The sequence below is a fragment of the Anser brachyrhynchus genome (genome assembly GCF_964034855.1).
Source record: "Anser brachyrhynchus genome assembly, chromosome: 3".
Taxonomy (NCBI): Eukaryota; Metazoa; Chordata; class Aves; order Anseriformes; family Anatidae; genus Anser; species Anser brachyrhynchus.
The window spans coordinates 50,661,574-50,723,808 of NC_137696.1; the positions used below are offsets into that span (position 1 = coordinate 50,661,574).

Sequence of the window (62,235 nt, forward strand, 5' to 3'; positions counted from 1 at the left end):
AAACTCAATTAATTCAGTCTTTAATGATGAATAATTAAAGCTACCATACCTCCAGAGGGCTGGCAGGGAGGAATCCATGTTTAGCATCATTTTTATAATTTCTGACATTTAAGTATATTGAGATGTCTTTTTAAAGTACCTACAGACTTATTTAGTCCATTGTGGTCTGCTTGTTGGCCTTAGGGAATCTAGCAAACAGAAAAGAAATACCTTTTCTCACAGAGAGTCTATTGAAGCCAGTAGCCTGTTAGGAACTAGATTTTGCTTCTAGATTTCCTGCCTGCTGCTCTGACAGTTTTTCCAACACATTTCTCCTGACTTGTCCTACAATGCTCGGAAGTCTTTAGCCTCCTGCTTAGACTGACATCACCAAGCTTTAACTCTCTCACGTGGGAAAGCCAAGGGTATCCATCCACAGGCACACGAAGGACTGAAGGTACTGACACCAAGGTCAGCATTGCTGTGGGTCCTGGAACAGACTCTGTGAGTGACCCTTAATAGGAAAAAAACAAGGATGGTTTTCCAGAGATACAATCCAGGCTGAAACTATTTGTATGCGGTGACCATTCCTGGGGTACTGCTAAATGATTAAGGAACTGGTGGTAGTAGACTGACACTTTTCACCTTCAGGTCCCCATTAAGCACTCTCCATATTGTGTGGGGAGCAACTGCTAATTCCCTCCATCCACAGTCACTGAACAGCCTCTGTGAAGGGACAGAGTGATCACGATGAGCAGTCTCTGCACTTCTCTGGAGGCAGGAGAACTTCTGTGGAATATTAGCAGTTCTTAAGAAATGAATATGCAATCAAGAATGCAAGCAGAATAGTAACTACTCATTTCAGATGATAAGCAAGAGGTGGAGTTGTATGTGCCCTATCTTCCTAAATATACTCTTTGCTTCTTAGTTGAAGTCTTACATCAGTAGCTGACAAAATGAAGAGAAATTTCCAGGAAAGCATGGGATAGGAGTTTTGCAACCCTTATGGGGCTGTTTCTGGGAAGATCTATAGAAGGTTAGAGAGACACAGAAGGCTTCCTGATCTCCATAAAAGACACAAGAGATGTGGAGCTTGTTCAGAGGATCAACCATCAAGACATTCCCAGCTGGACTCTGGTACCTGTTTCCAGAGAGGTATCTATCATAGCTTCATAATTTGAATGTACACAGGAAGCTGTTTGAAAAGGTAATTTGATTTGACTGAACACAAGGAGCCACAGACTAATAAGCCTGCGGTTAGAGGAACACGTGTGGGAGAAGGCAAGACTGCAGAGGGCAAGAAAAGGGTCAGGGATGGCTGGTAGGGAACCAGCTGTGCTGGATGGCTGCATAATTTACTAATAATGGTGCAAGGGAAGGACCCTGCTGCTGAGGGCTGGGAGACGCTCTGTCACCCCAGGGGAAGGTTATGGACCTTCTCTGTGTTTTGTGTCACAGAAAAGGACAGGTACATCCTATGGTGATATCTACTGGGAAAGGGAAGAAGTTGTATCATCAGAATTTACTGCAGGAAAGAAAACAACAAAATCACCTATTCTGATTAATTCTATCAGATGTGATTATTTGCCTATAACAACCGCTTTCTCTAATGCCTAACTCTACATCAGCCTGTACAGAACAGCCCTTTTTTAATGTTTCGCTCTCAGGAGCCCCTGCCTGCACTTCTGCAGCTTGGTAGCTCCTTCTCCTGTGTGTGGTTATACTACATCCAGCTACAGAAAGCACACGCGAGTGGCAGCCAAACCGTCAGAGGAAGAGACTCATGCTACTTACGCTTTTTATCTGACAAAGGTATTTACATTGATGGCAAGTGGGTTGTAAATAGGTGGTACATTTTTTTATTATTATTATTTTTTTTTTGCTAGCCATTAATGGACTTTTAATAACATGGTAGTTATTAACATTAACAATATGAGCGGCCACGTGAACCAAAAGGAAAGCCGAAAGTACATGCCTGGCAAATGGTCTGGGCTGCTGACAGCGTCCCGTCCTCCCAGCCTGCTCCATGGGTGTGTGCAGGGAATTTCTGATGCATGCTCCTATGAGCAGCTAATGTGCAGTTGAGCACTTTCCGGTAAATGGCTCTTAAGACTTTAGAGCCGCTGCCATACAAAAGTCTATTGTTCATATGCGGGATCTGCCTCCCTACCGTTCATTAGAAAAGCACAGATCACAACAGTGGCATGTTTATCTTAGCAGGGTGTTAAGTCCTACCAACTGAGTCACAGCCACTGGTTTAGGATTAGAAACAGGTTTACCCTGGCTATTCCAAAACATGCCAAATGCAGAGCAAGGCACATGTATGTTGTCAGTGCTCAGGCAACAGTTTTAAGAAGGTTATATGTGCCAGTCTGAATCAGATGACAGCACCTTTATATATATGAGAATGAGCACAAGATGGTTCCAGTAGAGAAACAGGGGCTGTCCGCTGGCAACTGCTAGCCTGGAGGGGCTGATCTCCCTCCCTAGCTGTCCTCTGCAGAGAGATCGGCTGCTGCACAGGGCAGGGGCTCAACTTCAGAATGCCTGAATCTCTCCCTGGGCTAGGGCTGGTATCTGTGAATGCCCTCATAGACTTGTTGATGCATTGAAAGCTCCAGCCAAGAGGGATGAAAATCTCAGGAGGCTGGTAACATCTATTAGGTTGAAAACTTAAAGGAACTGTTTCTCCAGCTTATAAAAATGGATCAGTGAGCCTGGGCTGTCATCACATCGTCCTATCCCAAACTGACTCCTGCCTATACTACAGAGACAATACTGGTGTTTTGGCAGCTGGATTTGACAGTGTAGACAAGTGTCCCATGAGGAAGGGCTCCTGCAGAGTCCTACTGACAGAAATGTTTAACAGCATTGAAGCCTATGGCCTGCATCCTCTCTGCTCTTTTTCTGTTTCTCCTCCCTATTTTATCATGAGTTGGCTCCCAGTGCAGAAGACAAGACATATCTCCTCCTCTTCCTTGATGAAGCGATATTCAAATTGCACAGGGTCCTAGTGAGTTATTGAGAACAGTTTTGAGGGAGGAGGGAAAGCGACCTTAAAGCCTAAAATGAGTGTAACAACCAGTAATTTTCAGGTGACTCCCTTAAGAAGCAGAAAGTCTGATGGCACTCAGGAGGTGAGGTAAGGAGGGAAAAGCAGGGACGTTAAGGTGGGGTGATGGCCAGGGAACACCAAAGCAGTAAAGGAGAACAGGATACGCCAAGGACAGAAGGGAAGATTGAGGTAGACAGTTTGGCATCTCCAGAGAAAGACAGAGGACATCATCAGGTAGGATTCTGACAGAATAGGTATGCTGATGCCTATGCAGCCATACACGTAGCAGGGGCTTGGGAGAACAGATAAAAGCCAATATCTGTGGATACATTGCATGGTGGAAAAGGATCTGAAGGGAAAGAAGGAAAATGCAGGAAATTTGGACATGAGAACTGAAATCTTGGGGGTTGGGGGGGGATGTTTGGGCCTTTGGAAGAGCACAGGAGCAACTCATACTGCTGGCACCTTTGGTGCCAGAAAAATCATATTCCCCTGACTTTGTGGGCAAAATGAGTTCACTGAGTGGCAGCCCCCTTCAGTCCTACCTCTGGGAGGAAACAGCTTTTATGTCTCGATTGGTCAGCTCAGTATTACGAATCTCACCTCTGAGCTGTGACTCTCTCTCAGCGTTTAACAGCCTGTGTTTTCAAAGGCCTCCGACCACCTCAGCCTTTCTAGCTCCCAGCCAGCGCTCACCCTCATGGTAGAGCCTCACAAACACGGAGAGTGAGCTTAACCCTCGGGGAGGTAAACACCTAAAATCAAGACCCCCCAGGCCAGAAATGGCTGGGCTTCACAAGGCATGCACCTCGTGTGCAGCCGGTCCTGTCTCAGCTCCAAAATCAGCAGGACACCAAAGGAGGTGAAGGAGGAGGGGAGAACAGAGCAACATGGCTAGCCTTTCACAGCAAGAAAGGAAACGCTGTGCAGGCAGCCTGGGCCAAGCAGCCCTGAATTTTAATCAGCCCCTTTTCTTCTGAATGGAGAACTTGGGACATTGGTCTGGTGGGTGGGTGGGAAGACCGCAGGCATTTCAGGACAGGCTCATTTCCTAGGAGAGCAGGGCTCTGGAAAAAGGACTGGTTGCTGCAATTAGACTTGCATGGGCATCTCCTAGGAATCAGCAATGCTCTCCTATGCCAGCTGAAAACTGTGAAAGACTTCTCCTACCTGGATCACTTAATGTTGCCCCATGCGTCGGCCTTATGATTCACAGGTACCCCGCTCTCTGGAGGAGTAATTTCTTTCCTCAAGACACTCACACTGCTACAGTCCATGAAGAGTGTCTTCTGCCTGACAGCCTCAGGTGAGTGTTTGGGGTGGCGGTAGCTTAGTCAAAGGAGGGTCCTGACTGCCCCACAGAAGTTTCTAGGTAGAGAGGCTCTTGTGTCTACCAGACTGGATTAAATAGCAGCAGCACGGGTTCAGCCTGCTGGGAATGTTATCCAGGTAGCTCTCTGTAACCTGCCAAGTAGGACCATGCAATCTGCTGGCTGTGCCACCCTTAATATCTCCAGCACAAGCCAATATACTAAGGGCTTTGCAGTAATGCTACAGCTCAGGACAACAGGCTCTGTCCTGGGGATTCCCTCCAGTGCATCTGCAATGCCTTCACCATGGAAAAAGGGCAGGAATCAGCTTCCTTTCTCCAGGTGGGAATATGCAGGCTGTCTCCTCTCACCCCTCTCCCCACCCTTGTGTTTGGAGACATCCACGGGCAAGCACTCGTCCTCGGCACCAGCTCCTCAGAGACCAGTGCCAATTACGGCCAGCTGAGAGCAGCTCTTGCAACACTTGCCCAATTACAGGGGTGGCCAAACCATTGTCCAGGCAGCATAAAAATATATATATATATATATTCATCCTTTCTGCAGATAGACTCAAGGGACTAGGAGCTAATCAATTAACAGCCTCCCAAGACAGAGATTCCTACGGTGAGTATTCTGGGTTTGGGGTTGTTGTGGTTAAAATAATTGCTTCAACAATATATCTAACCAGCAAAGAGATGAAATAGGGAAATGAAAAATAATTATGAAGGTAAAAATGAAGATATTCATAAATTACAAAAAAGACAAAACCAAAAACAACATAAAGATTACCTTCTGCTGATATGATCTTTTAAGCAAAGCCTGCACTCATTTACACTCAGAAAATAAACACAGGAAAATAAACATGACGGGCTGTGGGACAGAGCCATGAATTTAACTAGCCTCTTCTATCTCTGTGTTTGTGATCGTGCTCTGTGGGACGTTTCAGTTTGGTGACTGCAGTCTGCCATGCGAAAGCTAAGCCCAAAGTGCAGCACACAGCTCCCGAGGCTCACTTAATCTTGGTTAGACTGACAGAAAGAATGAAAGAGGTGTCAAGGGTGATGCACAGCAGGCCTGCTGGAGACACTGCTGCCTGGTACCTAGGAAGAGCTCCTCAGCCTTATCAGATTTCTGTGGTAGAGACTGTGCATTCCTAGGGAGAGGCTCAGGAGCAGGCAGCTGGGTAACCCAAAGCTCTGGGCAAGGGAGATGGAACAGGAATAAATGTCTTTGATCACTTGAAAAGGGAAAAAAGAAAACCCAAACCCACCATCCCCCATAAGCTCTTCAACATGGTGCTGCTAAGAGGACGTGACAGAGCTAGGAGTTCAGAATTCCTCCACCAGAGAAGTGCTGATCAGATAATCTATCCAACAAAGCATTTTAAAAATATTGTCAAGTTAATGTTTGTTTTTGCCTTTTTTTTCTTTTTTTTTTTTTTTTAAGCTGTGCTGTCATTATTGCCAATGCCAGGAAAGAGCAGTGAAAATAAAGGCTTTTAGAACTGAGTGTGCTTTGCACTACTATCCATGGTTCTCGTATCTGCAGGAGCAGGTTATAACTATGCTTTAGCTTAGGATAACTGTTGTTCTTGCATTTTCTCATTCACTTTTTCAGGGAATGTGACCTCAGCTCCCTAGAATTTTGCAGAGTATTTCTAAGGTGTCCAAAAAAGAAACAAAAGAAACATCACCGGGTGTAAATTTATTATGCAGGCATCTGGATTGGAAGATTGCAAGGGTCCATAAACCTAAAAAGATGGGAAAACAGGAGGCCAAAGTAGCACCAGTTTGGTTTATAAGCTTTATAGAGGATTAAAACCACTGCAAAACAGGAGTCACATTGTGATCTAATTGAAACTGTTTGCATGCTGAGCATGGCCGTCTGTAAAATAAAAAGCCGGTATTTCACTTTCTAGACTTGCAATGTAGAAGTACCATTAACAAAAGAGAATTAAAAGATTATGTTTTCTGCATTATTTCATTCCAGAAGATTATAAGACAAAAGAAGAAAATGAAAAGGCATATACTGGAATTTTCTCCAAAGGCGAAACTAGCCGTGACCTCTTTAATGTATTTAAATGAATTAATGCATTACAACTTCCTCCCCTCACCCTCGAGTGTCCCTCTGGGAAGCAAAATTGTGCCATCTAGTGGGATTTGGAACAAGCCAGTTAAACTGTGTATTCTCGCTGGACACTATGGACCCGTGTCCTACCACCTCCGCTTGAACATGTTCGTGGTACGGCATGGGTCTTGGATCCCATTTTGCTCCTAGGTTCAAATCCCTCCCCTGCTAAAGCTGCAGGAAGCATTTGGAGGGGGTCTGCTCACCCTGCCTGGCTTAGGGGCAGGGGAACCTGGTGTGTTCAGAAGGGGAGTATCCAAAAAGTGGCCAGAGTATCCAGTGTGTCACTAACAAACAGAAAATAGGGAGAATAGGGAAAAAGAGGGGCAAACACAGCAGGACAGGCTGGAGAGGGAGGAACTTCTCGCCTCTTGAACCAGGCAGCACTGGGAAGGTAAAATACATCCCAAAACGGATGCTTTTTTTCCAGGGGCCAGAGAAGGGGAAGGTAAATTGCTTTTTAATTTATTTGCTAGGTCTATGTTTCTTCTTGTTGATGGGGAAGATGAGAAAAAAAAATGATTTTAATGACTACAACTTGGTAAATTTGAAACATCAAAGCCATGTGATGTGGTTCCCCTGTGGATGAAGGAGCTGCCATTTGCCAGGCAGCCAGCAACGTGTTTTGATACACTGCACAGCAATGGAGCTGCTGTATGCAGATGAGACTTTAACACAAACAATCTCATTTCCTAGTACTCTTCTCTAACCTTAGTTAAGCAATAGGCCTAATATAGGTTTCCATGTGATCTTTTAATCTTTGCCCTTTATGGATTGGTGTATCATTATGCCAGACAGGCATTTAACTGCTTGCCATTTTTTTCTCCCGTGCTAGTGATAACGGAGAGATATATCGCGTATGGCTGCAATATTAAAATCAGTCTGAGTATCACAAATGACTTATATAGCTGAGTATCAAACACAAATCTAATAAAACCTGATAGATGTCAGTTGGGAACACTCCTTATTGCCTCACAGGCACAACAGGTGAATGAGTAACAGCTCCATGAGGACTTTTCAGTATCGGAAAAAGTAAAGTTCATTGGCCGATCCTCAAATAATTAACAACTCTTTCCTTTACAAATACAGTGAGAAGTGATATTTTCCAACAAAATATAATCTGTTTTTCTCCATTTCAAAGCATCCCCTGGAATAATTGGATCGATTCTGTGATCTGGGAGAACTTTGTCTTGTTTGAATCAACATGGAAAGGAATCTTAAGAACGTTTTGGTCATTTCTTTTGGATTTTTACTTCTCTTCACTGCTTATGGAGGGCTCCAGAGTCTGCAGGTAAGTGGAGCATCTCCCATTAGCTGGCAGGACCGTTGGCCTGGAAGCGCACCAGCCCAGCTGGTGGTGTGAAATCCCTCAGTCTTTCCATGGCTTTTGTGAGGAAGGTATGCACTTTTTTTTTTTTCCTAAATTACATAGGGTAGGACATCAGCTTGGCACAGGTTAGAATCCCTCACCCAGACTCATAGCATCTACTAAATAGATGATTCTAATACTTCTCAAATAGATTGAATGCTTGCATCAGAGTACTTTGTTTGATCCGTATAAGCTGTCTGAACAAAAACTAAATTTCTCTGAGATATTTCTCAGAATATATTGCAAAATTGAAAACAAATTCCTTTTCTGGAAAGGGTTTCTTATGAATACTTCTAAATTCCTATAATTTCAATATTATTATAATACAGTGATGTTAAATAATAAAAATATATGCCCACCTTATTAAATAATCTGAACATAAAATAATATAGTTTCATGATGTAACATTGTAATAAAAAAAATCTTATTTTATATCAAAGGCAGCCCCAGCTTGTATTTATATTAACATCCTAAAACACAGTACAGAGGTTTGTAAACGACTTGAACACTCAGCATAGCATACCTCAGAGCTGGCTGGTTTAGTATAGTAAAGAAAAATAAAATGCAGAGGGGATACCATTGCTTTCTATGAATACTTCATGTTAGATAAATGCAAGGAGTTTTCCAGACTAGAAGACTGCTGGTCTAATGACAAACAAATGTATATAAGCCATCCATGACCAGGTTTAGGCAGGATATTAAAAGATATCCCTGAGCAATTAGGTTCTTGAAGGATTTTCCAACTGGTGTAGGAATCTCTATGCTTTAAAGGTGGAGCTTGATATGTTTATTAAGGCTTCTTTTCTGTATAATATGATACATATATAATACGATACAGTTGTTTGCAGTAACAAGGAGCTCATCTCATCTCAGGGGAGGTCCCCCCTAGCTCTGCACACCTGTCTCTTCTCTCCGAGATCAGTTTATATTTGCTAACACTCAAATTCCAAGCCCAAGAAAGTTCTGCAAAAACAGTCCCAAAATGGATGGAGATGTTACGAGCTGGGCAGACTAATGAGAGGGGCAATGATAAACACAAGACATCACAGTCAAGAAACTCATCTGAAGCCATGCATGTTCAGGTGAAGTGCTGGAACACGGATGTTCCCTTTCCTGCAGCACGGAGTGGTGCCGACTTACAAAGTAGACCTCTTCTCCCTCCATTTTATCTTGGTGGTTAAAGACAACTTGTTGAGACACAATCAAAAGTAGGTTATTTTATTGATTTGTAGCCTGCAGGATAGGTATTAAAAACAGGCACTATTTATTTCAATGTTTCTCCCCGCCCCACCCCCCAAAAAAAAATAAAAAAAACACACAACAAACCCTCTTAAAAACTAAGCTAACCATATGATTTTGAAAGCCTGGCTCCTAATTTTGGGAAGTTGTAGCTGACAAAAGCAGACACTTGATGTGTTAGAAATGAGACCTCTGTGATCAGGGAGTCTCTTTGCCTGTTGGCAAAACAACTCTTCCAGTCCCCAAATGCACTGACACTGCTCAGCAGAGGAAATCCCCTCCTCAGCTCCTTGTCCCGATGGCTGAAGAATTCAGACAGTATCACACCTCCAGTTTGAAGTAAAGCATCTTTCACTGTGGCGAAGTCAGCTCTTGCAATGCAGAGCTAAGGATATTCTTGCTTGGGGCAAAGAGAGAAGGACAAAAAAAAAAAAAAGATTATCCTTCATTCAGCCTGCTTTCAACAAGAAACTCAAACAAATTACATTAAATAATCTAAGTACTGACCAACGCTTTGGATCTGAGCAATCCTCACGTGGTTCAGTACTGTATTTTCACAAAAGGGCTATCACTGTGAGAAAATAAGCATTAATGCACAAGCAAAATGCTCTGGGGAAAGGAGTTGGAGACGGGGGAAGCTAGGGCTGGATATATCTGCCTGAAGCCACCCTCTGTACACCATAGCAGCATACACCTGTGGTAAAATCTGTCTCACCCGCTGTTTTTGTCCTTGCAGAGCAGTCTCAACTCAGAGGAAGGCCTGGGTGTTGCTTCCCTAAGTGTTCTCTATGCTGCTCTTATCATCTCGTCCATGTTTCTCCCTCCAATCCTCATCAAGAAGCTGGGTTGCAAGTGGACCATCGCAGGCTCTATGTGCTGCTACATTACCTTCTCCTTGGGGAACTTCTATGCTAGCTGGTACTAGTGCTCAAGTACTTGAACCCTCTCTACTGTCTCTGGACTAGATAACAGTTAGGGCAAAACTCTCTTTCACCTCAACCCCTACCCTAGCTCCATGTTGTGGATGTAAAAGTTAAATGCCAAAGGTATTGCCTGCAAGGAGTAGGGATAAATAAATCCAGTAACAGCTGGAGCAGAAGTGAAAAGCTGAAAAAAGCCAGAATGAATGCATCCATCTACCCACCTGATGCTGCTTCTCTAGCTCATACATGTAGCAGAGATTTCCCTTAAAAAAAAAAAAAAAAAAGGTTAATTGAAAATCCAAATGACTGTTTGGACTATTTTTGGAAGTACTGAAGGGAAAGCTGTTTTCTAGCCAGCGGCTCTGTGAGCAGAGGACCACCACATGGTTTCAGGTCCTGAAACTTTCAGGTCCTAAGATTCAGAAGACTGGCCCTTTCTTGGTTTCACATCATAGATTTGTTGAATCACACACAGGATAAATCTATTTCTTTGATGTCTATTTTTGCCTCTGGAACTTTGGGCAAATGATTATTACGCTAATGGATGATAACCATGCTAAATAAAGTGTTCTTTGGCAGGTACACACTAATCCCTACCTCTGTGATCCTGGGCTTAGGAGGAGCACCACTCTGGTCTGCCAAATGCACTTACCTCACCATTGCTGGCAATTCGTACGCTGAGAAAGCAGGAAAAAATGGGAAAGACATTATCAACCAATACTTTGGGGTCTTCTTTCTGATATTTCAGTCCTCTGGAATCTGGGGAAATCTTATCTCATCCCTGATATTTAGCCAGTCTTCCAACAAAGGTAAAATAATTTAAATTCTTGGCGCTTCTTTCTACTATATACATCAGCTAGTTTTAGATAGTAAAAGATAGATTTCTGTAGTTGAGCTACTGACCCTCAATTCTCATCCTAGGCAGTAAAAACAAACACTTCAGATGTGAGTTAGCTCATCTGAAGGCAGATGTCTGAAGTAGATTGGCTAAATTGCTCTCTGGAATTGTCTATTTTCTATCAACTCTTCATCAGCTATAAACAGAGTTCAGACAACTAGCTCAAAAATAGACGTCTATTGAGTTCCTTTTGAATTCCACCCCTGTCTTGTAAAGCACAGATAGGCTGCTGGCAGTGACAGTCTTTCGGATCTGACTTCTATTTAAAGTGGATTAAAACAAAAGGCACTGGAGCAGCCTTTTCGCAAAGCTTGTAGTATTGAATTAATTTGCTGCTAAACATTCATGGTTAGTCAAGCTGATGTTGGTGCTTACTGAAAATTAGTGCTTTTCAGAAATGTCAAGAAGAAACAGAAGTAGTTATTGGCAGGAGTCTGCATGCCAGGGCTCCTCCAGCATGTTTCAGGTTCAGGCAGCAGATGTTGATGTAGCTTGAAGAAATCACTCACCAGCACTGCCCTCATTTCCCAAGCTTGTAATTGGCATAAGCTTTAAATGGGCAGTTGTGAAGATAAATTAATACTTGGACACCACCTTAGAGATTCAAAGTGCTATGGTGTATTATAATTATTGCAGTCTCCCAGGCTTTCCCTGTTTTGTCAAAGTCAGAACAGGATGCACACGGAAGGAGCTTTCCATATCCACTGCTGCTATGAATAGCAAGAAGTTACCTCTCTTCCCTGGCTCAGTTAAACTGTACATCCTCTGGGGGGTATTCACATAGGGATTAGGTTGAACCTAAATGTCAGGAGTTGGCATCAGGATTTAATCTTTGAATCCTTGGCTATATGGCAAGGTAGTTGTGACACTTATGGAGAATCAGGCTTCCTTTAAACCCAAACACCATCAAAGCAGAATGCTGAAGGACTTTATCACTTGCAACAGAGCCTTGCTGACCTGATTACTGAGCCACACGATATCTCAGGAGGGACCAGATGCTCTGATTTCATTTGCAGGCCAGAGGATTTGGTGCAGCTGTGGGGTCTGCAAAACATTTTACTCTTCCTTGCCTCACAGTACGCGTCACATTAAGTGATGTTAAAAAGAGGATTAAAATGCTGTCTGTCTTGGAAATCCCCTCCTAGTTTTACATCCAGGGATGTTCCTTAAAGTCCAAAGAAACTCTAAATTTTACTTACTTTTTGTCAGCTACATGGGATTTCAGGGAAGGCTGTGCTCCTGAGAGGTGTGCAATGACCAGCACATCTCAGTGATGAGCAGCCATGCTACAAGTCATACTTTCCAACCGTGCCTTGTCAGCGTGACTCGGCTTTAATCTAGAGAGAACTTCTGGCTGGGGTAAGGGTCTCCAGGCATCCAGTTCTTTGCCTCTCCTCTGACAGTGCAGCAAAGGCACCTACCTATACTGCCCACTTCAAATGTGCTTAAAAATTCATTGAGCAGTAAGAAAGATACAGTATGCACCCGCAGAATCAGAATGTGTTGACATATTGCCTGCATCACTGCATCCAGACTCAGCAAGGCAAGCTGCTTTGTGATGCAATGCTACATCGGGAGACAGCAATCAATGTAAGTTGCAAGAGTCATCATCTCTCATTCATCGATATTGTAGCCTTATTTCCAAAAGAACAGAGCATGCCCACCCTGGCACCTTCTATACCTCTAATTACAACTTCATCTTCAGATGATATATGTACAGATAAAATACTTGTTTTATGCTCTTCCATGCTTTACTAGTGTGAGTCACTTTCTGCATATCATCACTTGGCTGAGGATCTGTTTGTCCAAAACCACGTAGAAGTAGCCATTGGCAATAATAATTATTTTATGTTATTAAGTTTAATCTGGTATTGAATCTAAAGCTGTTTATGAAACTGGTGAACAGCTGCTTCACATCACAGCAGAACTGATTGGAAGCAATGGGGGAAAGCACACTAAAAGTAGTTACTCAGTAACTCGACTGAAAAATTACAGATCAGGCCCTGTTTAAGGAACCAGCCAAGGTACACCATATTGCCCTTTATTATGCTTGGGCCAATGACAAATTCTACAACAAAAGTACTGAAATTATGGGGTCTTGATCATCAATTCCCACTGCGCAGATTATTTGGGACGATGCTTAGGGTCAGTATTTTGCCTTTACAGACAGGGTCCTGGAGGAAGTGGGCACAGTGTCACGGGGACGCACAGGGTGTGTGAGTGTGCGCACGTGTGCCGCTTTGGCACGTGCCCAGCACAAGGCTGAAGGGATTAAACAAAGCAAAGGTCTTACTCCAAACTCTGCCAAGCTGGTCTGGTTTCAAGTATGTTCTCAAATAGTAATAAAGCTCGTAACAAAGCCAGGAAAAGCCGGATTCTTGGAAGACTGCATTAACGGGCAATCATAATCTGAATTAATAAAGTAGGAAGATGTCTCAAGGTGGTTTCCATTGCTATAACTTATACAGAAATTACCTGGAGAGGGGCAGTATGTTCTGGCTGTAAGAGCTGAGGCCCAGCCGTTCGATGCTGTTGTGAACTGAGGCACCTTTCCGGTGGTGTATTATGATTAAGAGGTACTGATACACGCTGGAACTTTAAATGCTGCAATCTGAGATGGGATTCAGATTTAAGCCTCTGGCTTTAGTCCACATCTCCAAATAACTGCCAATTCAATGCTCTGTCTTGAGCAACTGTTTCCGTTAAACCAAATTTTTGTGTGTTAAGCTTGGATTCTGAAGTTAAACGCCTCTAATTGGGAAGGATTTGAAACCATGACTAATCACTGAGTGCTGGATTCCCTTCTCATTATGTCCTTATATCCAGTGTGCACTCACCTCATGTCTTCTCTGTCCTGCCTTTCTTTTGGTTCTTACCGAAATAGTGGAAATCTCAGAAGAAAGCCTAGCGTGCTGCGGAGCACATGATTGCATGAGCGAGACCACTAACGCCACTGCGTCAGCAGGACCCTCCGAGTCCTTAAAATACACTCTGCTAGGGATCTACACCGGTAAGTAATCCACGCAATCTTTAATGAATATCGCTGATGAGGAACCCACTATTTGTGAAACCAAGCATCATTTTACAGATTAAGTTTCCAACTTCCTCCTTCAACCCAGTTTGCTAAAAAGAAATATGATATGTGAGAGCTGTAAACAACTCCTTCCTGAAGAGTTTCAAATGCTGTGTGCCGGTGCCACATCGTTTTTGCCTAAAGGAGCAAGCCACTTTTCACCTGGAGTAAAGCTGTAGCCCGGTATGGTGACCCCCATAGGACTGTACTGTAATTAGAGGTGGATCTGTACCATGGCTCCCAGAACATGCAGTCATTTAGGGGGGAGGCTTTTGGATCCCTGCTGAGATTTTACAGCTTCAGTCAATTCTCAGCTGTGATGCTTGAATTATAATACATTTGTGCGAAAGGCGAAGATAAAAAGCAGTGCTAGGCGAATTGGCACGTCTCTCATTTAGTAACGACAGCTCCAATAGACCTTCCTTGCATAAGGCTAGAAAGAAATCAAAGACAGGGAAGGTTGATGCCATCAAAAACTGGAATGACAAAAATAGATATGTAAAGATTCATACAGTGACATCTTGTAGCAATGAAGGAAGTTCAAAATGCATCTGGCTCAGAACAGGTTCATCTCTAGATAACGGGGAAGTATCTAGCAAGGCAATATGTCACCTTACCTCTGTTAAAATATCTTCGCAGTCTCTGCACACATATATGCTCGCTATTCTGGGACAGATGGATAGAATTTGTCATATGCTCATACAGAGCGTATGCAACCCAGTCAGAGCCAGCACTCACCAGACGAGTCCATCACAGCAAATCCTCTCTCCTTCCCAAGCCTCCATTCCTTATCGGTGAGAAAACGCAAAGAGTATTCCCCAATTTCCCTTACAGAGTGTGCTGGAGCTGATGCCTTTCTGTTAAAGGCAGGTTTGGCTCGCAAGTTCAAATTTAAATTTGACGACTAACATATACAGCACTCCCTTAGGCTTTGCTCATGCAAAATGAATGCAACCCCACTGTCTACTGACCTTGCGTCAGTAGGGTTTCATTTTTCTTTTAAGCTTTTAATAAAAGATACGTCTTTTCCTACCTCAGGGGAAGCCATATAGCTAGATATTTCATTTAGAGACATTTTTAAAACATCTCCCCTGTTTGGTTGCTGAATACGTATTTTGCCAGCTTGGGTAGAGCCAATAATGGGTAAGTCTCCTGTTGTTTATTTTGTGCATGTTTCTATTTATGTTCATACCAATCACTATTAAGCCATGCAGTTACTTATCTCCTGTAGTCGCTCTTGGTTCATTTGACATATTTGTTAGAATATTTGTTCTGTAAATGTGCACGTCCTGCTCTCATCCATTTAAGTCCTACCATCAGCCCATACACACTAATGAACACCCTGGCAGAATACACACCTCTTAATGGTTTACAGTCCAGCCACAGTGGAGAAACAGTACACTGGAGAATATATTTTCATTCTAGAAGACATTGGTGAGAAATAATAAACAATTAGAAATTGAGGCAATTTAATATAAATCTGCTAATGTATTTGGACAGTAAAAGTCGTCAGAAAGTAGCACAAATATAGTAACATAGGAGGACATTAAACAAGCCACGTGGATGAGAAGAGGGGCCTGGTTCTCCTCTTATTCTCTAACTCCACTTGTTTGCATGGATGGATTTCTAAGCTACATCAGTAAGAGAGGAAACACAGTCATGCCTTGTATCTGTCATAAAGCAATCAGTTGCCAGTCTGTGGCTTCGTGTATATTATTAGCTACAATTATCTTCCTGATAACATGAGCAAAATCGTATTGATTCACTCCACAAGCAACAAATGTAGACTGATACATACACAATCATTTTTTAATTAACTACGCTATGTATTCTTTTATATGCTGCTTCTGCTAGGAAATTATAGGTTCAAAGCTGTAACCTGTGTCTTTTTCAAGTCACCCACAGCTGTTCACTGTCATCTTTAAAACAGCACATATTCTGTACTCAAAGTCCTGCTCAGAGCTGACCAAATAGCTAACCAAATAAAAGGGCTACATGTACTGGGATCCAAGGCAGCGGTTCTACTCCTAGTGCTTTATTTTTCTTTCCGTGTAGTTGAAGGAAGATTCGCCCCCAACCATGAATGCCTTGGCACTTAAAGTGAATATTCCTTGCTTGTGTTGATTTAAAGCCTTTTGATAGATCCAAAGGGAGCTCTTTCTGGCCAGCTCCCCAGCCCCGCGACCCCTGGCCTGCCCTGGAAGGGTGAGCCATCACCCTCAGTGGCCGTGCAGCTGGCCTGGCGGCTGTCACAACAGGCGAGTCACAGCTAAGCAGAGGGGATTTGCGAGGTGCACAGCTGTATGCTGAAGATGCAAATGTAGATCAGGCCTCCTTGTTTACACAGAAATGGCCTTTACACTGAAGCGGAATCATATTCATCTGCCAAAACATCCCATAGAGAGCTAAGCACTAAGTCAGAACAATAACAGCAACAAGCGATTTCCCATCCTTCTTCCAGCGTTCCTCATTTTTTTCATGAACTTTTTGTTTTGTTTTTGCAGCTAGTGGTGTGCTAGCTGTGTTGCTGATTGTTATATTTCTGGACCAGATCAAATCTGACCAAGCAGAGACTGAGAAAGAAATACAAAAGACACCATCCCTTTGGTCTACGTTCCTAGCAACTTTCCAGCACCTTAAAGATAAAAGACAATGCCTTCTAATCCCTCTGACAGTGTACAGTGGGCTTGAACAGGGATTTCTTGCTGGTGACTACACAAAGGTGTGGATGACAATGCAAATCTATTTCTGTCTGATTGTTTTTTTTTGCCTTTGTGACTTACTGTTGCATCTGATCTATATTTACTTGTTAAATGAAGATGTTCTCAATGGTGATTTGTGCCTAGCTAAATTACTGCTTACTTCTACTTGAGTGAACTCTGGGTGACATCTTCAAACAGAATAGGCCAGCCGTAAACATGTCCCTTGGAACAGCCTTAAAAAGAGCACAGAGGAGAGCTTAACTCATCAGTGGAGGCCACAGAAGAGAGCTACAGGTTCAAACTCTTTGGCTTGTTGTAAATAACAAACTGGGAGAAAAGCCAGAAGTCTGCAAAGCTTTTGTATCTTCCTTCCTTCTGGTTTCGCTAGAGTTTCTGTAAGTGCAAGTCAGCACACATACCACATATTTTATTTTATGAACCTTTACAGTATGAGGGCAAGCCATCAACATTGCTGGCTGAAAGCCCTTACCAGTCGCTAGTGCAGCATGTCCAAACCCTGACATCGAAATGATCAAAACCTCCTCTGCTCCTCCAATTCCTCTCCAAACCTGGACACGTAGTAGGTGTGCTCTCCACACATTTGTTGAGAAAGCCTCCAAAGAAAGGGGGCAAACTTCCTGAGCTGCTTATTTGAAATTTAAGCTATCAAACCTTGCATATAAGCAGATGGAAGAGTGCACCTGCTGCTGTGTTTGAATGCATTGAGAGGGGCACTCCATGGCCACGTCCAGAGGCTGCATGCTCTTGCAGGTGAGGTCCTCCTCATTTCCCAGGAGGTGCTCAGTAATAATCATAGTGCCGATTGTTGATCTTCAGATCCTGAGGTACAAAGGAAAGGGCAGAAAACTCCTAGTGCCACTGCCAGGAGTTTTATTTGCATAGTGAGCAGTGCCCCAGTGCTTTCCCCTGCTTGTTACTGCTCTGTTTGCATAGCATAGGTCTGACTGGGAACTGGGTTAGGGATATCACTGCTGAAGGCCAACTATGTCAGTACTCCAGAGACCTGTCAGCAAACTCCGTAGCTGTGCTCCTTTGACCTTGTCTGTGCTGGCTATTTACTAAATACACAGGCTAAGACCCTTGAACCTTAGCTGCATATTTTCCCTGAAGCCAATGTGTCACCACCGTCTCTTCTCTTGCAGACATATGTGACCTGTGCCCTGGGGATACACTATGTTGGTTACGTGATGATCTGCTTTTCAGCTGTGAATTCCCTCTGCTCTCTGCTCTTTGGAAAGATCTCTCAGTTCACGGGTAGAAAACTCCTTTTTGCATTAGGTATGTAAAGGTCACTTGAAGGACTGATCACCTCATGTAAAATATCAAATCCAGTGCTCCCCCCTTTGTGTGCACTACAAAGGGAGAGCTCCCTGTCAGCTCTCAGTTAAAACCAAAGTCAGTTGGGGGGAAAACTTAACTCATGAGAAGAGAAGCAGCAAAGCCAACCAGTGTGTTCAAGTCACTGCCTTACACCACTTTGCTGGTGTAGTTAACCCTGCTTTTATCTACTCAGAATGATGAGCTCAGAATTGATGCTTTATAGCTCTAATGCAACCGGCGATAAATGATCTTACAATGCAGAAGTTGAGGTCTACACTATACCTGAGAAGGACTTCTCCATTGGGGTGAAACTTCCTCACCTTTACGGAGCGAAAGCCACCGAGAACCTAGTAGGATACACTGCTGATTTGAGTCTCAGGGGGTGGTGAACCAAGAACTGTCAATAACCAATCTAGAAATTTTAGGAAAAATTTAAAAGATTGGCCTAGTGTACTTTTCACTGCTTGTTCTAAAGGGTGAAAAATAAAGGAAAGGGTCATATGATAATGTGTCAGGCTAAAATAACTTGAGGGCCTGTATATGGAACAGCAATGTTCAGATTGCCATGAGAAGAGATTTGTATATTTAAGAACCTCTCCATCTCCAGAGAATGCTGTTACAGGAAATAATGGAGGCAGAAGAACACCAAGAAATGTTTAATTTCTGTCCTAGTATCCACTGAAGTATCTACGCTGAGGTGTATTGATACTTTACTTCCATTACACAGACTTCCACATTATTAGAGACCTCCACAGGAATTTTTAAACCTGGGCAAGGAAGAAGAAATTTAGTGTCCTTTATATTACTGTCACTATTCAGTGATTGTTCTACATGCATTTCATTCTGTGAAACTAATTTTAGATGTAAAAAAAAAAAGCAAATTAAAATAAATTAAAAAAAAATAGCATTAGTAATGCAAGACCTCTAACCTCTCAGTTCTGTTTAATAGTCTTTGTACTCAGACTCTAAATGTGTGCCCGTGACAGAGAACAGCCAGTTACTCATTTACGTGCTGCTTTTAAAAAGAAAGACAGAAAGGCAGCAGTCACTCTAGACATCCTTAATTGCCTCCTTTAGACCTGAAACAAAATCTGTGTTTAAGGGCTACCTAAGGAGAGGCGACCAGTGCTTCCTCTCCCGTGCCACATGCATCGCATTTGGATTGCAGGGCTTTCAGCAGCCCCTTCTGCTGCTGAGTGGCAGTTCTCATCCTCTGGGATATAAGCCACACCAGCTTCCAGGATCTCAGTTTAGGACACTGCTCAGAATTATTAACTGAAGACTGCAAAGGGATCGCATTGTCTTGTGTTTCATGTGATATCAACCCAGTCAGCGCAAATCTCAATGAACCAGAAAGATTTTAAGATTGCCTTGTGCTTTAGTTGGGAGTAGAATTTTAAAGCGCATCTACCACTATCTGTCCTGCTTATAATAACATTTATATTTCACTTTTCTTTCTAAATTGACAGCCACAGTTACAAACATTGCCTGCATAATAGCACTACTGCTGTGGAAACCTCATCCTAACCAGCTTGTTGTGTTCTTCATATTCCCTGCTCTTTGGGGCATATCTGATGCCATTTGGCAGACACAAACTAATGGTAAGTCCTGGTGACAATGAAATGAATTCTCCTGAGATATAAAAATTCACATTTGTATTTATAAACAATCTGGTTTAGAACGTGCATAATAATTATGATGGGACTAAGACAACATCTGAAAGAAATACGTTAGCTCTTTGGAAACCTGAAGAAATAAGAACAAGTTAGGAATAAGAAAGTAGAATACTCAATAAACATTTTTTTTTTTCCAAAATGAAGACAGAAGAACATTGCAGAAGATAATAACAGATATTTAGAATAAATATTCTGGATGAGTGCAAGTTTTTCACAGAAGATTAGAAAATTCAGAAAAATGATATATTTAGTCTGTCTTTTGTAATAAAGGAGCGCACTGAAAAAAAGATCAACTCAAAGATCATCAACAAAAGAAGCAGCAAATTGGCTGTTAGGAGTTATTAGAAAAAAAAAAAAGGGAGAAAACCACGCAGAGCAATATTATGCAACCATGTAAATCCATCATTCATGCAGTTCTGATTTGTTCCATTTAAAAATCATAATCAAATGTGATAAGGTACAAGAAGGCAACAAAAAGGAGCAGAGCCTTGGGAGACTTCCATATAAAGGAAGACTAATAAACTAGAATGCTTCAGCCCAGACAAGTGATAAGTATGGAAAGCAGCCAGTGAGATTATGAATAGTATAGAAAAAGTGGTTAGAAAAAAATGATTTATTCAGTATTTCACTCAATAACAGAGAAAGTGTTAACAAATAAAGTTATCCTGCAGCAGCCTTCATAAAAAATGAAGGAAATGCTTTTATTCACACATTACATAATTGAACTGTGGTATTCATTGACAAAGGATTTACAAAAGTCCCAAAATGTAAACGGTTTTAGGCTGGAATTACATCATTTCAGGGGAAAATGCTCTTGGGGGTTACTAAGCCTGGTGATCCAGAGGAAACCTCCAACACAGAAAGTTCCTTTGCCTTTGATTGCCAGAGTCAGGAGAGCATCAGAGGGGAAAGATCATTCTGTACTTGCCTCATTTCTTACCCTCGGAGTCTGTTACTGGAAGGCTATGGTTGGACTTCTTGTCTGATACATAGCAGTTGTCCTTATAATCTTTGTGTTCCTCTGCTTTGTGATACAGTGAAATTATTATACACTGACAGTTCAGATACTGAGCTGATACAAACTCACTTCTGTAAGGGATCCTTTAAACTTATCCCTCACCAAAACTAGAGGAAGTGCTCTTCTAGAGACTGAAGAAAGACTACAAAATGCTGGAGGGGGCAAGAAAGAGCCATAGTCTCTGATGCCTTGAAGGACAGCCTGCTAATGACTGTCAGTCGCAGTCTTTTTAAGTCAATGCCGTAGCTTGTGTCCACAAGATACAGTTAAATGCTCTCCCACCTGCTCCCATATTTTGATTCTTTATTCATGAGTATTATTTTCCTCCACCTCAGATTCGTATTTGGCAGATACCGTAGGAATACGCATGTGACAGAACTAACTCGCTTGGGCCCACATCAGCACGTGTGTCTGGGCCTCCCTCCCTCTGGCTGCTTCAGTAGATGATGAGATGATTTTTCTCACTGGATAAATCAGTATGTTCCTCCTACAGAGCCAGAGGGAAATCACCACAGCCCTTTGCCTGGCACTTACAGCAATCTCCTTCCCAGTGTGTGTAGCAAACAAGGAACTGACCAGTCTGACTTCTTCCCTGTCTTTCCAGCAGCTCCAGGTCATATTCCTTGGAGCAGAGCTGGTACACGAATCAACTGACACCCTCCCAGCTTCTCTTATCTCAACCCACATCCTTGTGCCTTTGACTTCAAAATCAGTGCTCTCATTTAGGTTCATGAAAAGAGAGCATCAGTTATCATCTGCCCTCTCTGACGAAAAGCTGTTCATTCATTTCCTGCTGCTTCTGCCCACAGTCTCCCTGGCTGTTCATCTATCTCCTTCCCAACACTCCTGAGAACCAGAATTTTAAGTCTGCCACTGTGATAAGGGATCTTCCCAGACAGCCTTGCCCTCAGACACTTGACTCCCTTGAGGACACCTCAGTAAGGACACCTCTGTATGCCTGAGGAGGGGGCACCTGGTGCCCTCACTAGGAAAAGAGGTAGTGCAGAGGACCTCAGTGTTGGAGACCAAGGCTAGGAGATGGCTGCAGTTCCCAACCCCAGGACGTGGCACAAATGGTGGACGACTCTTCATTGCTAGTGAGCTCTGCAGTGCTCACAACACTCAACAAGTGCTCACAACGCAGACAACAAGTCTGACCCCTATTACAGCACTGTGATAGGTCATCTACATTCCCAGATTTCTGCTGGATGCTTACAAAAATTTCACACTTGTTGCTAACTGGGGAAAAAAAAAATCTTATGTTTGTATTTTTTTGTTTTGTTTTGTTTTGTTTTACCTTCCTCACATATCCTGCAGTTTCTAGTAACAAAAGTGCACAAGGTTTGCGTTGTCACAGTGATGACAGCAGACCGTGCAGTGACAGTACTGCATTATGCTGCATGCCAGAACAGGATCTGCAGTTTGACATGCCCATTTAGGACAAAATCTCTTTGCCCCTTCATTAGTTTTATACAGGGAAAACAGCATTAACGTCATATGAGAAATTTGTGACTCCAAAGGCGAGACTAAGACCTAAAATAGCATTAGGGACTAAGATCTGTGGTGCTTCCTTAGGCAAGATCCCATGAATGCCCCTTCCATCTCAGCAGATTAACCACTGAATACATACAATGGCATTGTGCTGCATACTTTGGGCATTTTATGGTAATCAGAGATGGTTTACTTTGGCCTGCTGTGCATAGTTAATGCTGGAGTTCCCCCTAGAGGATATATAGGCAAACAATAGATGAGTCACTATCTTGTAAAGGTTTCCTAATATGTTTGTGTACGTGTGTGCACTCATTTATTTCCAGTGAAAGCTGCTTCGTTTCAGAGTGTGTAGTGCCCTCTCTTATCTAAACTGAACACAGCTGCTATTATCACCTTCCTGGCAGTAACTGCACTGTGGGCACAAACAACTGTGCAGTGCAGAGCTATCAGGTAGACCACAGGAAAATAAAACTCTCCAGCCTGATGCGTGCCTTTAGAAAGGATGTGAATCAGTCTGGAAAGTTTATAAACCTGGACTCAAATGATTTCCAGCAGTCCTCTTACATATCCATGCCTACCAGTACCAGAGGAAGGGGAAGACGCTGTAGGAGTGGGAAAGCAGGCAGTAGCAAGCAGGATGGATATTTCCATGAAAATAGGGGCCTGTGGCTGCCAGCAAGAATTCAGACCTAGCAGCCTCTGCACTCAGCCAGCCCAGCAGGTCCTTCCACAGCTTCAGCCAGGCAACTCGTGCCATGCTGCCCTCAGCAGCGTTTGTGATACACATAAATGTTTAGGTTCAAGAAAAAACACCGTTGTGCTCCTTGATAACTGCTAGCTGATAGCTTATATACATCGTGGAAACTAGAACCTTCCTGCCAAGTCGACACTTCCCACAGTTGAACTTCAGACTATAGCTTCCCACTCAGTTCTCCCATTGCTTTGACCCAAAATGAAGGCTTCATAAGAAGGGAAAAGAGGTGCCAGCTGAAACCCAGAATCTTTACACGTAGAAATGTCATGGTACCAGAAACATTCCAACCCTTTTCACTAATCTGCCGTTTTCATGCATGCATAAATCCCTTTTCAGAAGAAAACACAGGCTATATTTGCAAAGTCTCTGTTACATGAACAACTTGTACTTGCTCATTTATTAGGCAAAACTACGAAGGATTATCAAATAATTCACAGACAGTTTAATGAACTAAGTACCTCTTACGATGCACTTATCCAACTTTTCCATCACATGTAAATTGAAACAATCAGTTAATGTTATCTTGTAGCCATCAGGAAGCAGTGAGTTTTTGCATACAGATGATGTCTCCCCCAGGGTAGCAAAGCCGAAAGGTTAGTTAAGCCTACCCAGAATTCTAGAGAACTTTGTACTCTTTGTCTTTTGGCTGAATGTGCATATTTCAAACATATGTGTTGTTAGATACAGAAGTGGATGAGAAGAGTCAAGGTTCATCATATTCCTCCCTGCTCGCCACAGCTGAGTCAGTGGAATTGCTTGCTTCTTTATCACCAGTGATGCTAGCTCAGCACCCAGAGGAAAACAAGTCCTCTCCCCTTCCCTGGGTGCCTGACCAGTCAGATCTGGAGGCGGGAATCCCTGCCTGAATCCCAGCTGCGGGTGTGCGGCTGACCGAGCTCAGTGGGAGCCTTCCAGGGAATATGAAAGACTTGGTCTGCGAACCTTCCCTTTTCTGGCTGATGATTTGAAAAATAAACTTCCTGCTACCTCACTTCAATAGCACACATCCTTTCTTCCTTCCTCTCATTTTCTTTCACCCTTTTCTCTGATTTTTGCTACTTTATCATTTTTGCTCTTTCACTTATTACATTTCATATGAGTGAAAAAAATGTTCCAAGACAAAGCCTCTATCTTCCTTCTTCTGACATTCCTGAGGGAGGGTCTATTTTCCCTCTCATGGCCTATTTATCTCTTGCAGAAAATACCTTATTTCAAATTTAACCTTCACAAGCGTCATCTCCTTGATTTCAGGACTCTACGGCGTTTTATTTGAGAAAAACAAGGAGGCTGCCTTTGCAAATTACCGTCTGTGGGAATCATGTGGATTTGTTATTGCCTTTGGTTACAGCACCACATTGCAAGTCTACATCAAACTATACATTTTACTGGCTGTGCTTGTGTTGTCTATGGTCACATATGGAGTGGTTGAATACATGGAAGTTAAGAGCTCCCCTGGGACACCTACTGCTACAAAAAAGGAAAATGTAGGACCTCACACCCAGGAAACAACTATGTAACCCAATGGCATCAGAGTAATCGAGGTCATCTACAGGCATGTCTCCATGGATGTTCCAACAGGTACTGTTGGAAAGAGGATTAAGGAGCAGATGTCAAAGCCAGTATACTACAAATGTCTTCTTTTTTTTTTTTTTTGACATTTCAGCCTTATAAAGGAGGATTATCTGACTTCATCCGTTCATACAGGTGACCAACTAAATGTCTTTTTTTTTTTTTAAATTAATAAAGTCTTAATAAACGTAAACAAGACTCTTGAAGTCTTCATGTTTTTGTATTTGTGGATTGGACCTGGTACCACAGGTTTATAACCAAACCTGCAAATCCCACATGCAGCATCAGAAGATGACAGCACCTGGAGTTGCTCAGCTGATTGCAAAGAACATGTATAATATCATAATATCTATGATCTGTGATCATGGAACCACTATTTATAAAGATGTGTATTGTTCTCATCCTGTGTTTTGTAAAAACTTGCTGTAAATAGCATTATGCTATAAGCTGGATATATCTACAGTTTTTATCTGAACACCACAAAATGCACGAAGTTCATCAGCTTGTCTTAGTTGTGTCTGCAGTAAAAGTTTAGCAATGTATCACAGAAAAAAACCTGCCACAGGGATTTTGCTGCATAGTGTTCCAAACCAACTTCAGGCACAAGTTCAGCTAGGAACACCTCTACACTGAAACGCCAGACACAAAATGATGGTCAAGGTTGTGGGGGCGTGAGGCCTCTGCCTTCCCGGCTCAGGGGGCCTGCCTGAGCCCCAAGCAGGGCACAGGTGGATTCACGTTTCTTCACCCCACGTTGCACTGCCACACATGCTCTGATCTCTCCCACAGCCACAGCGGTGTTCAGCCCGTAATGAAGCAATAGCTTTTAACTGTCTGGCTCTGGCTGTGTGAGGCTAGTGGCAGCAGGTGTAGCCAACTCAGTGGACATGGGCACTGGGGTTTGAAGCTGCTCCAAGGCGGGTCCCTCCCCAGCCACCTGGCTGAAACCTTCAGGAGCTCTACAGCTGGCAAGGGGTGACGAAGGCCGGTGATGGCCATCTCCTGAAGGTGCTCCCCGGTGCCCCCAGGCCGAAGTGTGGTTCCCTAGAGGTGTAGGAGGAGGGTCAATGGGACAATGAGGACATGGAGTGAGGGACCAGACAGGTGACAAGGTCTGGAGAACAGACAGCCGAGCCTGGCCATTCCTCCCAGCGAGCTCACAGCCTGAGGCTGGATCACACCCCAGCCTCTGCTGAGGAGGCAGGTGTTGGGCAACCCATGCCTTACGGCACCACCTGGCACCTAAGACAGTCAGATTCAAGTAACTAATATTGATACATTAACTGGTTTCCTCGCGCCGGGACAAAAGCCGGGGGCGGGCGGGAGGACATGGCTGCGCCAGGATCCCGACATGGCCGCGGGGCGCCTCTCCGCCCTTCCCCATTGCCAAGCAACGGCCGCAGCCGCCCGCCGGCCCTTCCTGCCCCGGCCCCGCCGCCACGGAGCGGCAGGGAGGCAGGGAGGGGCCCCGGGACGGCCGGAGCCGGCCGAGGTGGGTGAGCAGCTCCGGGCGGAGGGCGGGGAGCCCCGGGACCCGGGCCCGGCCGGCCGCGGGGAGAGGCGAGGCGAGGCTGGCAGGGAGTGCTGCCGCACCCCCGGGCGGTCAGCAGAGCCCACGGCTTTAAATATTACAGCGATGTAGCCAGGCGTGGTGTGTGCCCCTCTGTCGTGTGCCTGTGCACCGACGGTGGGATCACCGCTGGCAGACTTTTTGCCATCAGGGTGCCTGGGTGTAGGGAACATGACCTTGTCAGCCCGACGCTTGTGGTCTGTAAAGGGATGAGATGCGTAGCTAGGGTCGGACAGGATGAAGTTGGAAGGGCTGGCATCCTTTCTGGCCTGGAAATACATGGCTGCTTACCAAAAACTGTGACCAGTAAGAATAATTATAATGGTTGTTTCCGAATCGAAAGCCTAAGGCAGGCAGCTCCCAGGCCTATGTTACGGTCTGTGACCCTGAGGGTTCAAAGACTTTAATACAGCCTTTAATGCTGCGCAGTCTGCTGAGCTTAATTACGCAGAGACGTTCCACATTAACTCCGCAAATAAACAGTTTTAATGCCTAACCATTAAGGATCATGTTTCCAAAAAATCTGCCTCCCATAGGTATAAAGATGAGCAACGGTGACACATAAATGGTTGGAAGCAGCCAGGGCGAACAAGAAGCCTTGGTTTATACACGTGTGTGTACTGGGGCTGCCCTGCAGCGCCGGGGCCACCACACGCCTCTGCTGGAACGGTGAGGTCACAGCGGCGAACCCTGGTTCTGAGGGGAGCATTGTCATTCCTGGGTGCCCCTCTGCAACAGCACTAGGTAGGTATTAAACTTTGGTGTGGCCACAGGCAGCTGCAGCAATATCTGCTCTCTGGAAGAACGTCTGCAAACACACAGGTGGATTTCCAAGTTATTAAAGACTGGGCCAAAAATAGAGCCCTCTGGGAATCCAGGCAGAGCTCCACTGAATGAAGAGACGGGTGTTCATCCAGGCACACGTCTGTATAGAGCACAGGAGTGAAGTTTGCATTTGTTCATTTAGATCAATGCGTAATCTTAATTTTATAATATCACTTCAAGAGCTTCTGTTTATAAGTGATACAACTTTTTTAAAGGCAGATAAATGTTCTTTGTTGGTTAAAATATCTTGTTTTCTTTGTACTTAATTACCTGGAAATCTGAGGCTTATGTTTGTTATATCCAGGCTTGGTGAGACAATTTCCGGTAAACTACTCCCTGAACACCAGAGGTATGTAAGATGTGCCATTAATACAAGCTGACATGAAAAATCACCAAAGAAGGTTTTGCTGTTCAGACACTGCTAACAGCCTAATTTATAATTACCTGGCACAGACCAGGATAGCACAGTTTACCTCGTACTGGATTAATGTACAACAGTATCTTTCACTGAAACACTGCTAATAGCAACACTTAGCAATGCAGAGAAGACAAAGCTAACTGCAGTCCTAATCTGACTCACCCAAATGCTTAACACGACTACTTTCAGTTACATATTTTTTTTTAATTTAATAACCTTTTCCAAATGATTTGAACCAACTAGTAGAAAACTTGCTTAGTTTTGCATATATATATGTATATATATATATATATATATATATACACACACATTTAGTATGTAACGTACTGCTGTATAATAAGCAGGAAGCAAAGAAATCTCCCAGGAAAGAAACTGAAAGCAAAGACATCAAAGTTTTCCTGGGACCACCGTGACACCTCATTAGGTTTGTGTGCAAGCTTAGCAGCAAACCCACAACTTTGTGGGATCTGAAACAAAGCACTGACTGTAAGAGACGCAGCAAGACTACTTTTCATTTTGTGATATTTTATGTAAGTTCTATTGCATTGTGACTGCACTGCAGTACTTACCATGTTTTACTTTCCTGTTCTCTACAAACACCTCACCCAAGGAAAGCTCTCACTAAAAATTTGACTATGGTCTGCCCAGAACTCTCAAATCGGGCTTTTTAAAAAATGGAAATGAGATATTCTGACAACTTGAAAGAAAATTCAGATTATATATATCTATATCTCTATATATATCTGGCAAAGATTACTTTTCTTCTGAGGGAAAAAGCTCTCAGTTTTGACAAATTGAAAATTTGCCACAGGAAAAGCATCCATGGCCAACTCAGCTGTATATTGCATTGAATACTTCCAGGTGTGACATGTGCCCTTAGTTTCTGTAGTGGTTTGGAAGGCAGAGGATATTTTCTTTCTGGAGTCTAGATCTCCAGGCTGAAGATTCTCAACCTGAAAAGAAAGAGTACGGATGTCACCCCTGATAATATGATGTGAAGGAGCTTTGTTTAGGATATGTCCCGCTGATTCGGTATTTCTGTTGCTTGCTACTTTCTGAGTGAAGGGAAAGGTCAGTATGTTAATGCTGTGCCAGAATGGTTCTCAACACAAACACTCTGCTGTTATCCAAGACATCCTCCCCTTCAAACATAGAGGCTAATCTTTAGGGAGCAGCTTAGCAGGGTTTCAGGAAATTAAACCAGCAACACTCAAATCTACAGGTCCATAGGACCAGGTCTTCAGGAACTGGGGAGCACCTCTCTGTAGGAATAGCAGAAGGTTATCAGCAAGTTAGATCTGCATATTCCAAAAGAGGGAAAAAAACCATTTGAAGTTTGAAGCATTTGAAGGAAGTTTGAAGCATTTGAAGGAAGTTTTCCCTACTGCTTCCTGATAGTTTGCATTTGGCTTTGTAATCCTTACGAAGGGAAGCTTGTTCAGGGCAATGTGATGCATTAATAGGAAGGTTCAGCAATGCAGCGGTGCAAAACAAGTCTTGCTAGGCATAGTTATGGCCATTAGACTGAAGGCAGTTGAAAAAAAAAAAGAAACCATCCATGAATTACAACAGTTTTAGGACAACTACTACTGTAGTAGGTTGCCTCTAAGAAGGAGTAAATACAAGAGTGGAGACATACAACTATTCAGCAGTCAGTGCTTTGTGCTCTCTTACCAGCTATCTGGAATTGATACCCTTCTAATATATGTTTCAGCTTAAACACAGCTGACTTCTCATTAGTGGACCGTGGAAACACAGGGGTAACATGCTTTGAGAACACACAGAGTGACATGCGTTAAGAATACAGTGAGGCTGATGACTGCTAGCACAATCTGTGGCATTGCTTCCTTCCTGACAATTCTGTTTTCTTTCAGCTAGTAAGATGGAAGTGATGGCAGATGTCTATGATACACGAGATATCTTGAAGCCTCTCGTGTTCCGTCTCCATGAGAATGCCCCTGCAATAGTCCGTGAGGTTTTACTGGAACGTGGTTGGACTGAATTTGATCAAAAGGAGCAAGATGACACAGACTGGAACTTGTACTGGCGGAACTCACCTTTTCGTATGACAGACCACCACAGCATCAAACCGTGGCAGAGACTCAACCACTACCCAGAAGCTGTCAGAATAACCAGAAAAGACTATTTGGCAAGGCATCTGAAACGTATGAAAGGAGCATACGGATCAGCTCTGTATGAATTTAGTCCAGTGGCATTCATTATGCCCAATGACTATGTCAAATTTATAGCTGAATACAGCAAGGAGAGACAGTCAGTAGGCAGAAGACCTAGCTACTGGATTTGCAAGCCTGTGGATCTCTCCCGTGGAAGGGGCATACTCATTTTCCAAGACATTAAAGACTTGGTATATGACTGTACAGTCATTGTGCAGAAGTACATTAGCAACCCCTTACTCATTTCAGGTTATAAACTGGATCTTCGTCTCTATGTGTGTGTCACCAGTTTTTGTCCCCTTACCATTTACATTTACGAAGAAGGACTGGTGAGGTTTGCGACTGAGAAGTTTGACCTCGGTTCTCTGGACAATGTCTATGCCCACCTAACGAACACCAGCATCAACAAATATGGAGCTTCCTATAAAAAATATAAAGAAGGGATTGGCTGTGGCTGCAAATGGACATTCAGCAAATTTCGTTCTTACCTTCGAATTTTTGGGGTCGATGACCTGCTTCTGTGGCAGAAGATCAATAACATAGTGATTCTCACCTTGCTTGCTGTAACCCCTTTACCAGTGGCTTCCAATTGCTTTGAGCTCTTTGGCTTTGACATCCTGATTGATGACGAATTCAAGCCGTGGCTTTTAGAAGTCAACTACAATCCGGCCTTGTGCTTAGACTGTTCCATTGATGACACTGTGAAAAGACGACTTCTTCATGATATTGTTGAACTGCTGAACTACAAGGAGATTGACACTCTCAGGCAGAATGAAATGACTGGGTCAAAAGCTGTCAGAAGGCGGGTGCCCTGGAGAACAGCTGGTCTGAGCACCCCAGAGGAGGATCCTGGCTTACTCACTTACTGGAAAGTGGCTACATCTAGTTCTGCTTCTCCAGTACAACCTGCCCTGCAGGCTGCAAGAGGATCAATTCATAAGGTGGCTTCCCTGACCAAGAAAACTGTCAGAGCACGTCCAAGGAAAACACTGACTTCCCAGCTGCGGGAAAAGATGAACAGGCCAAAAACATCCTCACAAGCAAAAACTGAAGATAAAAACAAACTCCCAGCTGTACATTACCCATGCAGTTCTGCCCAGCTCAGTCACTGGTTACCTACACCTGATTTCCACAACTGCAAGATAAGCACACATCCCTATTTCCTCTCAGATAAAGACCAGAGGCCTATCCGCCGGGTAGGAGACTTTGTCCTTATTTTTCCTTTCAATGAAGCTGCACTTCAAGCTTCCAGGGATGGAACAGATGTAAAGAGCATCATAAAGGAAATAAACAAATTAGTGAGCAAACAGTTGCTGTCAAAACAGCAGAATACAAAGAAGGGGGTAGGCTATTTAACTTCTGTTTAATTTCATGACATTAGGTTATATAGACATACCATAAATGACATCGTTAGCTTGAAGGAGGTTGATATATACTGAAATTGTTTTAGAAAGAGAGAGATCTCAAAACCATACACAATCTAAAAATTGTAATTTAGCAATTACCATCAGAGATTATTTTTGAAAATGAAAGCACTGAATAATTCTTTAAAGTAATCCACAAATAAAAATGGAGAATTGCATTTCTCAAAACATCCTCAGAGACGCCAGTCTTTGTTTATTATTATATTAGAGATCTTTGCTTCTTTTCTTTTCTTGGCTAAGAGGGCCTTACAATTTGAAAAAGCTGGTCAGCTTACACGGGGGGGGGCATTCAACATGCCCTCAGTTTACAAAGGTGCAGGTGATATGACTGACACAAAACTATCACATTTTTGAACAACCCAGTGAGGACATTCATTTCCACGGGTTAATTTTGTATTGTATGAAACAACTTTCATTTTATGACCTGTAGGACTCTGTAGAAATTCTTACGGAAAGTAAGTTTAAATATATAGTGCTCCAGTATTTTTTTCGGATAAACTCTTGATAAACAAGGCCTTGTAGACTGCGTGAGTAAGAAAAAAAATAGGCTTCCCAATGTAAGACAGAAATCTGATAATGGAGGGCAGGATATAAACTGCAAGTATACTGTTTAGAGATCCGGATCAAATCTCTGTCTCACAGACTCAGAATTAGCCACTTGAGGGGTACAGCAGTTAGGCTGCTTTGTTTTGCTTGCAATAAAACTTTTTAACTGAGCATGGAAAATACTAACACTGAACTGAAGCATTTGAAATTGTCAAATTACTATGCTTCCCTTGTACACCTTTGCTGCCCCCAGCTGTCTGAAAGGGAAGTAACTCTGTTCAGAAGTTACCCACAGTATATTATAAATTTGTCTCAAAACTGAGGCCAAATAGTGGCTATAGCATGCTTCATCTAATGACAGAAAACCTATGGAGAGAAGTGGGGTTTCCCAACCGTATTCTGTCTTCCTGAAGGTTTCATAAAAGTGTGCTCACTATACACCTTCCAGAACAAAAATCATAGTAAGCTGGCTTTTGTGAAGTAGGCAAGTGTAAAACAAACAACAGTAGGCAAATAACAAGGCAAGTTTTTGTACTACTATAGAAACAAAGAGGATGTCAGCAATATTAAGTGGAGAACAGGGATCTTTTGTTAAAAGAAATTCCTGGGAATAAAAGCACTTGTCCTTTAGAAACATGTATTTTCCCAACCAATCTGAAAACATTAATCACATTCACTGTTTTCATGATTGTTAATTGAGAAAGAAAAGACAAAACACAAAAATGTGTATTTTTTTAGTCAGAATAAAGCAGCACTGAACTAAAATTCATGGTGAAACACAGAGAAGAATGATCTCTTGGATTTTTTAAGTCTTTCCTTTTACAAAACACAAAATGAATGTTTCAGTAGTAAAAAGCACAAGTTTATAATTGCTCCTTTGTTATAAAGGAGTAAAGGAAAAACTGCAATTTCATTATAACACCAGCTGACATCAAACTACATGGAAGTTTAAAACATCATAATTCCTAAACTACAGCATGTGTATGATCAATACTAACAACACTGCTTTCTCTGTTCAATCTATTTCTTCCAAAGATGATCTATAGTTTGAATGGTGATTTGTTGGTAGTCTGGTCCACTGGAAACTGAAGAGAAAAAAGAGCAACTCCATAATCTTGCAATTATTTTGCACTATAGGTATGAGAAGAGGCTAAAGCAGCATGCTTTGAAAGTGTTTTTGTTGCTGCAGGAATTTGAAGGGCATGAAGAGATAATTGGTCTTCTCAGTCACTGGGCAGGTAATGAGCTGAGCTCTACAGGGGCAATGCTTCAGTGCTTTGTAAGAATTCAAGACAGATGATGGACAGGCAGTCTACTGGGAAGGCAGTTGAAAGCAGCATCTGATAAATGATTAATCCCCCTAGGAATTAAGTTTAATCCAAAGAGCCTTGAAGCTGTAGAGATTCACTGACCAGAAATATTTTTACTCTACTGGAAAAATAGAGGCAGTAGTGGGAGAGGTTAATTAAAAAACAAAGCAACACAAAGGAGGTCTGAGGAAAGACTTCTAGAGAAAGAAGCAGCATCTGTTTCATCTGGAATAATGACCAGGATGGAATAAACATTACAATTTGTTTTCAAGTGTGCTAGGCAGAATTCTTAAATTAGGATCGTATCATTACTCAATAATTTAGGTTGGGAGGGAGATCTAGAGGGATGACTGTTCACTCAACTGCTCGGGTTTTGGCCTAACACACAGCTCCTGCTAAGGTTTGATGCATGCTGGAATGTTTTACTCCAAAGAAGCTTTGTAGTGGAGGTTCTTATGCTGTGATCCCTACTTGAAGTCACTTCTGTAACTAACAGGAAATCAAGGGAAAGTGTGATCAGTATCATGAAACAACCACTTTGATGAGAGGTACTATGGGCATTTATTTTAATGTTGCAAAAAGACTGCATGACTGCATTTCTTTCAAGTCTTGCTCAGGAGACATTTCATCCAGGTAAGGTTATTTCCAAAATAAGCACCAGTCACTGAGCCAAATTAAATTTCAACTGTACAGATTCCACACATTTACACAAGCTTTATATCTAGGCACAATAACCTTATGTTCAGCCTTTTAATCACAGAATTGCTGAGGATCTTCTTTATTCCCTCCCATCAGGTATTTATACACATTGATAAGACCCACTGAGCCTTCTCTAGGTCTGAGAGCCCCAGCTTTCTTGCCTCTCCTGATATTACAGCTACTTTAGTCTCTTGATCATTGTCATGGCCCTTCTAATCCTTCCTCTTCCTTCATAACCCCAGGACACAGAGATAAGTTAGTCTCCAGCTGTTAAGCTATTTATATATTTTTATTGGTGGCATATGATAGTAATTCATATAGAACACAGTTTAGGAGTACTATCCTTAGTTTATTTCAATAGAAATAGTGTTTTTCACTATTGCACATGTTCTAATCTTAATTAACAGGAACAGGAAAGCATCAGAAGCGTAAGGAAAGAGTCTTATAAACTGACATACATGTTTAGAGGAGAAAGATTAAATACCCCAGAGAAAATGGGTTGAACCACTTATGTACAGTGCAGCCCTTAGAGGGGAGGAATCACTTCTTATCTAGGTTATTACCCTCCTCATCTTTGATTCAAATCCATCCAGAGGAGTACTTGGTTTCCTGTCTGCCATTGCAGTACATGGTCTTTACAGTTCCACCTGGGTACTCCCCTCCTCTTGAACTGCGCAGTGTGAATCTCCTTCTGGCCGTTACTGAATACCACTGTTCTATCTCCGTTCCTGAAAGCAATAGCCACAAGTAAATCAATCAGAAGGCATTGCCTGTTATTAATCTGTTTTACTAAGCTGCTGCCTAATATGACACAATGAAAGTGGAAATTTCCACAGGTTACAATTCACTTCAGAATTTACATGGTGTATCATTGGAGATCAATTATCACAATATGATTCCAATACAAAGGTGCTTTTGTACATAGGATAATACCTAATGGTATTATCCACCCTATGGATGATGAGATCTGCGTTTTATATGAATTCTTCATGCAGGGATCTTAAGCCATTTTGCAGACAGGAAACCCCTTTCACAACAGTATGTTCCCTAAACACAGAAGAGGCATGTGTAAATCTGTCCTATTGTTATTTGTCTTTATTTTACAAGGAGGAATAGAGAGACAATATTTGAAATATCTTGCCCAAGAACAGAAAGTGAGCTAAAAATCTAGGAATAGAGCCCAGGAGTCCTCATCCCGAGTCCTTCAATATCTACACTGTTCACACAGACAACTGGCTCTCCTTTTTCTTGCAGGTTACTCTGCAGCGCTGGCCAGATGTACAGAGTAAATGCAAAGTTACATGGAACTAAATGAGGAATATTTCACTGTCACTTCCCCAATGATAAATGGTCACCTGTGATTCAAGGTGGAAGTGAATAATTTTCAGTGCCTCATTATAACAAGACCCTCGTTATCTTCCAAATCCCTTCTCCTTTCATCTGTGAATTTCCCAGTCATGCAGAATTAACCAGTTTTACATGTTGGTATCATTGAACCCATGCCCAGTGCATAGTTCTTGTCTTTAACAGGAGACTTACTTTTCTACTTTTGCTACTGTACCATCTGGGAAAAAAATTTCCTCGAATCCATCACTACAGAGGCATTTCACTGTGTGATCTGGGATCACTGTTTCTTGTGCGCCATCAGGATAATGTTTTTCTGTGGAAAACAAGATGTAAAAAATCTGTTTAGAATTCTTTCACAATGCTTTACGCAGAACTAGATCCAATTTTCTTTAGACATTGGAATGTATTTAGACATTTAGGGTGGAAACGATACTGCTAAAGAAATTAAAGAATCAAATAATCAGATGGTAAAAAATAGAAGAAATGCATTTACACTTCATTATCTTTCTTTGTAGGAGAAAAAAAGAGTAAAGTGATGGACTGTACTGAAAATCAAATGCAAAGGCAAAGCAAATTAAGAAAAAAACAATCTTCTGGAGTTGGACTCATACACCACTTTCATAATAAAAATCTTCCTGTACATATAGTTCACATTTATGAGCTTTTGCATACCTATCTGGTTATTAGGGAACTGCAGCACCTCCAGGTCATCTGGATAAGCAGTGTGAGTTGTCTGTGCATCTGTATAATAATAAATCTGGAAGAAGAGTGAACTGTTTGCGGCATGCTCACAATATTTGCATAAGCAGATTCAACCATAACAATGTGCTTAAAAATAAGCCAACTTGAAAAAGTCATTTCAAGATCATTTTCCATATCTGCCATACTTATAAATAGTTATGTTTGCGTTTCAATTTTTTCCTGTTGTTCACCCCCTCCTTTTGACTGTGTCTAGAAGTTGCTACTTTCCTCTGGTAGCACACATCAGAACAGTGCACGCATGAGAGTGATCTTCCCACCTCCCCATGGATGGGAGCTCTAGCTCCAATCCATGCACTATTAATTTAAAATGTTCACATAGCTGCCAAGACCTTACTCATCTCCACTCTAGCTCACACTTATTAACTATTTATATATACATAATGCCAAGAGTGAAGAACCCCCTGTGCTACCTACCCTAAAATGTAAACTGTCGTTCCTTCAGAAGGCTGCCCCTGCACTTTGCCTTCCTTCAGTTTCCTTTGATCTGCTTGGCCAACTACCCTATTGTCCCTTTATGACTGTTACCTTCACCTCTTCCCATTCTTGTCCTTGTAGATGGCGCAGCCTCCCTGTTCAGTGTTGCGAACCCAACTCCCTTCCTCACCAATTTCTCCCAGAAATGATATATCAAGATAAATGATACAAACTTGTTTGAAAAATCACTTAATCATCTAATTTTCCTTAAAAACAAACAAAACAACAACAACAAAAAAACGCTACTCACCACTCTCTGATCTGGCATGATCTTTACATCTCCATTGAAAAATCTAATCATTGTCATCCTTTTATCAGCACTGATCTCTTTTTTAGTACCATTACGGAAAGTGATGATGTGACGTCCATCAGTAAGCACCTCTTTTACCTTCAAAAACATAGAGCATGTAAGGTAAATGAAGTCAAAGGGAATGGGTAACACTGCCCTGCCTTCCAATGAAAATGGAGCTTGAAGTGAACCCACTCTATACCTTTGTATTTCAAAAGCTCTCTGTGTAGCACAGGTACATTTTTTGCCTCATTTGTGTGTAAAAGAGATCAAAATCTGACATTATCTTTTTACAAAAGGATCTAACTTCAAGCATTTGGATCAAATTCCCACCCCATCACCTTCTTTTCTGTTAAGCAAGACAAGGCATACAGCCATGTGGCAATAGTGAAGCCATATAGGTTGTTCCTCGACTGACTTCAGTTAGTTACTGTCTCTACCAATTTCATATATGCTAGTACACATCCCACAAAAGTCACCCAGCAGACATAGGTTCTGAATTGTGTGAACCAAAATGACCGAACTTGGTGTATGAATACAGACAGCTGACATACATTAAGAACCATTTTATTCCAAGTAACATAAGCCCATATGGACAATCAGTACTACAGAATTGAATGTGATTGCATGCAGAGATCCCCTACAAAACTGATCAAGACTTATTAAATGAGTGGCATTAATGGCATCAGTATCTGTTCTACAAACAAGAAATGAGGGGAGACCTCATTGCAGTCTACAACTTCCTCACGAGGGGGAGTGGAGAGGCAGGTGACCTATTCTCCGTTATCACCAGTGACAGGACCCATGGGAATGGTGTGATGCTGAGGCAGGGGAAGTTTAGGCTGGACATCAGGAAGAGGTTCTTCACCGAGAGGGTGGTCGCGCACTGGAACAGGCTCCCCAGTGAAGTAGTCACTGCACCGAGCCTGTCTGAATTTAAGAAGCGATTGGACTGTGCACTTAGTCACATGGTCTAAACTTTTGGGTTTACTTAAAACAAAAGGCACTGCTACACAATATTCCACTTAGTTTAAATGAGAGTTAATGACTCAGTCCCCATTTTGACTTCTCTCTAGTTGCACAAGTCTAGTCCACCCATCAATTTTAAGAATCAAATCCAGTGGTAAAAAAGTCAGAATGAACTTTTTTCTTAATTATGTTTCTTTCAAGGATCAAAACAACAGATACTGTATTTTCTACTTCTCTGAGAAGGAACTGTGGTTGGCAGAAACTTTCACAGAGCCCATCTCAGCATTAGAGCTACTCCAGGTGTGGCCAGCTGTGTGTAACAAAAGACTTCTCCCACAGGTGGTATCCAGCTGGCACAGCTCACTGACATTAGATTCACTTTCAAGGAAAGAAAGGAACGGCCTTAAATCTTACATTACTAAACACCATCACTACCCCACTAGAACATTTTCAAGGAGGCAGCTGAAACAAAAACGCCTCAGTGAAAGTCATAGAGCAAATCTAGGTGGGAGATGAGAGAATTTGTTTACTTGATTTCCAGCCTGTCAATATTATGTATTTCTTGACATTCATAGTGTGAACTTTACACTTGAGCTCTACTTTCAGGAAAGGGCTCTTCTTTTGAGACTTAGTTCTCTGTGACTACTAGAAGCTCTGATTCCTACCGATTGCAGCTCTTCAAGCACCCTAATTTATCTCACCTTTCCATCACAATACTGTATTTTCTCCTTCACCTCTTCCTTCACTTTTTCTTCTTTCTTGATGTAACATTGACCTTCTAGATAATATTGATTTTGGAGGCAATATCTATGAAAACATCACAGTCATAACAGCTTTTAGTCATAACTAGAAGTGCTGTATGTTAGCTCCAATTAACTTCAGTTAGAAAAGCAAAAGATATCATACAGAAAGTTGAAAAATCAGGGAATAAGAGTGTATTCTGGGGAAACTGCACTGTAGGAAGTATAGAGAATGAACAATTGAACAAAATTCCCTCTTAATACTGGGTTACTGATTTGCAAAGAGAGGTGTGTGTATTAGTTAGATCCACTCTTCCTAAACAAATTACATGGTTCTTAGCTGTATGTAATGCTAACTATGCAACTAAAGGCTATTCAGGATGCTGCACCTCCAATTTACTGTTACAATGAGTTGTCTTTGCACTGTCTGGCAGCGTAAAGGAGCCTTAAGTTAATTGACAACTGGCACATGGCATCCAGAACAGTTACTAATTAATGTTAATTACAGTCTGAAGATGTGGCATGTTTTAACCTGTGGGATCCAAAGGAACTGGGTACTGCTCCCCTCAGGGCAATGATATGCTCCAATAAGAAGCTGTAAACACTGTGCTCTTAAGTTGCCAGATCCATCCCCAAAGCTCTGTGTTCGTTGCATAGCATTCTCAGTGTTTTCCACAGTGGTCTCTTTTCCCTCTAAATATAACTTTCTTCAGTTCTCTGTTCCCTTTCTAATACAGACTTCATATGCATAGACCAAGGCAGTTTGAAGTATCTGCTGCTTGCCTCTGTATATCAAGGTCTGTCCAAAGGACAGAGCATACTTTCACAGTGCTGCCTGCAGAGCACGCTAGCAATGCCCAGCAACAGATGGAAAAGTCACAGATATGAGGACTCTGAAGTCAGCAATGACACTTGAACACTAGCAAAAAATAAAAAATAAAAATCAAATGTCATCCTGCTTATTTCAGCTTTGTGCTGGAGACAGGCACTTGCAGATGCAGTATTCCTTCAGCCTCCATAATAAAAGCATTTTCAATTTCATTAGAAAACAGAAGGTGTAGGTTTTTGTTGTTGTTAGTGGTGGTGTTTCTTTGTTTTTGTTTCTTTTCCCCAGGAGATTAGAACCCAGTATTAGTCTCAGATTAAAGGTTCTGAATTTTATAGTGGACATGAAGGAAATGGGAATGGAAGATTTTCTTACTGTGTTCCATTTGATTTCACAAATGGAAAGAAAACAGTTGCTGATCATATAAGAGCTAGAACTGTAAGTTGGTCAAACCTTTGCTTCATCATCCAGAAAAGCAGAATTGCCTGTAGGTACGTTGTTGTCATAAGCAGTTATACCACTTTTTCTCTGTATGGTCACAAAAGCCACTTCATTCTGAGATTCTAGCATTTTTTTCTGTCTTTTTAAGATTAAGAGTCTCTTCTTCCCGAGCCAAAATTAAAATGTTAACTAGCAACATAAATCTATTAATGTCAAGTGTTCATGCAGGAATATCTTGATAAAGAAATCTACTATGTTATTTGTAAGTGATTGCAATATTATTTTAAAGACACTGCTCATCATGGGTAGAGGCAAGAAAATAAAGCCAGGAGAGTACTGTTGCCAGCTAAATCAGAGTTAGCATGCTGTATATGAAAACCAAGATCACAGACAGTGAATTATTTTATACAGTTTCTTAGTGTTATACCAGTGTTTCTTCACTGTTACTGCAGAGTGCAAAGCTGCAAGTGTTATTGCTGTGCTTATTTGAGAGGGGCATGTCTCCTGAGCTATCTGAAATGGACAAAGGCTTGCCTATGGAAAAAGCAAAGTAAAAGGGATCATTGAAAGGATAAGAAAATTACCAATCATGTTTCCACACCTACCACAGAAGGCTTCTTGTTTGTTTGTCTGTTTTTGGAAGATGCTAGCTCTCAGATTCTTGCAACATATTGCTTGTTATACCGATGGTTTTTGCTTGCACCATCCTCTCTGAAGGTGCTTTGTCCTGGACCAAAGAGAAGGGCAGACCACCTCCATTCTCCTACCTTCTGGGCTTCCAGGACAACAAATTCAGCATGTAATCACAGACAACAGTGCAATCTGTTCTCCCTCTCTTGTCAAATACACTTTTTTTTTTTTTTTTTTTTACTTGTCACAGGAGAATTTTAGTGACAACATATTGCCTACTAGCCAAGGGTTGGGGATCAAGTGATTTGCAGATGACTCTAAGCAGACAGGAAGTTCCCACAGATCTTACCTTTGACATAAGAAGATGATCTAGGCCCCTTAAAGATACTCAGACATGAGCCAGCTCCAGGTGATTTCCTATCATCCGTTCTCTTCCCAGTAGGTGAGGGCTGACGTACAACCTGAAATAACATGGAGAAGTTCTGACACACTGTTGTGTTTGGGAGCTATCAGTGACACAGACGGAGAGTGCTCCTCCTTTTTAGCAGTTTAGCTGTCTGTGCGCAAACCAGATCACTGATACAATGCCCGTGTTTGGTCTTGGTTCAGCCTTTTGTGAAAAACAAGGCCTGGGTGAAAGCTGGAAGAGGCCCCAGACAGGGCTCCCTCCCTCCTCCTCTTAGGAGCCGCATTTCAGCTGTGGCTCTTGCTCTTGGTGCTCATTAGGTTGCCATGTCACAACAAGGCACACCATATATCACGGGCACGCCCGTGTCTGGCCATGCACATCATCACTACAAACCCCTACCCTGACCAGCAGGCTGACTTCCTGGCATGACCTGCCTCATCACTATGGACTTGTACAATTGGGATTCTGGCCTGACTCTGACTCCTATCCCCAGCCAGCCCTGCTCCCTGGCTCGGGTGGCGGGATGGGCCCAGGCAGCTGGGGTCCTGCCCTGCCAGGCCCCATGGGGAGCCCCTGCTGCTCCCAGCCCCTAGGCCCCAGGAGCCACTCACCCCTGCAGTGCCCTGCGGCCTGGTGCCGTGAACATTTTCTGAGGGCAAGGGGGGCAGGTTTCAAATTGTTCACCCACACTCTGGCCTGAAGGTGCGCAAATAAATCAATGTATGAGCAGTCCCTAAGATCATTTCTGGCAAAACCAGTGCAATACCAGGGCAAGAAGACTAGGCAGCAGCTTTGTGAGAAATATGATCCCAATCCACCTTCTGAACAATACTGTGAACAGAAAATAGAGGCTGCCTAAATAGACCTTGCCACTGACTTACTTTTTTCTGATTCAAAAGGTGTCATTCTTCCCTGGTGAGGTGTTCTCCTGCCAGTTGGTGCTGTGCTTCTGCCAAGGGAGCAGTTAGATGGTTTCTTTTCTTGATGTTCCTTTGTTACAAATCTCAAAGGATCAGCCTTTTGCACAGAGTTTTTTGTTGCCTAAAAGATTTAAATACATTTGCATTAAGTTGATATAAACATAGCATTAAAATCCTTTTACAGCAGGTGACTCATTAAATTTTTAAACTTTTAGGAAAATGTATATTTGTGTGTGTGGGTATACACATGCATATTTTATACATAATTCTCTATTTGGGCTCTTAGCTTGCTTCCCACAGTTCTCTCTACTTGGACAGTGGTGCAAGTTAATGATAATCCACAGGGCACATCGCAAAACCAACAGCTGCTTTCAGGCTCCTGTCCCTCAGTCCAACACCCTGCCAATCACAGACAAATATATCCTTCCCTGGGATACCATGACTGAGCTGATCCAGTAAATTACGTGAGAGTTCATTTTTACTTGCCAGATGGCCACCCTTTTTAATCTTGCTCTCATTATCTTCCCATCAATCAAGGCTGATGCAAGCCCCATAGGACCCTAAAACAGATGTAAGCCACTGAAGGGAAAAGAGAAGTCAAGAGTTTCAAACATACGATAGCAGATAGTTGACTAGGAAGATCCCAATTACACAACATCACTTCCCCAGTTTTTCTCAGAGACATTAAATCAGATCACACAGGAAACATAAAATATTCCTGGCATAACCAGCATAAGAGATATTGGATTGACAGAACAATTGCCAGGGGCCAAGACCTGCAAAGTAAGCATTATGTTGGCATAACAGGAAAATTGAGGTTGCACTCTCAAGTCAGACCCTTGAAAGTCCTGCGCCTAACACAGAGATTCCTGCCAGTACAGACAGTATGGTCACAATGTTCACATTCCTAAAGCAGTCCCAGGAATGGCAAGGGAAGATGTATGCGCCTATCAGAACAGATAGCAGAAGAATCTCTAAAGTACTGAGCCATTGAATAACTAAAGGAGTGGGCAGGTGATGGTCAGAAACACAAAAACATTCAGATAAATGTGGACAGGGCACGAGGTTTAGAATGTATATGAGGGAAGAAGCAAACAGTGATCAAAGAGTTATCTAAATCAATGACTTAGCCTACGTGGCCTCTCAATTTGAAATGTTACACACTGGACAGTGGCTGCTTGGGAAGATGAGTGTTAAGTAGTCCATGGAAAAAACACATTTGCCATCAGCTTAATTTGCCCAGCTCCGTGAATGACTGTTCAAGGGATGTAGCACTAGCAAAGTTGCAAACAGAGAGACAATACAATTCCTTCTCCAAAAACAGTCACTATGTCCATTTTTCCATGATGGCTGCAAAATTTTCTCTATTGGATCAATAAAATCCAGGAAATTTGTTGTTGTGGATGGTGATCTCACCATATTTATATTCATAAATGACATTACAATTTAATGGATATACGTGCAAGGAAAGAACAAATAAAGAGGACCTGTCTGTACAACAGAAAGCTGGAGAATTGTAAGTGGCCAAATCTTTTCCCCCAAGCATAAAACAGCTCTGAGCAGGAAATAGGCCACTGATCAGCTCTTTCAGACAACAATGCTAAAAGATACAGGAATGAATAGAACTCACTGCTAAAGGAATATGATTTCTATTTTAAACTTGGAGATGTTTTTGCAGACATTCTGTGAATATGCGTGAATTCTCCAAATATAAACATGATTTTAATTACAAGTGAATAGGCAGTGTCAAAATATGATTGGGCCTTCAGCTCAAGACAAATGACTTTAGTACTAAAGACATTCAAAGCTATTTTTGATGAAGAGATATAATTCAGAAATTGCAGACTGCAAGAAGGAAAGATCTAAGCCATCATTTTATTGCTAAAAATATTAAGACTGAAACTTTTACAGATTGAACAGAACTTGAAAACCCAAGGGTGCAGTTTCACAGCAGCTCAAGCCAACCTCAGCCCAGATGGCTTAAGTCCCACTCCTCTCCCTCTATCCCCAGCTGCACATTTCCAGCCCCTCCCTTGTACTGCACCAGGAACCAAAGAGTAGGACTGAGCTGGTTCAGTAAGTAGAGTCAGGCAAAAAATGAGCTGCTTTCTTCTGCCTGGTTAGTTTTGAATCATCTCACCCATCATCAGAAAGTGTCAACAGGGTCACAGCAGCTCAAATTTTCATCAGCTTCTGCCAGACACTAATATGTGGCAGCAGTTTTTTTCTTTGCTTTGCTGTGGTGTATTATAGAAAGACTACAGTAATTGGAGCTTTAAAAGAACTACCTTCATAAGAGTGGTAAATAGAAAATACTTTATGGCAAGATTTTAACACAGAGTTGTCTAGGAAGTCTATTTTAGAATACAAAGCCTCATGAGCTACTTAAAAGTGTCCTTTGTTCAGAAATCAAACAATTACTGATGCAATGCAATGGATGATGTTCCTTAGCCAAGGGACAAAGACTCTAGCTTAAAATATAAGAGCAGCATTTGCTCACTGTTTTTAAACTTACAGAACTAACGAGCTCATGAAGTAGGATGAACTATTGGACTGCAGAAGTGAATGAGTAAGATGAAGTCAGAGAGAAGGAAAAGAGATTTCCATGAACACAGTGAGTTTTGTACACTATGTATCTAAACAACAACCAGTTCTGTAGAGAGAGCTTCTATTCAGAACAGTGTTAGTAAAAGTACTCCACATTGCTATGTATGTCATTGTAAAAACTATTGATGTCTTTTTTTTTTTATGCATAGGATAGATTGCAAATTTTCAAGTTATACACTAGCATACCTGTTTTTAAAACAAGAACGTCAGAGGAATCAGGACAGGCTTAGTGAGTTACCTGTGGTCTTTCTCATAAAACTGGATGTCAGTCTCAGAGAACATTTCATAAATCATAACAATCACCATAACTCAAGCAACCACTGCAATTCAGCTTTACACTTTTTAAGAGACAAGTACTTGTGATCAGTTTCTTCGTAAAGAGTCTCTCAACTCCACCACTTTTCACAAGAAAAATCATCAAATTATCTAAATAAGTAATGTCATTTTTCTTCTTTTTAAACACAGGGATCACCAGTAAATGATACAAACAGTTTGCAGGGACTGAAGAAGGAAACAGCCCTCCAGCATGCACAAAATACATCAGTTATTTCCTATTTCCATTGAAAACAGAATGAAAATTAATCAGCTGTGACAACAAAGGAAATGGGAGTTTAGCTATGAATTTTCTAACTTAAAGAATAGCTAGGCAGCAGAAGATGCCAGCTCATTTTGGATCATTCTCATGGGAGCTGGTGAAGCACAGATTAAATAACTGTCAGTGACACTGATCCTGCTGTCAGCAAAAGGAAGGACCAGGTGACCTCCAGAGCTTTGTTCTAGTCCTGTACATCTGTGCTGTGAGGAAGGCAGCAGAGAGCAGGAGATGCTGTTACTCAGGGTCGTTGTACAGAAGACAAACTTTAAAAATATGATGTCCTCCTGGATCCCCATGCACAACAGTAATCCTTTAAATTTTCTAATGAGTTTTTCCCTCAAGATGTCAATACCTATAATTCTTAATCATTGTGATACAAACCAAATTGTCCCAGGAAGTCCTCACTGTCAAATCCCATAAAGAAAGATCTTCCATAACCTCCAAATATCACAATTTGTGTCGTGTGGAATTTTCATTCCCAGACCTTGACTAACAGATCAAAAAAGTGTGAGAAATCAACAAATCCTCATGAATAAAGCAGTGAAAACTCAAAAGCTACAAAAGGCTGTCTACATGTTCTCAGAAGTCATACTTCCCTGCCTCATAATTAGTCAGTTCTCAGGAAGAATATTCATAGACAAGGAATTAATATGTTCAAAGGTCATCAAAATCCATGACAAAATTAGACAGCAAGTTCATCTAGTAGGATTGGAAGTAAGAACATTAGACCTTAGTTGACACTTTTCCAACAGGACCTTTAAAAAGTGATATTGGTATACCTTTCAGTAAAACTCTCCCCTGTACAAATGAATAACTGCTTTCTCTTTGAAGTCACTAACATTCACCTATAGCTGCGTGTCTGGCAGGAAACTGGCGACTTGTTTCTGCCAAATTTTTAATGTGATGCATTCAGAAATTCGGAGAGAATTCCAAGTGTTCACCATTTTAGCCAACCTGTACATCATTCAAGCCTCATTCTGAAAGAATCATTAATGACATGCAGTTAAAATGGACATTTTTCTTATCTCTCTGAAGTTTGGCTTGAAGTGGCCATTTCCTCACCAATTAGATCACACTACAGTACAAACAGGATTCATTGTTAGTAAAAGAATTATAGGCAAACAGAATATACCTTTTTCAGAGATGTAGAGCAAGTGGCATACTTGTCTCAGATATGTTTTTTTTTTCATAATATCATGCCCTCCCAAAATCTGGTTCTTTAACCTGTACCAGTCATTATTCAGACTTGCTCCCCAAACATTTCTATACATATCCTTAAATTCTATTAGCTTTGACAGAAATACATCAGATGTTAAGTGTTGTTTTGCCTTTTTGGTTACATCTGAGGAAACTCACTATCCCTAGCTAGGGGATTCTCCTTAAATATCTTACAAAGCTTGCCACACGTCTCTGTGGCATATATCTCTGCTTCAGTTAGTCAGGGTGATCCCATCTATTTTGTTTTTCTCCCATGCACGGTATCTCGATTCTACACAGAAAAACAGCATGAATGTTTGTTTCATCTATATCCAAAATTTAGAGCTGTTTAGAGCTGTCCAAATTTACAGGATCTCTCATTGAAAACATCCATCTGCTAACAAGACAGCAGTCACCATGTTCAGATCTATCACTATGCCATAGATTTGGGGCTCCTGTTTAATGCTCCATCCATTTCCCTGAGCCTCCAATTCTTCATTCACATAGTTCACTGCAAGGCCTTCCTCTGCCATCAGATCAGAAAGAGAACACGTGTCTCTGTCAGACATTTCAGAGTTCACTCAGGATGTCTGGGCAGTATGCCCACCAGTCTAGCTCATGCTTGTGCTGGATTCCAGTTGGATTGGATCCAATGCTGGTTGGATGGTGAAAGCCCAGATAATGACAAGCCCAGGAGTCTGCTGTCCTCAGCTTCCCCATTCTCCCCATTTGAAGCCCCGTTTTCTTTTTGCACATGACTGAGTGCCACAGGAGAGAAACTAACTCAATAGATCACAGTGAGTCCCTGTATAAAATAAACATTTCAGGATTTAACTCATTTTGCAAGAGTGCTTGAGATGTTCAGATGAAATATACTTTCATACTTTGAAAGCTTCTAGGGAAAGCTACCAAAGCTTTTTGACTTTATTGCCCACCTTAGCTGCAGATAGTCTATCCTACAGCACTTGGCTGGTTTATAACTGCCCACTGCAGCACTAGGCAATGGAGAGATCCTGGCTGTAGAAGGGGATGGGAAGATCCAACATCAGTACAGAACAAATAAGACATTTTCCTACAGTTAAACTCTCCAACTTGTGACTTATAAGTAGCATATATTATTTAGAAATAGGGCCAGCCTTAAAGGCAGACACTTAATGTCAGCATCATATCTGAAGTTACTATTTCACACAACTGATTCTGCCCACTTAAGCATACTCAGCTTAAAAGTGTTCTCATGATTCATACATCATGAATCTTTTCATATCTGGTACCATGCGGGATTCACTAAAGCCTGGTCTGTCTGGTGACTTTCAAGCCACACACTCTCATTATCACTGGAGTGGAATAGTTGCCTCCTTTCTCACCTGACATATTTTAAATTTCATTTCTGTACATAAATAGGTAGAGAGAGCAGTGCATCGGCTGATCTGAGCTAATTTTTGCTCTATCCAATGGAAGCAGAAGACTAATTTCCAATAAATATGAGGGAAGTCAGAGAAGTGTTCACTTGAACAAAGCACAGATTTCAGCTGAATGGTAACAAAAGGAAGAAGGAAGACTTGTAATAATCAAGATGCCCACAATGAAATGCATGAAATATGAAGCCAAGAAAAAGAAAAATGTGAGATATGTAGATATCTATATACTCTAAACATTACGATGTGTTAAGCAATGTTGTAAGCTGGCTATGGAAGAGGAGTCATAAATATCAACCAGAAACAAGAATTTCACTTGACATACTGAGTTAACTTGTCACAGCTTGAAAAAACTAGTGATTTTCCCACTGATTTTATCGGGCAGAAAGCCACTGGTCCTCATTGTCAAGGACTTAACTGACAAAATACTGGAGTTATGATTTGTCAAGGCAAGGTATTGCAGTTCTCTGTAAAAGCAATCTCTGAAGTAGCAGGTACAATGAATTCAAAGCATATCCATAAACAACAGGCAATTCAAGTAGATCTGGAAACGGAAAAACAAGACTTGCCTCTTGCTACTGCAAGACCAGAAGCAAAGTCATGCTGAATCACAGCACAAGACCACTACAAGAAAACCCAAACATGCATATACAGACACTTTCAAATTTTGATTCCAAAGAACATTGCCTTAAATAAATACTTGAAGCTGTGGAAATGTGCCTACTGGCAGTAGAAATGAATAGTTTGCTATTTACATCTCTGAACGAGTGTTTCTGCAAAGCTACCTTTGTCCCCACATGCGAGATGGTGGGGCTCTTGTGTTTATCTCTCCGTGATCTTCTTGTTTGGATGAAGGTGCTGACTCTCGCAGAATAGCTTCTGCAACCTAACAGAGAATTTGTTATACATATAATTTTAAGCTCAAGTCACAGCTAGTACAATCAAATAACTCTCAAACCAACAGTTTTCTGTTTTAATAAAAACAATGTAATCTATGTTCAATGATAGCCATTACTCAGCTATACCTGAGCAGTAGGTAACTTACCAATGCGGAGTGCTAGTCTCTCAGTATGAAAATGCCAGGACCAGCATGGCTCAGGATTGATACCTAAACCATACATATTTCAGCACAATGAATGAAATTCCACGTCTCATTCTGCTAAGGACTGAAACTCCCCAACATCGGATACAACAATCCTTATATATAGCATCCTAGCATCTTTACGTACAGCATCCTAATATTACTCTCACACGACAAAAATCTTCAGAGGTTTGAGCAGTAATTCTACAATATCAAATGCGCCAAAGCAGTAGAAATGATATAGGATTCTGGCTAGCAACAGAAGTCAAATAGCTTTTTCTTATCCTTACTTTTATTGCAACTTTAAAATCTTTTCATTCGGCACGACTGATCTTTTTTTTTTTCCTGACCCTCATTATCTGTAAAAGAATGAGTCATACTAACACGTATGTTTGAGAAAATTAAAAATAAAGTGAAACATGACTTGAAATGGCATTTTCAAAGGAACTTAATAGTGTTAGGTGGAAAATCTCACTAATGAGTGCGTTAAAATCAAATAAAAAGAGAGACCAAAACGTCTTCACTCCATCAAGCAAGGGACAGACTAATTGCTGTGCCTAACATCTTTTAAAGATACATTACTAGAAATTAGATTTGCAAATTAGGGAAATACCTAGGATTAAAGGGCTAAACTTGATTTTCTCCTAGGTGCAGGCTGTCTGTGGAAAAATAGGTTTCATCTTACCACTGCACTATTTAGAAGATAATTATCTGTTCCAGTCACCTCAACTTACATAGGATGAAATTAATCCCTCGTTAAAGGCACATATTTTTTCTCTTGAATACACAGGGAAATGAAATGGTCCACTCAAACCAGACCTCTGTGTTTTGGATTCTCGTCTGAGCAAGTCTTGGGGAAACTAAATGTTTGTCTCCTGGGGGGGGGGGGGGGGGGGGGGTAATGGGATTCTTCTCCCTTCTTTTAAATCCCTGAAATGAAGTTACATAGTAAGGTAACAAGTAACCCTACAGGTATATTAAACAAATGAGATATTAACAGGAAAGGACAATAGAATCTGTTAAAATGATTAAATATATTTGATTTCAGGAGATGAGCAGAGACATTTATACTAGCCAGTTACGTTTTCTACCTTGATTATCTTTCCTGCTCCAGCCCAGTGTAACATCCAATCAAGAGTCCAATTTGTGCTTTTGCAGGGCAGGCCACTGACAGTGTTCTCTTCCTAGAGAGTTTATTGCACTAAGTAATAACTGAAATGAGGTTTACTAAAAGGTCCCACCATATTTATTGCTAGAAACCAGCCTGCATCTGGTTAAAAACCTGTTTTATAAAAAGGTAAATGACATACATGAAAATTAAAATTAACTTTAGGAGACGTCAGTTGTCTGAGTTACGTGCTGAATGTACATTAGTTACCTAGATTCCCTCCATAGTTAGACGAGGGAGACAGGCACCATCTGCCCTTATGCAAGTGTGAGACAGGCTACTGGAATTGCCTTGTAGAGGTACCCACCTCATGGCTAAGGCCAAATGGAAGAGGACCATGCAAAGAATGTGTTTAAACATGGCTTAATACAGACCTGATTTTTCTCCCCTTCAGGCTAAGCATGGCAGGAGTGGAGTGACGGTATTCATGCATGCCTGCCCAAAAGAAAAGCTAAACCTAAATTATTCAGATAGTATTAAACACACAGTGTCTTTCAGTACCGGAGACTCCGGTCTTCTGTCCACAAGATTCACAGCTCATTTTGTTTCTGCTTTCAGCCTCTGATGTTCTGAAACTCTGTGCTTATCTCGAAGCTCCATGTTCTGTCTAGTCAGCATTTCAGCCTGGTCTCTTAGCTTGCCATAGGCAGTGTTCCAGCAGGTCTCATTTCTCCTGAGCTCCTCCTGCAGTCCCCGCAATCTACTGCTTTAATATCTACCAGAAGGAAAAAAAGTGTGTCATGTCATTGCCTGCTCGAGACTAGGCATTCCCACCTTACACATGCAGAAGGAGCCATGAAGTCTTTTGTTCTGCTCAAAGGTCTGCAATATAAAAACACCACATTTGAAAAAAATCTTAAAAAAAATTGCGAACTCCTATATTTAGAAAAAAAGCAAACTCTTACAAAGGTAACAGTGAGAGGTCCTTGTTGTGTGAAGGAAAATCAGGAGATGCAAATTAATGATGCAAAGAAACACCATTAAATGTCTATGTTTCCAAAAAAAAAAGGCAAAGACAAAGTGTGTTTTAATGGTAAGAATAGCAGTTCATCAAAACTTCGTGTCATGGCAAGGTCACATGATTAGTTAAATGGTCCTTACAAACAGCAGGGGATATTCAGCTGAGTTCAGACACATGGAAGTGATGAAATGTGATGCATTTTGGGGTGGATTTCTTGCTGTTCAGAAACTTTCCTGGTCAAGAAAAATCACTGAAATTTTCTATTTCCTGTCAAGTGCATTAGTTTGTTTAGATATCCTTCACTTTGGTGTAGATATTCTTTTGCAGCAGAACATAGTTCCAGACATTTCTGAGCATGATCATTGTCTACTGTTTTATCCTATAAGGATATTGCTTTTAGGAGCCCCCATCTCCTTTATCACTGTCTCACAGGGCTCACCATCTTTTTCTTCTCTTTATCAGTGATTCTTCTAGAAAATGACTTAAAATCGTATTATATATAGCTGTTTTTGCTAGGGCCAGTAGCCACTGATATTCAGAGATTACTTTTCACTTAGAAAGATGAAATAAAGGATTGAAGCAGATGGAATTCCCCTAAAGGAATTTAGAAGAAACCACAATAAATTAATCAGGTATGTGATTACACAGATTAGATTGTTAGATACCCTATGAGGTATCAACAAAGCACCTCAAAACCAAAGGTCAGAATAGTTTGCCTTTTTTTTTTTTAAATGAAAAAAAAATTCAGCTTGGGGGTGAGAATGGAGAGTAATGGCCCCTGTCACTATGACATTTGATATCAAAAAGATGTAAAGTAGGCTATGGCAGAAGACAGAAAAATTTCAGGAGTCAGCTCAGAGCTGTAAAAGCCAGTGTAAAGAAAGAAGTACAAGGAATAGAGGGACCTTGCTCCCTTCTGTACAAAATAGATCGTGCACTTCAACATATTTTTTCTCTTATATAAAGATAGCAGGATGTACATTTAAAACACAAACCAAAGCAATGTTCTATTATCACAAAAATATCTTTACTGTACACACAACCATCTTCCAGAAGTAGCATGAATAATCATCCACCTGTGACAAATGGAAGGATTCAGGTATTACCATAAGATGCCTGCACAGAAAGATATTCATTGAAGAGAACAGCATATTTATTTCACAGAAGACAGCTTACTTGTGTTTCCTCTGATTTCACGCTTTCTCCAGTGACTCTAGCTGTTCCTTTGAATTTGCTATGCATAACTTTTTCCTTCTGCAGTGTGTGAACTTGCTCCTTATTGTATTCCAAAGGGTGAGTCAGGTCCTGGCTCCCAGCAGACTTCAGCTGGTCCATTCGTGTTCCGTCAGAGGGTAAACAGAGTATGAAGCTGTCATAAAGACTGTAACAAAGGACTGCCTCTAGATGCTCTTTCTTTGGGCATGAATTTTGGAGGGCTTGGGCATGACACAAATAAACGCCTATTGCTGAGAGTGGCAATATTATATTGTGAATAAGCACTTCTCAAAACTCAGGTCCTTCATCACTTGGAGCACTCACATACACATCCAGCTGCAAATTTTTCTGTTGTGCAGACAGAAGCAATTATAATGGAAATTTTCTGACAATTCAATGACTATGAACTTAGAGGCTTTCAAACATGTTTTCTGTGTACAGGAAAAGCTAAACTAAGCCAGACCTACAGAAGGCACAGCCTGTTCCCTGGCACCGTAGCTATGAAGTGCTCCATCATGCAAGGCTGGGCACTGAGCTGTACTTCCAGCAGCCCAGGCACTCCCACAAATGAGAACAGCCATGGGGGAGGTAAGTACTTTACTTACAGGTAAGCGAACTACAAGAGTTAAATGTGAGAGATCAGCACCCAGAAGGCGTTTTTTTTCTTCATACCCAATGTATGAAGTGCACTTAAAAACTCAGAAGAAGCTGAAGAGAATAAATCTTTATGTAGCCCCAAACAGAGCACACTTATATGACCATGATTCAGCTGTTTAGTTCGTTTTTGATATGATGACAAATTATTTAATAGTTTCTTGCTTCAGTTCACTTCATGACCTACAGCCACCATCTGGCCATCACTTGAAAGGCAACAGGAGCTACAGGAGGCAGCCATGACCTCATGTTTTTCCCTCTGTAATGGAGTTCAGCACTTCAACAGCAAAACATGAAAGCTCACAACAGCAGTAAGATAAAAAATGAGCTCCCCATATCCCACTGCTTTTTACAATTCATTACTTAATTTTTCTTTTTTGGTTGTGTTCTATAAGCCTGTTTAATATTCTCATTAAATGCATGAGAAAAATATTTCAGCAGTATTCAACGGAAGTATTAATTCTTCTCACATTAATCTGATTAAATTAGCAAATATATATATATATTTGCTGTGTGATTATGTGTAGCCACTGCTCCAAATCCAGACCAGTTGCCCTGAAATACAACATGCTAGAACAACAGCAAGATGCACAACCTATATATACCACCTTCCACTGAAGACTGAACAATACTTTCTCAAGTTTCTGCAAAATAAAAGCCAGTGAGCTATTCTCCCCAAAATCTCAGCTGATCTCAACCTCTTCAGAACTCCATGAGAGTTGCACCTGTACAAATAAACTAATCAGAGCTGGAACGTGAACCCAGGGGTACAGTCATTCACAGTGCCATACTGCTAGCATGACCTCGAGTCTTGGGATACGCCAGCCAGCACTGCATGGGCAAGGTTTGGAGGTCAGTGCAAGCCAGTGGTCATGTCTGGCCAGTGGCTTGGACACAGCTCCCTGGTCTGCAGGGTAAGACAGGTTAGCCATATGGAGGTGTTATGGAATGCTTCTATGCCTAAAGACTAGAAAACAGACCCTGGCCTGGAGAAATCTAATAACTGAGAACACCTGGAGCAAACACACAATACTTCTTTGGAGCCTCAGGCAATATGTTCATACCTCAGCTATAAGTTACAAATAGAAGCTAGCTGCACAGATATAAAACATAAAAAAAGGCTAAGCACTTAGCATCAACTCAAATTCTTGCATGAGACCCAAGCATACCTCTGCCTGAGGCACATCGCAGCAGATTGGCTGTGAGGCAAAAAGCATACATGGAGCAAAAGTCTTTTTCCAAGAAAAAATAAAAATACCAAACCAAACCCAACCAACCAACAACAAAGCAAACAAAAACCAACTGCTGGCTACCAAAAACAGTGCAGATTCAATACCACAGGGGAAGTATATATTAAAAACAGCAAGCAAGCTGTGCTTGTTGAAGGAAAAGACCATCACTGAACCATCTGGCTGACACCAAGAGCCAGCAGCACCTCAGCAGTACGGTGGTAGAGCCACAGGCTGTTGCCTGGAGTGCTCTCCGGACTCCATTAGGCACTAGATATGCACCACACGCTACACCCCAACTGTTTCCACCTTCTTGCTGATATTATTTGTGTCTGCAAATGTCTAAAACCAAAGTGCTTGGAAATGAAAGAATGGATGGGCTGGACAGGTCCAGGCACCTTGTGTTGCTCTCAAAAGAGCTTTCATTGCTTCCAGCGAGCACAAGTCATCAGCATGGCATTAAGTGAAATGCTATGGATGTAGTTGCCACCTTGTGTTCCTGATAGGCTTACTGGTTTGAAAATACAGAGCAAATAGACTGCATAAATCTGCACAGGGCCAATGCTGCAAAGGAGGATAAGCTGCCATTCGCAATTAGTTTTGACTCAAATTAGAAAAAGGAAATGAAGAGATGCACATGTAATATTAGGCATGTATATTTGGATAAACATGTGTGTGAAAATATTAGGGGGTTACTATAGCTAAGGACATGAATAAATCTAGTGATAACTCTCTTAAAAGCCTACGCTTTTAGGAAAAAAACAAAGCCACGTTACCTGTGAAGCAGCACCATCAGCAGGCAGAGTACGCAGTGCTGGCAGAGAGCTCACTGCAGTAGTTCTGCACCAACGCATCCTCCCACAGCAAAAGTTTATACCAGTAAAAGTACAAGCAACACCTAGTCGCATTAGTAATTTTATTAAGTGCCAAATCCCACAGATATTCACATCTGAAATACCTATCACAGTCAGCTGGAGATCATCTTCCAACATTGATCCTTTACTCCATCAGAGCTCTGACCCCATAAATCAGAATATCCTAAGCTCTTACTGATTTCAGAGTAATTTGAAGATGCTTCGCAACTTACACAAAGCATTTAGCATTACTCAGCTTTAAGACCCAAACTAAACCAGTACTTCCAGAGTTGCCCCTTCAGTTACGCATCTTACTTTTTATCTACACATCTAAATAAGTGTTTCAGTTCTCAGAGACAACATAGAATTCCTTCAAATTAGGCGAGCTAGTAATTATGGATTTAGCAGCCTCATTTTAAGGGTCTTGAAGGAAATACTGGCCTCACTGCAGACTCATACCAATTTCTGGTGTATATAGATTTACCTGATAAAATTCATTGCTTTCTCCTGTTCTTCTTTCACCCTAGTCAGTGAAGGGGTTCCTCCATGATATACACCAGCCTCTAATCTTCTGGTAAGGATATTTTGGGTTTCTTCTATAAGGACATCTATGTTAGTACTGATTGCATAATTGCAGTGTTTTACTGCTTAAATAGAATTAATGTATCTGTAAATAATTATGCAAGTATTCAGATGCTAGTATGTTCTGAGTAGCGCAACCCGAGCCCTACAGATCATGATAAATTAAATGGATTTGGGGATGTATCGGTGTCAACAGCCGAGTCCCTTATTGGGAATGTCAATGCCCTGTGATAGCTCAACCTTCTTTTGAAAGTAACTTTCAGAGGGCACTTTTAGTAACAGCAGCCTGACATCGCATAGATTGTGCTCAGCAAGCTGTGACAGAGTAATTGAGAGCCATCAGCAGTGAATATTTCTGCACCACTGATTGGCAGGACAACTGATTTTGACTAACCCTAAACAAAGGGAAAACCAGTGCGTTTGAGATGAGGTGTCAATCTGAAGTGGGGAAAAGACCTTCAGCAGAAACTTAGAAAAAGGAAAAGCGTAAGAGCCAATTAAATAAAAAGGACTAAATCCTACCTAAGCAGGATACAATTTCATTGCCAGAGTAAGACAAAGAGGTCAAAAAAGGTTAAAAAGATGTTGGCAAAAAAACTACGAAACCACCCAGGACAAACTGAGAGAAGGTATTTGTAGGAAATCACAATTTTCCACTGATACTAGACTGTGTCTTAGGAACAAAATAGGCAAATACAAGAAATTATTTTGCCCAGCCTGTGGGTCTTACATTGTCTTTGAGGACGGTAAACAGAAAATGCGAACCTCTCACTGCGAAGGGTCCAGGGGGAAGAATACACCTAAGCTACCACAAACTCTAGCATTGACTCCAGGGGCTTACTGAAACTCCCACCAGTCTCATGGGCCAAAAGTCTGCACCTGAAAGTGCACCTCTAGCAACACAATTAGAAATAAAAGGCCAGTAATCATGGAGGTCCAAGCATAACTAGGAGCTTGCAGAGGGGTAAGGTACACCTCTCCCCTCCTTTCTGTTTTTAACATTTTAGGACTGAGAAATACCAAGAGAGGTAGGCATATACCTAGGGAGCACAGACAGAACGAGGAATAAGCCAACAGAAACATATTTTCCCTACAGAAAGTAAATGGAATCCAAAACTCAGGTAGATCTTACCTAACATGTCAGTAAGCTGTTTATTCTGTAGTTGTTCCACTGCAAGGATTCCTTTAATCTCAGAAGTAGGAATTTAGCCAGTCACTGCTGAGGTTAGCAGATCAAGGGTTCTAACATATTTATCCCTAATCTCGTTCTTTGATTCAGATTCATACTCTCACATTCTGGATATTGTTAGATGAACTAGAAACCACTAAAGGGGGACCGAGCACCACCCACTGGAAGTTGGAGCACCAGGCTTCTCAGAGAACCCCTTTTTCCCTTTTTATTTTTCCCTTGCAACTCACGTTACTGTTCCTGTAGTGTCCTGGTCCATTTTCCATCCCTTTTTCTAATGTCCTCTCCACGGTCACGTAGGTAAAACCATAGGGTGGCACGGTGTGTGTACCCCCTCTGTCATCTTCCTTGCACAGAAGGACGCTTACCCCTGACAGCTGAGACACTGGTTTGTACAGGTGGCGAGGAACATCAACTCTCTTTAAGTTGGTGGACCTCTTCCAAAGGTTTCTCCACAGCCCAGATGCAGGCCTGTAGGGAAGAAGACACACTTCCTTCGTACAGATTGTAATGCTTGCAATCTGCCAAAGGCCAGAACATGTGACCTTCATTTTAAGACCGTATGGAAAAGAAAAAACAACAAAAAAATTAAGAGAAGGAACTTTTCCTTCACCTAAATTTTATTATTTTGCAACTCCTTCAGGCGTCCACAAGGAATTATGCCCTCCACTCCCCCCCAAAAAAGAGACAGTGTGGCATAGAGGTATAATTTCAGTTCACACCAGAAGACATTCTTCTCACTGAAGAACAGTTAAGCCCCACAAAGGGCCAAAAAACCTGCCTCCAAGTAAGGTATTTACAAGTTAGTTTTACATGTTGGCATTATTTACTTGTATGCTCTTCTGCTCTTGCATTCAGGGCTTGATCTATTTTTTTTTTTTTGCGGGGGGGGGGGGGAGGGCAGTGGGGAGGGGGACGGACATGTAATGCCATGCAAGGTTGCTTGGTTGTATGACAGACAACATCACTTTAAAATTTTGAACTGTTTGTATAGAAGCAAAATACAGAAGAGTACACTATCCCCAAGGGAAGCGTAAAAACCACCTCTTGCTTCTCAGGTTTAAAGTTTTCCCTCAAAAAGTGTAAGCATCTGTAAAGGTGTAAGAAAAGGTGTGATCAGCTGTTTGAGTACAATTCTTACATATACATGAATATGTTCCTCTTCAATTTCCAACTTGGAGTGCAACATCTTTCATCCTACTCTTAGATCAGGATTCTGATTCTAACAATGATCCCTAGTGCAAATCTCCAGAGAAGAGAAGCAAACCAGTCCTGACTGCTTTGAATGAGATGGACATAGCAAAGAAATGTAAATGAAGAAACTAAACCCGTAGAAATGTTTTCAAATAAGTGTAATTGTCCAAAAGGTTTAAATTCGTTGAATCCTTGAAAGTTAATTAATGGAAACTCAGGTTGCAATGCAGAATTTGAAGTAGTAAGATAGACTTGCACCATTGCAGAGCCTGAGTCACAGTTTAAGTTGGCACTGCCTCTAACTTCACGAGAATGAGAGAAAAGCACATCTTTCTACCTTGTCACCTACTGGCAGAGCTAGAGAAAGAACAAACAAAAGTTGTTAAAATTAAAAAGTAATTTTTTTTAGGACATTTCACCGAATATGTAATACTGAGCAGTAATCAGACAACAACTGAAAGGAAAGACGAAACAGTAGAAGATACTTGCATGGCCTTAACTTACATGGCAATTGACAACAACCACAATCTGCAATGATTTATAAGTGCCTTACACCACTCACCCTTGACCCAGGAAAATGGGATGCCCACATAATGTAAGGGGAGTGCAATCCCTCTCAAAATATGAGTCTGGGCTACGTGACTGAGTACTAAAAATCTTCAGACTAGGCAGCACCAAAGTCAACTGAAAAGGGAAGATGAGTCTCTGTGGGTGTTCACGTAACAGAAAGGAAAAGCACACTTAGACCTAAGCAACTATTTTTAAAGAAGGGCTAAGAAGCGGTGCTTTTCAAGCCCTGGACCATTTCAGCATCCTCAAAGCTAAAGAAAGAGTTGACTGTTCTTAAGAATTGTGTTCCTGACAGAACCAGAGCGGCTCTGGTCTGGGGCACCAGAGCGGCTCTGGTCTGGGGCACCAGAGCGGCTCTGGTCTGGGGCACCAGAGCGGCTCTGGTCTGGGGCACCAGAGCGGCTCTGGTCTGGGGCACCAGAGCGGCTCTGGTCTGGGGCACCAGAGCGGCTCTGGTCAGGGGCACCAGAGCGGCTCTGGTCAGGGGCACCAGAGCGGCTCTGGTCAGGGGCACCAGAGCGGCTCTGGTCAGGGGCACCAGAGCGGCTCTGGTCAGGGGCACCAGAGCGGCTCTGGTCAGGGGCACCAGAGCGGCTCTGGTCAGGGGCACCAGAGCGGCTCTGGTCAGGGGCACCAGAGCGGCTCTGGTCAGGGGCACCAGAGCGGCTCTGGTCAGGGGCACCAGAGCGGCTCTGGTCAGGGGCACCAGAGCGGCTCTGGTCAGGGGCACCAGAGCGGCTCTGGTCAGGGGCACCAGAGCGGCTCTGGTCAGGGGCACCAGAGCGGCTCTGGTCAGGGGCACCAGAGCGGCTCTGGTCAGGGGCACCAGAGCGGCTCTGGTCAGGGGCACCAGAGCGGCTCTGGTCAGGGGCACCAGAGCGGCTCTGGTCAGGGGCACCAGAGCGGCTCTGGTCAGGGGCACCAGAGCGGCTCTGGTCAGGGGCACCAGAGCGGCTCTGGTCAGGGGCACCAGAGCGGCTCTGGTCAGGGGCACCAGAGCGGCTCTGGTCAGGGGCACCAGAGCGGCTCTGGTCAGGGGCACCAGAGCGGCTCTGGTCAGGGGCACCAGAGCGGCTCTGGTCAGGGGCACCAGAGCGGCTCTGGTCAGGGGCACCAGAGCGGCTCTGGTCAGGGGCACCAGAGCGGCTCTGGTCAGGGGCACCAGAGCGGCTCTGGTCAGGGGCACCAGAGCGGCTCTGGTCAGGGGCACCAGAGCGGCTCTGGTCAGGGGCACCAGAGCGGCTCTGGTCAGGGGCACCAGAGCGGCTCTGGTCAGGGGCACCAGAGCGGCTCTGGTCAGGGGCACCAGAGCGGCTCTGGTCAGGGGCACCAGAGCGGCTCTGGTCAGGGGCACCAGAGCGGCTCTGGTCAGGGGCACCAGAGCGGCTCTGGTCAGGGGCACCAGAGCGGCTCTGGTCAGGGGCACCAGAGCGGCTCTGGTCAGGGGCACCAGAGCGGCTCTGGTCAGGGGCACCAGAGCGGCTCTGGTCAGGGGCACCAGAGCGGCTCTGGTCAGGGGCACCAGAGCGGCTCTGGTCAGGGGCACCAGAGCGGCTCTGGTCAGGGGCACCAGAGCGGCTCTGGTCAGGGGCACCAGAGCGGCTCTGGTCAGGGGCACCAGAGCGGCTCTGGTCAGGGGCACCAGAGCGGCTCTGGTCAGGGGCACCAGAGCGGCTCTGGTCAGGGGCACCAGAGCGGCTCTGGTCAGGGGCACCAGAGCGGCTCTGGTCAGGGGCACCAGAGCGGCTCTGGTCAGGGGCACCAGAGCGGCTCTGGTCAGGGGCACCAGAGCGGCTCTGGTCAGGGGCACCAGAGCGGCTCTGGTCAGGGGCACCAGAGCGGCTCTGGTCAGGGGCACCAGAGCGGCTCTGGTCAGGGGCACCAGAGCGGCTCTGGTCAGGGGCACCAGAGCCGCTCTGGTCAGGGGCACCAGAGCGCTCTGGTCTGGGGCACCAGAGCCGCTCTGGTCAGGGGCACCAGAGCCGCTCTGGTCTGGGGCACCAGAGCCGCTCTGGTCTGGGGCACCAGAGCCGCTCTGGTCTGGGGGCACCAGAGCCGCTCTGGTCTGGGGCACCAGAGCCGCTCTGGTCTGGGGCACCAGAGCCGCTCTGGTCTGGGGCACCAGAGCCGCTCTGGTCTGGGGCACCAGAGCCGCTCTGGTCTGGGGCACCAGAGCCGCTCTGGTCTGGGGCACCAGAGCCGCTCTGGTCTGGGGCACCAGAGCCGCTCTGGTCTGGGGCACCAGAGCCGCTCTGGTCTGGGGCACCAGAGCCGCTCTGGTCTGGGGCACCAGAGCCGCTCTGGTCTGGGGCACCAGAGCCGCTCTGGTCTGGGGCACCAGAGCCGCTCTGGTCTGGGGCACCAGAGCCGCTCTGGTCTGGGGCACCAGAGCCGCTCTGGTCTGGGGCACCAGAGCCGCTCTGGTCTGGGGCACCAGAGCCGCTCTGGTCTGGGGCACCAGAGCCGCTCTGGTCTGGGGCACCAGAGCCGCTCTGGTCTGGGGCACCAGAGCCGCTCTGGTCTGGGGCACCAGAGCCGCTCTGGTCTGGGGCACCAGAGCCGCTCTGGTCTGGGGCACCAGAGCCGCTCTGGTCTGGGGCACCAGAGCCGCTCTGGTCTGGGGCACCAGAGCCGCTCTGGTCTGGGGCACCAGAGCCGCTCTGGTCTGGGGCACCAGAGCCGCTCTGGTCTGGGGCACCAGAGCCGCTCTGGTCTGGGGCACCAGAGCCGCTCTGGTCTGGGGCACCAGAGCCGCTCTGGTCTGGGGCACCAGAGCCGCTCTGGTCTGGGGCACCAGAGCCGCTCTGGTCTGGGGCACCAGAGCCGCTCTGGTCTGGGGCACCAGAGCCGCTCTGGTCTGGGGCACCAGAGCCGCTCTGGTCTGGGGCACCAGAGCCGCTCTGGTCTGGGGCACCAGAGCCGCTCTGGTCTGGGGCACCAGAGCCGCTCTGGTCTGGGGCACCAGAGCCGCTCTGGTCTGGGGCACCAGAGCCGCTCTGGTCTGGGGCACCAGAGCCGCTCTGGTCTGGGGCACCAGAGCCGCTCTGGTCTGGGGCACCAGAGCCGCTCTGGTCTGGGGCACCAGAGCCGCTCTGGTCTGGGGCACCAGAGCCGCTCTGGTCTGGGGCACCAGAGCCGCTCTGGTCTGGGGCACCAGAGCCGCTCTGGTCTGGGGCACCAGAGCCGCTCTGGTCTGGGGCACCAGAGCCGCTCTGGTCTGGGGCACCAGAGCCGCTCTGGTCTGGGGCACCAGAGCCGCTCTGGTCTGGGGCACCAGAGCCGCTCTGGTCTGGGGGCACCAGAGCCGCTCTGGTCTGGGGCACCAGAGCCGCTCTGGTCTGGGGCACCAGAGCCGCTCTGGTCTGGGGCACCAGAGCCGCTCGGCACCAGAGCCGCTCTGGTCTGGGGCACCAGAGCCGCTCTGGTCTGGGGCACCAGAGCCGCTCTGGTCTGGGGCACCAGAGCCGCTCTGGTCTGGGGCACCAGAGCCGCTCTGGTCTGGGGCACCAGAGCCGCTCTGGTCTGGGGCACCAGAGCCGCTCTGGTCTGGGGCACCAGAGCCGCTCTGGTCTGGGGCACCAGAGCCGCTCTGGTCTGGGGCACCAGAGCCGCTCTGGTCTGGGGCACCAGAGCCGCTCTGGTCTGGGGCACCAGAGCCGCTCTGGTCTGGGGCACCAGAGCCGCTCTGGTCTGGGGCACCAGAGCCGCTCTGGTCTGGGGGCACCAGAGCCGCTCTGGTCTGGGGCACCAGAGCCGCTCTGGTCTGGGGCACCAGAGCCGCTCTGGTCTGGGGCACCAGAGCCGCTCTGGTCTGGGGCACCAGAGCCGCTCTGGTCTGGGGCACCAGAGCCGCTCTGGTCTGGGGCACCAGAGCCGCTCTGGTCTGGGGCACCAGAGCCGCTCTGGTCTGGGCGGCACCAGAGCCGCTCTGGTCTGGGGCACCAGAGCCGCTCTGGTCTGGGGCACCAGAGCCGCTCTGGTCTGGGGCACCAGAGCCGCTCTGGTCTGGGGCACCAGAGCCGCTCTGGTCTGGGGGCACCAGAGCCGCTCTGGTCTGGGGCACCAGAGCCGCTCTGGTCTGGGGCACCAGAGCCGCTCCTGGTCTGGGGCACCAGAGCCGCTCTGGTCTGGGGCACCAGAGCCGCTCTGGTCTGGGGCACCAGAGCCGCTCTGGTCTGGGGCACCAGAGCCGCTCTGGTCTGGGGCACCAGAGCCGCTCTGGTCTGGGGCACCAGAGCCTGCTCTGGTCTGGGGCACCAGAGCCGCTCTGGTCTGGGGCACCAGAGCCCGCTCTGGTCTGGGGCACCAGAGCCGCTCTGGTCCTGGGAGCACCAGAGCCGCTCTGGTCATCGGTAGCATCCGAGAGCCGATCTGGTCTGGCACCAGAGCCGCTTGGTCTGTCTGTAGCATCCAGAGCCGCTCTGGTC

At 43.6% G+C, this 62,235-nt stretch overlaps 3 protein-coding genes across 5 annotated transcripts; 2 read left to right on the forward strand and 1 right to left on the reverse strand.

Moving 5' to 3' along the window:
* Nucleotides 1-3,024: 3,024 nt before the first annotated feature.
* Nucleotides 3,025-24,720, forward strand: UNC93A (unc-93 homolog A). 2 transcript variants are annotated; one of them, XM_080584005.1, is made up of 11 exons: nucleotides 3,025-3,268; nucleotides 4,251-4,340; nucleotides 4,909-4,968; nucleotides 7,613-7,762; nucleotides 9,816-9,997; nucleotides 10,582-10,811; nucleotides 13,785-13,910; nucleotides 16,478-16,695; nucleotides 17,839-17,974; nucleotides 19,486-19,617; nucleotides 24,207-24,720. In XM_080584005.1, the coding sequence occupies exons 4-11, from the start codon at nucleotides 7,676-7,678 to the stop codon at nucleotides 24,470-24,472; spliced, it is 1,377 nt and encodes a 458-aa protein (XP_080440131.1). In that variant the 5' UTR covers nucleotides 3,025-3,268; nucleotides 4,251-4,340; nucleotides 4,909-4,968; nucleotides 7,613-7,675; the 3' UTR covers nucleotides 24,473-24,720. The 2 variants fall into 2 exon arrangements, with proteins under 2 accessions (XP_080440131.1, XP_080440132.1); XM_080584006.1 differs by lacking the exons at nucleotides 3,025-3,268; nucleotides 4,909-4,968 and having other exon boundaries at nucleotides 4,100-4,340.
* A 303-nt stretch (nucleotides 24,721-25,023) lies between these two features.
* On the forward strand, nucleotides 25,024-32,414 carry TTLL2 (tubulin tyrosine ligase like 2). 2 transcript variants are annotated; one of them, XM_080584395.1, is made up of 4 exons: nucleotides 25,025-26,016; nucleotides 26,631-26,838; nucleotides 27,224-27,268; nucleotides 29,212-32,413. In XM_080584395.1, exon 4 carries the CDS (start codon nucleotides 29,220-29,222, stop codon nucleotides 30,876-30,878), a length of 1,659 nt encoding a protein of 552 aa, XP_080440521.1. In that variant the 5' UTR covers nucleotides 25,025-26,016; nucleotides 26,631-26,838; nucleotides 27,224-27,268; nucleotides 29,212-29,219; the 3' UTR covers nucleotides 30,879-32,413. The 2 variants fall into 2 exon arrangements, with proteins under 2 accessions (XP_080440522.1, XP_080440521.1); XM_080584396.1 differs by lacking the exon at nucleotides 27,224-27,268 and having other exon boundaries at nucleotides 25,024-26,016; nucleotides 29,212-32,414.
* Nucleotides 32,415-33,814: 1,400 nt separating this feature from the next.
* Nucleotides 33,815-41,379, reverse strand: LOC308193607 (centrosomal P4.1-associated protein-like). Its single transcript, XM_080588488.1, has 5 exons — nucleotides 41,259-41,379; nucleotides 40,318-40,429; nucleotides 35,510-35,594; nucleotides 35,030-35,150; nucleotides 33,815-34,218 (listed from the first exon to the last, which is right to left on the reverse strand). The coding sequence occupies exons 2-5, from the start codon at nucleotides 40,324-40,326 to the stop codon at nucleotides 34,059-34,061; spliced, it is 375 nt and encodes a 124-aa protein (XP_080444614.1). The 5' UTR covers nucleotides 40,327-40,429; nucleotides 41,259-41,379; the 3' UTR covers nucleotides 33,815-34,058.
* Nucleotides 41,380-62,235: the final 20,856 nt, after the last annotated feature.

Bases quoted from the DNA above. Each gene is read 5' to 3' on its own strand.
- TTLL2 (XM_080584396.1), top strand. From the start codon at position 29,220: ATGGAAGTGATGGCAGATGTCTATGATACACGAGATATCTTGAAGCCT.
- LOC308193607 (XM_080588488.1), bottom strand. The intron at 35,151-35,509 runs GTATGCAAAAGC...TGTTTTCCACAG, and splicing joins GTTCCCTAATAACCAGATAG to AAAAACATTATCCTGATGGC. The intron at 34,219-35,029 runs GTAAGTCTCCTG...TATTGCTTTCAG, and splicing joins ACAGTAGCAAAAGTAGAAAA to GAACGGAGATAGAACAGTGG.
- UNC93A (XM_080584005.1), top strand. From the start codon at position 7,676: ATGGAAAGGAATCTTAAGAACGTTTTGGTCATTTCTTTTGGATTTTTA. The intron at 9,998-10,581 runs GTACTAGTGCTC...GTTCTTTGGCAG, and splicing joins GGGAACTTCTATGCTAGCTG to GTACACACTAATCCCTACCT. The intron at 13,911-16,477 runs GTAAGTAATCCA...TTGTTTTTGCAG, and splicing joins TCTGCTAGGGATCTACACCG to CTAGTGGTGTGCTAGCTGTG.